Here is a 72,089-nt window from a genome sequence, read left to right as displayed (position 1 = left end):
ATGCAGACCACGCCACTGCTATGGGGCCCGTGAGCTGGAGGCAGGAGGGTAGGGCCCGCAGCTGACCTGAGCTCCCTTTCACCCCCCAGCTCACCGGGCCCCAGGGGTCGGGGCCGCCATCAGGGCAGTGAGGGGGCCCGAGGCGCTCATAGAGAGCTGCAGTGTCTCCTACTCTTCACTGATGTATGTGATCGGTGCAGGACAGGAAATGTACTATGGAGCTGCGGTGAAGGACCTGTCATCTAACTAATCATGTGCCTAATCAGAAGGTCCTGCTGTTCAGTTGCTGCAGCCTCCGTGCAATAGTGATGGGCAGTCCGGCTCTTTTTGGTGATCCGGTTCCCATGGCTCCGCTCACCAAAAAGAGCCGGATCTTTCAGATCATTCTCGGCTCCTTATTAAATATGTGTTCATCCCAGGTGAACACATATTTAAGATTATAGTAACGCCGCCAAAACCCCGCCCACTCGTGGCTAAACTCCGCCCACTTACAAATGACCAATTAGATTGTTGAGTAGGCAGAGTTTCACCGCGGGTGGGCGGGGTTTCAGCGGCGAAAAGAGCCGTTTAGATATTTTAGTGGCTCTCATTGGTGATCCGGCTCCTGTCGGTCACTGCAGGGAGCCGGATCTTTGTGTCGGATTGTTCACGACCGACACATCACTACCGTGCAAGTCCCCGTGGTTTCTCTCCTGCTCTTCACTGATCAGAAACTGCAAGATGAGGTAATGTACGGTGGGTGTAACTGTGCATGTAGTCTGTCTGGATGTCTCTGTCTGTCTCTTTGCCTATATCTCTCATTCCCTATCTGTCTGTCTCTCTCTCTCATTCCCTATCTGTCTCTCTCTCATTCCCTGTCTGTCTGTCTCTCTCTCTCTTATTCCCTATCTGTCTGTCTGTCTGTCTGTCTCTCTCTCTCTCTCATTCCCTATCTGTCTCTCTCTCTCTCATTCCCTATCTGTCTCTCTCTCATTCCCTATCTGTCTCTCTCTCATTCCCTATCTGTCTCTGTCTCTCATTCCCTATCTGTCTGTCTCTCTCTCTCATTCCCTATCTGTCTGTCTCTCTCTCTCTCATTCCCCATCTGTCTGTCTCTATCTCTCATTCCCTATCTGTCTCTGTCTCTCTCTCTCATTCCCTGTCTGTCTCTGTCTCTCATTCCCTATCTGTCTGTCTGTCTGTCTGTCTGTCTCTCTCTCATTCCCTATCTGTCTGTATCTGTCTCTCTCATTCCCTATCTGTCTGTCTCTGTCTCTCATTCCCTATCTGTCTGTCGCTGTCTCTCTCTCTCTCTCATTCCCTGTCTGTCTCTCTCTCTGTCCATCTCTCCACCGGTATCATATTACCTCACACAGAAGCTTCTTACACTAGCAATGTTTTTTGTTGCCTATAATAACCAATCACAGCTCCTATTAATGACCTCACCTACTAGCTCCATTGACTTTAATGTAAGGAATATTTTTCGAGAGTTAGGGGTACTTTTCACACTACGACATCGCAAGCTGATGATAGCGATGCCGAGCGCGATAGTCCCCGCCCCCGTCGCAGCTGCGATATCTTGTGATAGCTGCCGTAGCGAAAATTATCGCTACGGCAGCTTCACATGCACTTACCTGCCCTGCGACGTCGCTCTGGCTGGCGAACCGCCTCCTTCCTAAGGGGACGGGTCATGGGTGTCACAGCGACGTCACACGGCAAGCGGCCTATAGAAGCGGAGGGGCGGAGATGAGCGGGACGTAAACATCCCGCCCACCTCTTCCTTCCTCATTGCAGCCTGGACGCAGGTAAGGAGATGTTCCTCACTCCTGTGGCTTCACACACAGCGATGAGTGCTGCCGCAGGAACCAGGAACAACATCGTAACATCGGTCCTTTCGAAATTATGGAAATGACAGATGCTACACCGATCATACGATTTCGACGCTTTTGCGCTCATTAATCGTAGTAAAAACGATTCACATACTCCGATGTCGACAGCGACGCCGGATGTGCGTCACTTTCGATTTGACCCCACCGACATCGCACCTGCGATGTCGTAGTGTGCAAAGTACCCCTAACTGTAAGGCTTAAGACACACGGCATGAAAATAGTAGCGAGTGGGATGCGATAAAACATCGTATTCCACTCGAACTAATATTAGACTATGTGCCAGCGCACATGAGCAATTATTTTCTCGGCCCCAATCGGACCGAGAAAACAATTGCAGCATGCTGCGATTGTTATGCAAGACTCTTTTCTCTCGCACCCATTCAAGTGTATGGGGCGAGAGAAGAATCGCACAGCACTCGCATTACACAGGTGTACCGCGAGTGCAGTGCGAGAATGGCAATAGCCGGCTACGGAGGAGAGAGGGAGATAAATCCCTCCCTCCCCTCCGCAGCACTGGCCCGCCCCTCCTGAGCCTGAGTGCTGGCCCGTCCCCTGCAGCTGAGGTCCGATTGCATGATCGGAGCTCAGTCGCAGTGATACTCGCATGACAGTCGGCTCCTGCTGTGCTCCCAGCGTGAGCCGAGTGTCATGCGAGGATCACACTAGTGCCCTGTGTGGCCCCAGCCTAAAGCGTGGGGTTACATTTTCCCCTGAAAAAATAGTCTATGACGTTCCCTGAGTCACATGAGGTGTCTGTGCAAAATATCGGGATTGTAAATGAGACGGTGCGGGTTCCTATAGCGGACACACATACAGTTTATATATATATATATATATATATATATATATATATATATATATATATATACAGTGCCTACAAGACCCAGAGATACTGAAGAGCAGGGACATCAATCTGAAGAGAACCAGAACTGCACTGTACACCAGAGATGACGGCAGTAGGTGACAATATTAACATACTGCTGCTACAGTATACAGTGCCTACAAGTAGTATTCAACCCCCTGCAGATTTAGCAGGTTTACACATTCGGAATTAACTTGGCATTGTGACATTTGGACTGTAGATCAGCCTGGAAGTGTGAAATGCACTGCAGCAAAAAAGAATGTTATTTCTTTTTATTATTTTTTTTTAAATTGTGAAAAGTTTATTCAGAGGGTCATTTATTATTTAACCCCTCAAACCACAAGAATTCTGTTTGGTTCCCCTAAAGTATTAAGAAGTATTTCAGGCACAAAGAACAATGAGCTTCACATGTTTGGATTAATTATCTCTTTTTCCAGCCTTTTCTGACTAATTAAGACCCTCCCCAAACTTGTGAACAGCACTCATACTTGGTCAACATGGGAAAGACAAAGGAGCATTCCAAGGCCATGAGTTGGGCCTACCTGTCTCCACTGTTGGGAGCATCATCCGGAAGTGGAAGGCTTATGGAACTACTGTTAGCCTTCCACGGCCTGGACAGCCTTTGAAAGTTTCCACCCGTGCCGAGGCCAGGCTTGTCCGAAGAGTCAAGGCTAACCCAAGGACAACAAGGAAGGAGCTCCGGGAAGATCTCATGGCAGTGGGGACATTGGTTTCAGTCAATACCATAAGTAACGTACTCCACCGCAATGGTCTCCGTTCCAGACGAGCCCGTAAGGTACCTTTACTTTCAAAGCGTCATGTCAAGCCTCGTCTACAGTTTGCTCATGATCACTTGGAGGACTCTGAGACAGACTGGTTCAAGGTTCTCTGGTCTGATGAGACCAAGATCGAGATCTTTGGTGCCAACCACACACGTGACGTTTGGAGACTGGATGGCACTGCATACGACCCCAAAAATACCATCCCTACAGTCAAGCATGGTGGTGGCAGCATCATGCTGTGGGGCTGTTTCTCAGCCAAGGTGCCTGGCCATCTGGTCTGCATCCATGGGAAGATGCATAGCACGGCCTACCTGGAGATTTTGGCCAAGAACCTCTGCTCCTCCATCAAGGATCTTAAGATGGGTCGTCATTTCATCTTCCAACAAGACAACGACCCAAAGCACACAGCCAAGAAAACCAAGGCCTGGTTCAAGAGGGAAAAAATCAAGGTGTTGCAGTGGCCTAGTCAGTCTCCTGACCTTAACCCAATTGAAAACTTGTGGAAGGAGCTCAAGATTAAAGTCCACATGAGACACCCAAAGAACCTAGATAACTTGGAGAAGATCTGCATGGAGGAGTGGGCCAAGATAACTCCAGAGACCTGTGCCGGCCTGATCAGGTCTTATAAAAGACGATTATTAGCTGTAATTGCAAACAAGGGTTATTCCACAAAATATTAAACCTAGGGGTTGAATAATAATTGACCCACACTTTTATGTTGAAAATTTATTAAAACTTAACACAAAACTTAACTTAAACTGAGCAACATAACTTGTTGATTTGTAAGATTTATGCATCTGTTAATAAATCCTGCTCTTGTTTGAAGTTTGCAGGCTCTAACTTATTTGCATCTTATCAAACCTGCTAAATCTGCAGGGGGTTGAATACTACTTGTAGGCACTGTATGTCTACATACTGTATATATATATATATATATATATATATATATATATATACACACACAGCTTTATATATTAGATATACACATATGGCTGACGATTCTGTCTGGGGTACGTCATTTTAATGACTCAAAAAATGGTGCATGCAGCTTTTTTCGGACAGTCAAAATGACGACTAGCGGTTAATGTTTGATTAGTGAGGACTGTTTGCAGAATTGGAGATTTTCCAAGAGTGATGGTGGGACTGTGGAAGGTTGGAGGTCAGTATGCTAAGGAGGATCTCAGCTCCCCCGGTAAAGGCATCACTTGGGTCCTCTCTCTGGAGGATGGTGCAGGGAGGTGAGCTCCATGTTCAAAGAGGCAAAGTCCGGCAATAGAACAAAAGTTGTTTCCAGCATCATGGCCTAGAAAAAAGGTTAAAAAGCAATTTTATTCCATAACTTGTGCAAATACAACAGGATATGTCTAAGACTAAGAACCTCTGTTAGGTGTGAAACGCGTCAGTCATTGTTTTATACTTCGTGGACGTCCATACAACCTAGTGTTGGTTTTAACCTTATGGAATAAAATTGGTTTTTAACCTTTTCTTGGACGTGATGCTGGAAACAACTTTTTTCTATTGCCGAAGGTTCGAGGGGTAGAGGCGGAGCTGTGATGGAGTCTGAAGGTGGCCCGAAAATTTTGTCAGTATCGGGCCCGGAAATTCCTAGTGGCATCCCTGGCTGGAGGGGCCCGGAGTGGCTGCCCGCAGTGTGTGTGTTTTCACTTTCATGCATCATGCCCCCGGGGCCGTTACCAAGCAGCTGATTAACGCCGCTGGGAGGCGGCACTGTTTGTATAGCTGCAGACTAGCCAACGTAGAGATTCAGAGGCGCCCACACTGCAAACTGTGCACGGCCTGTGCTGAAGAGGAGGGAGTGGCAGGCAGCAGAGATGCCAGGAGGAGAACAGCCAAACAGAAGAGGGGGCAGATGCGGGAAAATGAAATGATGAAAAGGAAAAGAGTGCAGGAGTGAAGAAGGAGTAGAGACCACAGAAAAGAGAGAAAAGCAAACAGAGAGCAGAAAAACAGTGAAAAGCGGAGAACAGAAGGAATAGAAAGTAAAAGCAGAGGACAGGAGGAGCAGCCAGGAAGGCTCACAGGAAGTGCAGCAGGGAGGCCTGAGCCACTATCATCATCTCTCACATCACATCACAGGAACAGGTAAATATTATAATATACAAACGTCTGCCTGTAACTGTCGCGGGCGGAGGAGGGGACACCGCGCTCTCCCACTGCTCGGGTCCAGCTGCCGCTGCTGCTGCGGCCTGCTGCTGCTCGGTGGCTCGAGCGATGGGCCGGATCCCGGGGACTCGAGCGGCGCTCCTCGCCCGTGAGTGAAAAGGGATTGGTTTTTGGGATTGTTTATTGTCCGTGACGCCACCCACGGTTGTGGTGATTGTGTGGACACCACCGCTGCTTTGTATGGGGATCCCGGGAGCGGTGACAGGGAGCAGCAAAGTTGTTGGTTCTTCCCTCCGTGGGTAGGGGGTAGTTGTCCCGGGGCCCAGTGATGAGGTGGGTGATGAGGGATGGTGGGGCCGATGCAGGGCTTGGTGGGGTGCAGGGACGCGGGGGCAGCGCTGTGCCTCACGGCACTGTGGTACTCACTCAGCCTGAGACGATGACACAGTTCTCGGTAAAACACATGGCTGGAAAGACGGTTCCCACGGACGGCTGCACTTGCTTTTCCCCAGTAGTTGACGGTGACGGTCCCTTTTCCTGCACCTAAGATGATGTTGGTATCGATGGGTTCCCACCGGTAACCCGCTCCCCGGCTTGGATATGGGCTGGAGGAGCCCCTCTTTGCCTTGCCCGCAGGCGCTGGCCCTGAGAAACTGGTGCCTTGGCGGTGGCGGTGTCTCTCTCTAACGGTTGGACTGTTGCCTTCAATCGGGACTTGGTTGTTGGGAGACCCAGAGGTCCCCTTCACTGACGGATTTGGCAAATTCACGGCGACTCCTAGCCTTGCCGGGATCCGAAAGGCCCCTGCCAGTGGTGCTGGCTTCTCTTCGTATACCGCTCCGGTACCGCCGGGCCACCACCCTTCCGCGGTCCTTTCGGCAACCTCCAAGCAGCCTCTCCTGCAGACGGTCACCGCCGTCTGCTGACCTTGCTGTTCCCAGTCCGGGGCACACACCCGGACCAACTTCAGGCTGTCTTAACTGTCACTTTCCCTTTCACCTTAACTCCTCTCCTTTGCTCCTCTACCACTTCACTCCTCTCACTTTCACTTCCCTAGCTGATCTCACCAAACTCTAACTTCTCACTGCCTGGTTTTCCCTGCCTCCAGGACTGTGAACTCCTCGGTGGGCGGAGCCAACTGCCTGGCCCACCCCCTGGTGTGGACATCAGCCCCTGGAGGAAGGCAACAAAGATTTTTGTGTAGCTTTGGTGTACCTATCTGGGGTGTAGGGTGTGGTGGTGTCATGACCTGTGACCCCTGGCTTGCCCAGGGCGTCACATAACACTACAGAAAACCATGACAATTTCCTGAAGCCTCTAGTATCAACACTTCCATCATATATAAAGGATACTACTTCAGCCCTACAGAGGTTGAATCATATTCATCTTGAGGAGGTAATGGTCATGGTGACAGCTAACGTGGAATCTCTCTACACCTCAATTAGGCATGAGGAGGGATTACGGGCAGTAGCGTGGTTTCTAAATGAAAGTAATATAAACGCATCCACTTCTGGTCGAAAAAGCTACAGCCATGCATGCCCACATTATACTTGATCCCTAAGATCCACAAGGACGCATCCACTTCTGGTCTCCTGTTAACATTGCTGGAATACATTTTATATCATAATTTTTTTCAAGTTTAATGGCCATATTTATTTACAGCAACAAGGTACAGCAATGGGGGCAGCATGTGGACCCTCATATGCTAATTTGTTTTTAATTTTTTGGCAGCGTCAGATTTTTTTGGGTGATTTTTTTGCCAGCAATGTCGGTGGTCCAGGAGTAGATGCGATACATAGATGACATTTGGTTTCTGTGGTCAGGACCTGTGTTTGAGTTGGAAAAACTAATGACCAATTTGAATAAAAATATATTTAACATCAAGCTCACTTATAAGTATGGCAAACAACTTGATTTTTTGGATATTAAGATTTCGGCCTTAGATAGCGGTGACATTGTGACAGATATGTTCCAAAAATCAACGGCAACGAACTCCCTGCTTCATGCAACCTCGTCCCATCCTCCAGCTACTGTCAACGGGATTCCCGTTGGTCAATTTCTCAGAGCTAGGAGGATATGTACGCAGGATGAGGATTTCCAGAGGCAGGCTAGAGATATTGTCCGTAGATTCGAGGATCGGGGTTACAGCCGGCGATGTATTAAGCGAGGCTATAAACGGGCCCAACAGTCCAATAGGGGTGATCTCCTCTTTGGTAAGAAAAATTCTAGTGAAAAAGACTCCTCTAAGATCACACGACTAATTGCAACTTACAGTTCCCAATGGAGAGATTTTAAGGCAGTAATTGAGAAACATTGGGATGTCCTATTGACAGATCCTATTTTGAGGAACTATATACCTACGAAGCCTTCAATTGTAGTCAGACGTTCAAAAAATCTCCGAGATTTACTTGTGCATAGCCATTATGAGAAAAACAAGGCCCGAAAAAATCTAGTACTATATTATGGGGATTTTTCCCATGTGGCCTTTGCAAGGTGTGTGGCAATTGTATTAAGGCCAAAACATTCCAAAATTTTGATAAATCTGTGACATATGACATCCGTAAAACCCTGACTTGTTCTTCCATGGGAATTGTGTACGTGGCGGAGTGCCCGTGCTTAAAAATCTATGTAGGTCTTACAACACGGGAAATGAAGGTACGAGTCCTAGAGCACCTTAGGGATATCAGAAATGCCGGGATGATTGAGGATGATACCCTTTTGAAAAGCCTACCCAGACATTTCAAATTATTTCATCAATGTAATCCCAATGGCTTAAAATTTAAAGCCATAGATCAGGTCACTTTAGGACCAAGGGGAGGAAATATAGGTCAGGCTTTAGCCAAGGTGGAGTGCAAATGGATCTACTATCTTGGTTCTATGTCTCCACAAGGGCTAAATGAAAGCCATGGATATGGATCATTCTTAAGAGATTAAAAGATGCTATGAATTGTGCTGTTCAAGGGAGTGGTTGAGTCCTATCTTGGTAGACAATAATACATTTGGTAATCTTCTTATGGGTGGGTTATTTTAATGTAGTTGTTGTTTGTCTTGCTTATCTTCATTAAGTCTAATTTCAATATTTTTACTTTTAGACAATTCCTTAATATTCAGTCTGTGGTGATTAATCTATTTGAAGGGACGATGGGAGAACAAGTGGTGGAAATTTCTCTGGTGTTACTATGTTCTATAGGAAGAAACTTCGTGATACTCGAGCTAAAATTATGCCTTGACTATGAGATAATAATGATAAATGGATGTGATTTTGCATTTATATTTATACATTTATATGATATTTATATGTATATTGGATTTGTATTTATCTGAAGTTGTGTCCATATCGGGGTGATTAATGTTATATCTACCTTTACGGCGTTGCCGCTGCCCCGACCTGCTGCAGGATACGTTGGGTCGCGGGTGCATTCCCTGGGGATCGCGCATGGATCAGCCACTGCAGGGGCGGTCTATGTGCGCTCTCTGTGGATCGTATCTGCGATCCTGCGTCTCACTTTGCGGGCGGTACCACTGGCAATGTCTTAATAGGTGACAGGTATGTATGATGTGTAATATGATGTCATCTGAACAGTATAAAATGATGTGGATATGTACCGTTCTCGATTATTGTTTATTTATAAAATGAAAATTATATTTATTGGTACTGTAATGCACTGGTTGCACTTCATGAATTATAGAGGCACACGTAGGCACACGATGTTCTTTGGAAACTATATGCTCATTGAGATTAGAGTAGTTAGATGTTACTATAGGGCGATGCGCATGCGGGTTTTCAATTTTTTCCCCTGCCTTTTCGGACTTCCGAAGCATTTGGATTATGGGATCATATGCGTTCCAAGTGTGTGTTTCTGCGCGCGCAGCCCGGAAATTTACTTCGAGGTGGGTCAGAATACTGACATGCGCAATTACAACTTCAATACAGCACTGATGTAGTGACGTATATTTACACGCCCCCCTACTACTCTATTGACTTATCCTCACACACCTCCCTTTGCTTTATTGGCTGCGGACTGATATATTAGTGGTAACGTTATCCCTACCCGACATGCCCCTCTTGAAAAAGCTGGCGCAAAACGTACGTCGGGGAAAGGAGAAGCCATTCATTGTTCAGATATTTATTGATTTTGAAAAAAAGTCCGTCTATAACATTGTTACACCTCTCTGTGGTTTGGTGCGGCGCTGAACGGCGGTTTCCGAGATGGGAAGGGCCATCGCTGGTCATGCACATATATTTTAAAGTGCACTATACCTAATATCTGTATCCATCTTTGCTGGTAATATGGTTGGACTTATTGATTTACTGGCCGATCGCTAGACGGGAACCTTCCTAATATACTCTATTTGAGGTAAAGAAATCACGAGATCCTACCTACCTATCGGACAAGTGAATCAGTATTACCATTCTTATGCTAGTATTGCCATTATTCCTTTTCTAATTTTGTGATTTTGTCCCTTGATCCATGGAGAGTGAGGTGGTGAGGCATATTAAGATTTCATACTGTGATTAGGTGAGGAGTCATTCCCTCTCTTTAATGTCGTTTAGGGGCATCTTATAGATCATCTGCATGTCCCCCCCCCTTCCTTTCTCTTTCTCTCTTTTTTGATGGGGAATAATGTTGGATTTAATGTACTACACATATGTATTCTGATAATCCTATTAGGTGGTATCCTCTAATCCGGTGAATAGGATACTATGATGAGTAGTTACTTCTCTCCTACCTTATGAGATGATGTTAAAACAGAGAAGGCTATGTAACTAATGAAAATATATATATACGGACTAACTATTGTTGGATCCTCCAGAACCTGAAGCTTTATGAATGTAACATGTTCTCCTTTGTGGTGTGTTTTCTATTTGAATAAAATGTCATAATAAAAATATTTGAATTTATTCTAGAAAATGGTTGTAAAATTTCTAGCGTTGCTTCAAAATTACCCAGGTTTTCACTTAAGGGTATCTTTTGCTATATAAACACAGAAAAACTGCCCTGTGCTGTGCCATCACTCTGTGTGTGTGTGTGTGTGTTGTCTCTGTGCCAATACTGTGTGTGTTGCCCCTTTGCTGTGCCATCAGTGTGTGTGTGTGTGTGTGTGTATTATCCCTGTAATTTACAGAGTTTTAATATAGATCCTAAGGCTATAAAGAGTCATAATCCTTACCATTAAATGGGGTGAGACAGATGTGAAAATGTATATTGTGTGTAGTGAGGGGCACGAAGAAGGACATCCCTACTTTAGGCCAAGTTCACATATTGTAGATTTTTTAGGGATTTGTGGTGTGAATCCACTGGTCTTGGTGCAATGGCCTTTGCTCAGTAACAGGACGGTGGTTATATTCAGACTCTATGTGGTGATATTTGGTCATGGTGTGGCGGCATTATTTTGCACTGCAATAATACATTGCAAACCTTTATATGGTGGGTGTTGTTTAGTAACACTATGTAGTAGTATGTGTTATTTCTAACTATAAGCCGCCTCCAATAAGGCATGCCGGCCCCCAATAACATGTATCATGATTATTATGATAATATTTTGTTTGCTTTTTTGTTTGTTTGTTTTTTTATTGTTGGGGTGGCCCCATTCAGACTTTTGCTATGGGGCCCCATGATTTCTATGTACACCCCTGTCTGTGGCTGAACAAGTCTACCCCAGGAATGGATGGTCTCAATGCACCCCTGGAAGGAAAGCTAAATATGGTGAGTACAGACATTTTCATGGCTTCTATCATTACCTAAATGTGCTCAATCAGTAGGCAGAATGTCTATATATTGAAACAGAATATTAAGCATGTATTAATGGTCCTAACTCATTTTAAGCTACACTGGAGACACACATACAGTAAAGTGTGGATATTTTTGGCTTGATAGTAGTTTTCTCTATTGTTTAAGCTGATTACATGGAAATATGACATGTCATGCATTAAATGCACTTCACACAGACATTTCAGGTTGTAAAACCAACTAGCCTAGATGTACACATAGTTACAGACCTATATAGTTTTGTTGTGTAAGCTACATCCGTATACACAATGGTAGACCCAAATATGTCTGCTATAGTTGTTTATTTGTAAGTTAGAAAGTATGCATAGACTAAATGTTTTCTATTGGATTGTTTTTTTTAACAAATGTAAACATATGGCAATGCATGTAGTTGTGGTCATTATAAGTTTTCCTTTTTATTTGTGCTTTAATATTTTATTTAAACATAAATTTAACATGATTTTGTAATGCATCTTTGTTTTTTTACAAACAGGGGTCTGTTGGGTTGCTTATGGGTTTATACTTACAATCTATGCATGACATGTTATTTTGTGGAGACACACTTTTTTTTTTTTTTTTTAAAATGTGCTGCAATTTGTTTGTTTGATTTTTGGTCGTTAGAATAAAGAATTCAAACATTATACTTTTGATGTTTTTTAACAGTGGATTTGGTGAAACGGCGTTGGTGGTCAGCAAGAGACCAATTCCGCCATGAATTCAACCCTGTTACAACTTCTGCTGCTGTTTCCAAAAGGAAGAAATATATTCACTATAATAGACTCAGCTAGCTAATGCCAATTATGGAGGTTCCAAAGTAAGTTTGAATGATGTAATTTTATGGATGTTGTAATTATTATTGTATGGTTCATTCATTTTGTCATCTACCCAAACAGTGCCGAGGATAAACTTGAGGACAGTGAGGAGGCTCAGTCCACAGTGTTGTCAGCAACAGCTACATCAGCATCTGAGATGGAGCCTACCTCCTATCAACAACCCACAATCTAGAACACCATCCAGCCAGAAGCAGACAAAGTGTCATCAGATTTGGGTTTGGGAACCAGTCAATCCACTACCCAAATCACAGGCCAGTCTACAGGGCTACAAAGTGGACCATCACCGGTATTGGCGAGAGTAGTCCACAAACACATGCAGGCACACAGCCTAGAACAACAACACATACCCTTCGGTCACTAGTGCGGTTGTCACACGGTACGATCTATCGTGCGATCGCAAGAGCGATCGTACCCGCCCCCGTCGTTTGTGTGTCACGGGCAAATCACTGCCCGTGTCGCACAAAGTCGTTAAACCGCTGTCACACGTACTTATCTGCTGAGCGACCTCGCTGTGGGTGGCGAACATCCTCTTCCTGAAGGGTGAAGGACGTTCGGCGTCACAGCGACGTCACACAGGCGCCAGCCAATAGAAGCGGAGGGGTGGAGATGAGCGGGACGTAAACATCCCGCCCACCTGCTTCCTTCCGCATAGCCGGCGGGTGCCGCGGGATGCAGGTAAGCTGTGTTCATCATTCCCGGGGTGTCACATGGAGCAATGTGTGTTGCCCCAGGTACGATGAACAACCGGAGCCATGAAAAATAAACGATTTTTTAAAAATAAGCGACGTGTACACGACTTATGATTTGTGACCGATTCAGTGTCGCTCGGAGATGTCACACGAAATGACTTCGCAAACAATGCCGGATGTGCGTCACGAAAACCGTGACCCCGACGATGCATCGCCCGATAGATCGTCTCGTGTGACGCCCGCATAGCTCAATCGTTCCGTGGTCGCAGACATAGGCGTCATGAGGATTTACATTCCCTGCCAGAGATCATTGATATCAGAATAATGCACATGATGAATTCACTAATGCCAGATTGTGATGGAGAGAGATTTTGTCGCTCCCTCTCTCCCTCTCTTGCATTGGTTGCACCTGATAGGCAGGACAGGTTGAGGGCATCTGTAATCACACTAATTTCAGCATCCCAACGTGATCCTGAGCCAATATATGTTTTTGAAGTGATAGAGGAATGGAGAGCTAATCCACGGAGCCCAAACACTAGGGGGCACTTTGCACACTACGACATCGCAAGCCGATGCTTGCGATGCCGAGCGCGATGGTCCCCGCCCCCGTCGCAGCTGCGATATCATGGTGATAGCTGCCGTAGCGAACATTATCGCTACGGCAGCTTCACATGCACTCACCTGCCCTGCGACGTCGCTCTGGCCGGCGACCCGCCTCCTTATTAAGGGGGCTGGTCGTGCGGTGTCATAGCGACATCACACGGCAGGCGGCCAATAGAAGTGGAGGGGCGGAGATGAGCGGGACGTAAACATCCCGCCCACCTCCGTCCTTCCGCATAGTTGGCGTGAGCCGCAGGACGCAGGTAGGAGATGTTCCTCGCTCCTGCGGCTTCACACACAGCGATGTGTGATGCCGCTGGAACGAGGAACAACATCGTAACATCGGTCATTTCCAAATTATGGAATTGACCGACGCTAGACCGATGATACGATTAACGAGCGCAAAATCGTCGTAATCGTATCAAAAAGGATTTACACACTACGATATCGACTGCGACGCCGGATGTGCGTCACTTTCGATTTGACCCCACCGACATTGCAGCTGCGATGTCGTAGTGTGCAAAGTGCCCCAAACACTACACAACACACTATGAAAACCCAAACTGATGAACAGACATCTAATTCACACAACAAAATACTGTAGTGCAACAAACAAATATACCGTGGCCATCTTCTTCTTTGATAAATGAAACACAAAATAGGCCTACAGGTCTACCTCAACAATCAGGTACATTATTTCCACAAATGCCATCGCTGCAGCCATCTTTTTACCATCAAGGACCACAACAGACACCTCTGCAAACCTCAATGACCTATCAAAGTAATGTAAGTAATGTTCATAGACTCCCACAAATGGTACATCAACCTGCATCATACCATATGCAACATAATCTACAGCAACAGTACTTTCAAAATCAGCCTTACCCAACAACCTTCACATACACACATCCTCAGCCTGTACCGTCGCAATAATATCTACCACCTACACTAGGTCAGCAATCTGTACCAACAATGACAGCAATGTTTGCGCCAAGCACAACCACAGTCACAGGTGGAAACACTATTCAGTCACTTACTACAACATCTAGTGTTGTGCAGCCAACATATTCAGTAGGTGACAATGCCATGGAGACTATACAGGAAAGCATCACTAGCCTAGAGGATTTAATTGACACATAACTTTATTTTTGAATTTAACAATAACATTTATCAATGTTCTACATGTTTTGTAAACATTCATAAATGTTAAAGAGTCCAAAATCCATATGTAAGGGTTTATATTTCTTAGCAATGGGTCGGATTTGACTTGTACGTTGCTCTATCACTTCTAAAACATGACCTGCATTTTTAGATGTTGGCTGGCTCTTGACATGAGGTTATGACCATCCAAAAAAAAACAGTGTTCTGTGAAATCATGCACGCACATAACCAACTACATTTACATTCATACACCTTTATCTAAACCCCCCCCCCCCAGAAAATATGCAGTATCTGCATAAGTTCTGGTCCCATACTTGTATTCCCATTGTGTCAAACAAATTATGATTGCGTGACATTATGGCATAATACAGTATGGTGTGTTGTCTGGGATAATGTCTCAGAACAACATTTTTACATATACATAATACATATACATAATACAGGGTGTTTTGCAAAAGGTAACATGCATACATAGGTAACTAAAACATAAAATTAGATTAGCTTCATTACAACTGTGGAAAATCAAGTTTATTACTTTAAAAATCTTGGAGAAAAAATCCACAAACGCATACAAATTTGCAACCTCAAACAAACAAAAAACCCAAACGTTTTTGGTTAACAAATCAAAGCCATATTACAAATTAGAATATATATCTACCTATGTATGGTCATTTTCCCTTTTGCAATACATATGTGTTTGTGAATATGTAACCTACTGTTAGTAGAACTTTGAAATGTTAAATTTATATGTTACTATGCAGATTTAAACTAAAATAATCTTTAAACTGATTCCTAACTTGGAGACCAGATGTGGCCAAATTAGTTCTTACACTTCCATTACCTACTAATGGTGCATTTAGACCTTTCAAATCTTCGAAACCATTGTCATTGCTTTCATGTAATCTACAGTAATTATGTAAAATTACTGTAGCTTTAATGACAGTCTTGACAGTGGTTGGTTGGAGTTGGATGGTGGTTTGCTAAATGCGCCATCTTGAAGCCAAAATGCCAAAGGCCTGTTCAACATAGCAACGTGCTCTGGCCAATGTGCTATTAAATTGGGCTTTTGATCTGTCTAGTCCACGTCTTGGCTATGGACGCATCAAATGCCTAGATAATGCAAACCCCTGATCTGCTACCATAACAAATGGGGCATTAGGTCCATTTGTACCAGGTAGAGGCCTTGGTGCTGGCAAATTTAGACTGTCTGACATTAATCGATGTGATAAGTGTGAACTTCTGAAAATTCGTGCATCAGAGGCACTGCCATAGGCCCCAATATCCACAAAAATAAAACAGTAATTAGTGTCAACCAAAGCAAGAATTACAACAGAAAAAAACTTGTGAAAATTAAAATATCTAGAAGCAGAGTTAGGTGTTTTTTTCACTCTAATATGTTTGCCGTCTATGGCGCCAATACAATTAGGAAAGTTTGTTTTCTCAAAAAAATCATCTGAAATGCGCATCCAACCCTGTGTTGTAGGCTGCTGCATGACATGATGCTTAAGGGTCTCCCATAGCACAGTGCAGGTATGCAGTATTATCATGCCAATTGTCGATCTTCCCAATGAATATTGAAAATGAAGACTGCTGATGGATGGCCAGTTGCAAGGAATCTGCCAATGACAAGGAAATGATAATAGTATGTGTATTACTTATTTTGAACATGTTTTTTACCAAAATGAGAATTACAATGTCAGGATACAAACATTTCTTTATTTTTGATGTATGCATGTAATAAACCAACACAAAGGAAATGCATTAATTTCCATATTGGAAAATTTAATTAATTTATGTTAAATAAACAAGTTTGATCAGATCTACATTTTCTTTGTTTTTTTCCTAATATGGCCGAAAGGTATGACTGATCACACAAACCATGTCATTAAACTGATTGTATGTCTTTGATATTTTTTAATTTAAATGACAGCTACAAAAAATAGGATTATGCATTTACATATGGGTCTATACTGAATGTTTAAAAATTACTCAACATTATAAACCAAGTTTATCAAGTATAAATAGGCAATATAACACATACCGTAAAGTCACCAACAAGCGTTCCTCTTGGGAGATGCTGAGACGCATACAGGTGTCCTGATGTTGCAGATGGTGACGCACTAGGCCCAGGATGGTATCAAAGGACGTTCAGGTTATACGGCAGTAGGCATGGAATTTTGATGGAAATGTTCTCATTTCACCATAAAGAGTGTGAAAATGTCCATGCGATTTCCGAAGCATAACCAGGGGGTGGATCCACATCCTTTTTTCAAAAGTTGGGTTATATTCAAGCATATGTCGCCTAACACCAAATCTCCTAGATATCAACCATAGCAAATACATTGTTGCTTCATTTGATAGAGACAGTTTGGAGTCTGTATAATGAGTGAAAGGACTCAGTTAAAATGAGTTTAAATAATGTTTAGGCCAAAAAAACAATGATGGGAGGTAATTGACCAATTAAACACAGCAGTATCTCATGATGATGCATTAAGAACGTAATTTGCAATGGAAAACGGATCTATAAAAACGGAAGTCACACGATCACCACACGTACGTATTTTACACCAACACGGACATCAGACACGTACACACGGCAAGCATACGCCATCACACGGATGTCACACGTACCGGAGAAACACCCTTAAAAAACGAAGCACGGACCTGAAAAACGGAATGTGAGACACATACGTTTTTTATGCGGAAGTGTGTTTCAGGCCTTCCAGATGTGATCATCCCAGTCTTTGAAGTGTGGGTGCGGAAAATCGCATAACATGGGGAGAATGTGCATGTGTTGTCCACAGGACCCAGTGCTGCAAGACTGCAGTGCTAACTACTAAACTACACATGTTTATAATCTCTTATCAATGCAACACACAAACATTTCTGGATTAGGGATATTGTGATTTTGGCCCATTGTGATATTGAGGACACATTTGGAAACCATGTAGTCCAAATCCACCCTGGTGGGGCTCATTGGGGGATATCTGTGCACAGTAGAGCTGTAGTTTCTGTGTATGACTCAATGCTGTTCACAATAGTTTCAGACACCTTGAAGAAACAACTAACAAAATTGTATACTTCACTGAAGGGGTAAATAAGTGTCTTGAGGTGAAATTCCATTGCCTTCAACTCCAAAAAGGATCAAAGTGATTGCGGACTTTTTGCCATAGCTAATGCAACAGCAGTAACAGAAGGTGTGGACCTTTCAAAGATCACTTTTGTACAAAGTGAAATGCGTGGCCATTTAGTGAAATGTTTGGAGAAGGGACAAATGTCCATGTTTCCCCATGAGAGCAGAAAACGAAAAATTAAATTTCAAAAGGTCACATTGACAATGTTCTGCTTTTGTCACATCTATGAGCCAAAGAAAAGCATGGTGGAATGTTCTAATTGTAATCAGTGGTATTATTTCAGATGTGTGAGTTTATCAACTAAAGATAGATGTGTGAAAACAAAAGAAATATTACTGTCCTGTTTGTAAGAAAGAGTAGCAACATAGTCATTGAAATAGTCAACATGTCTTTCCCATATAAAGTAGGGTATCTTTCAGCCCTCTGTTTACATTTAAGTTCTGAATAACGCCCAAAAGCCTTGTAATCACACTCCCCTGCAGTCCAGTTTGATGGCTGTCACTGGTGTAGATCCAGTGCCTCCTCCCTGAATTGCTGTACTCCTTGCTTTGTGTGGTTGATATGTCCTACATGGTGGGGCTGTATCCATTCAGTTGCCTTCATCCTGAGTTTGTTGCTCTATTGCTTTGTAATTAATGAATTTTGGAGGGGGGGGAGGTATAAAGTTTGTCACTCTTCAGGAAAAAGTTTATTTTAATAAGAGAGTCTGTGTTTGTGCCATTAATGACTGCCAGGACCCAAACACCACGTTTTCCCCCCTAGAAAGACACCACACAGTTCTTTATAAGTTAAATTACTTTTATTTTCACTTATTCACTTATGGAGAGGCATAGGGAAAACACTCTCATCTTTTACTTTGGCATAAATTTTGGTCGCAGCTTTCAAATTAGGCATTACCAGCCAACACCATGGGGTTTTGGGAAATTTTCCGCCACCGGCCATCAGGTGCGGGTATTTCACCACCACTTTTCCTACCCCTTCCGCTGCTGCGACTTAACACAGAGACACTCCACAAAACTCATAAAAACAAAGGGGAGGGAGGGTGGGTAACAGGTCCATGTTCTGTAACAGAGAGACCAGAAGCTGGGCAGCGCAGTGACATATATCTGGGAGGCGGGGCAGGAGCAGGTCATACCACAGGAGCGGGGGTAGCTGGTGAGTCTTTCCAGGGGGAGAAACCACCTAAAAATTAGCATAGAGGGCTTGCAGTCAAGTGGCAGCATCTCAAATTTTGGCTGCAGTGCCCCTCAGACTGCCAGGACCCAAACACCACCTTTCCCCCCCTAGAAATACACCACACAGTTCTTTATAAGTTAAATTACTTTTATTTTCACTTATTAACTTATGGAGAGGCATAGGGAAAAACACTCTCATCTTTTACTTTGGCATAAATTTTGGTCGCAGCTTTCAAATTAGGCATTACCAGCCAACACCATGGGGTTTTGGGAAATTTTCCGCCACCGGCCGTCAGGTGCGGGTATTTCACCACCACTTTTCCTACCCCTTCCGCCAAGGAGCAGCACAGCGCTAGCAAGCTGCGACCCCTCCCCCCCCAAAAACCACAGTACCTGAGCCATCTCCTCGCATATTCCCACTACCAACATATCCGAAACCGCATCATTGAAGATGCACCCGCTCCCTCATAAGGACAGCAAAGTTAATACCTTCCAGCTGGTGGTACCACAGCAACAATTTTTTTTTTTCTTTATATATTTTACAGAATCAACTTAGGTAGGCACTGATTGCCCGTGCGCCAAGGACAGCCCCGTAACACATCCTTCCTTAGATACGTTCCAATATGAGCTGAAAATCCCCTCTGGCTGGCCCATCTTAAATTAGGAAAATAACGGAAAGTTGTACATCTCTGACCGGATGAGGGTACGAGGCGGAGAGCAGCTAGGTGGAAGGAGACCAGATCTGTGACGCCTACTTGGGTCGCCAAGTCAACTGTGTAGGGCGGCTCACCAATCCTGAACACCTCAGGTAGCGCACTCAGCTAAACCAACATCTTCGCTCACCATCCAGGTCAATGGAAACCAGGACCAACCGCCAGGGCGAGGATCAGCTTTTCCCGCTGCCCGAAAAGTATGGGCATGACCTAAGCTCGAACACTAGGCCGACTTACATCTGAAAAGGAAACATTGTCAGAAAGGAAAACTCTCGAAACCAGCAAAATTCTCATAACCAGCAGACCCTCTTCCCCTTGGGGTGGATTTGGCAAAACCACACGTACGTTTTTTTTTGTTTTTTTTAATAAAATACACAAATCTGGAACGTATGTAATGTTACGCTAGCCTATATGACAGTCAGTAGCCTCTTGCGCGTCTACTAGTGGACGTTTTTTTTTAAAAACAAACACGGCATGAACGTCCCTCAAAAATGCATTTGCATTGTCAACCCCATCCCATTGAAACCATGCTCATACACACTTGCCCCAAAGCCTCAGGAGCGCCCGAGTTCTGGAGGTGGAGGGAGGGGGTGTTTAAAACCCAGGTACTGCAGCTGGCGAACCCATAATAAACAGCCATCACCGTATTACCGCCAAAAATTGACCGCTAAATATGGGAAAAAGTCTTCATGGTTGCTCCATGTCGCCCCTGTTCGTCTAAGGGCCATCACTAACACCCTCGGGCATACCCACCAGGGGTGGGGGAAAAAGATCCCAAAACTGTAAGGGAAGAACAAGCTTGACTAGATAGACCTAGGTCTTTCTTCAACCTATGTGACTTATGCTTTAAGAACAAATCCGCAATGGGCATAACCGCGCAGCCCGGTACCTTTTATTAGGTCGATAAACAGCTAGGAAGTATTAGTCCTCCTAACATCCACCCACTTGCCGCTAATCCACCAACCTTTCCACACTGTGGGTCCCACTAGGCCTTGGTCACGCAGGTCCAGTTCCGCAACTGAAAAATTGGCGAGGCAAAACCCCATACCAGTTTGCTCACAACAGGCTCGTTGGTGAAGTAGAATCACTAAATACTGCCGGTTATATATTAGCAAGGGATCGCTTGAAAATCATCATGCTCTTCACCCACCTGATAAACCCCACTCGCTGCATACCTTACCATAGGCCCATCATGTCTGTGTTGTAACAGGAGGCCGGGTCATCGGCCTCCTTTCACTGGGAATACCACTACGAATTTAAGGAATCAAAACCTTGGTCCTGCCAGCGGACGGAGTTAACGAAGATACCTGGGTTTGGAAAAGCAATGAGGTGTAAAACAATGCTATCACGACAACTGGATACCTGTTCTGACTATAACCTTTAGTTGGCTGATGTGCATTCTACAAACCGAAAAGCCTAATCAGCCCACTTACTGATGAGGGAAGTTGTAAACAGCTGGTTAGACGTTTTTTTTCCCGGGCTTGGTAAACCAACTGGTAATACTACTTTTGGAGTCTTCACTCACCCCCTTTTCCAACTCCAACCTAATTGGGGGAAAGTCACAGCCAGGGGGTAGGTTTCTCGAAACATGGCCCCTAGGCCAAGCAGACTGACTTTTTTTTTTTTTTTTTGAAAACCCTGTTGTGTTGAAAACAAACCCAAGAACAGCTGGACCTGCTGCTGTTAAATACACCACACAACGATTTGACCGTTCCTGCTCTTGAAGCGAATGTAGCCGTTGAAGCTTAAAGAAAAAATTCAGCTACACCATCAGTTCCTCCTTTTCAGGTGCCTGATTCCATGTAGCGGAAAATAAAGTGTAATCTTTCCGCACCTAGGATTGGACCAATGTACCAATACCGGGTAACGTGACCCTGCCGCTTAGTCCTACACTGGGCAGCCTAGGAAAGGCGCCTTGGAAACAATAACAGCAATAGAAATGACCTTACCCGCAAAGTTGAGGTTCATACCTGTGGATCCGCAGGGGCTGAAAGATAACAAACCTCCATACAATGGGTAATAGCCGATAAAAACTATTTCCATGCGGCAAAACCTTCCAAAACGAAAGGCAAACCCAAAGGAAGGGGATTTTTTTATATACATTTTTTTTTTTTTAATTCATAATAGGTGCTTCAAATAATGAAGCTACTTGGCACCCTCTATAGTATAGTATTAGAATGATAGCTGTCTGATAAAACTTTGGAAAACACTTGTCAGTTGTACACACATGAGACCAAAACTAAAAGTGTTTTTCTGTTTTTTTTTTGAGAATATTTATGTGGACGTAGTTGCTCAGGAAATATTAGTGGGCATAATTATGCAATTACATAAAAATGCCAATTTACGCATCTCACATGTTCATTTTTGTCTGTTAAAATGAAACTCCAACAAGCACGAAAATGCACAGAAATACACTTTGCTATTACCATAAAATTATCAGTGACCAACACAGCTCCCATCTTTTCAGCTACAGCGCTAAGTTAGAGTGTATAACAAGGGGGGGAGAGATCCTGTGAGCCTAACATATTGTAACCCTTCTATAAATCACTTGACAGGCCACATCTAAAATCTGGGATCCAGTTTGGGCTTGACTTTTTTTTAATAAAAAAGGCAGTGGGTGGGCATTCTGAAATTAGTCGGTTCAAGGAGACAACTAGATTGCAAGGAATGGAGGAGGAGATCTCATTTATATGCATAAATACGTGTGTGGTCAATATAAAGGGCTGGAACATTACTTCCTCCTCCGCAGCTAAATGGGAAGGGTTTTTTACAGTTAGAGCAGTCAGACTGTGGAATGCCGACCACAAGAGGTAGTAATGGCAGATACTATAACGCCTTTTTACAACGGGTGTATGATTTCCTCAGTACACCTATGGTGTTGGTAACACATAACTTAGTTACAGAATGTTGAATTGAGAGGAAAACCTGTTGCCTGGTGACATCACGTGACCCCTCTCCCAGGGCGTTTATTCCACCCCGCAATCCCACATAATGGTACTTGCCAGATTATGCAGGAAAAAAGGGGCGGCCAGACTCTGGATGTTCCTTGCCCAATTCCAACAGCAACTCCGCTGTCCAGGCCAATGTACACTCAGATGATCTTCATCCCGCCGCGGGACCACACAGGGGCTTAGTCTGAAGAAAAAGGGGGTCTAAATCTACACATGTGACCCTGCTACTCTGACACTCACGACGCCCGGAGCCCCGACACCCGTGCAGATCCCCAGGTGAAGAAGACAGAGTCCGGTCAAAGCCGCTACCCACGGAAGGGGAGGTGGGGGGTTTGTTCAAATGAGTGAGGGTTGTTCATCCTAAGGTGTCACGCCGACCCCTAAAGAGGAGGGGGGGGGAGGTGAAAATCACTGGCACTAGTGGAGGAGGTAGGGTATCAGCAGGTGGAGGCTATGCCACCCGCTGCAACTCCCCCTGCAATACTGCCAATGCACGTCTCGGCTTACCTACCCCCCCCTCAACCTGCACGGTTGAAGTGAGGCCTAACTATACCCCTTAATTCACCTCACTGGCCGGGATACCCAGGTGACCCCTCGCTCCTTCACGACTAGCAGCTTTTTTTTTATTTTTTTTTTATTATTAATTTATTTATAATTTATTTATTTATATATATAAATATTTATTTATATATTTATTTTTTTTAAGTTTTCTGGGGGATACCAATAGGGGATAGGTGGATTCTGCTGATTTCTGCAGTCAGCGCATACACCAATGCAGCGCCTCCAATCTGCGCTGCATCAGAGGCTGCGCCCATCCGCAGCCTGCCCCCGCAATCTCCCCGCTCCACTGTACCGGCTGTGACACAGCGGCGGTGACAGGGCGGTGGAGGGGGCAGGGGCACGGGGTTTGTTACTCCCGAAAGGCCGGCGGATCCACCGCTGCAGCGCTTCCACCTGCGCTGCATCAGGGACCGCGCCGGCTCACAGCCTGCACCCGTACTTCCCGCTGGCGGTGGCAGGGCGGCGGGTGGGCGGCGCCATAAGCAAAGAGCGCTTTCGCGCTCTTTTTCAAACTTAGCGGCGGGCTCAAGCCGACCGGCGGGCGGGTAGTTCCCGCAGAACGCCGCTCGCCGGCACACCTAGCTTGAACCTCAGCAGGGAGGAAGCCGCTCACAACTAACAGCGTCGTGAAGAAGACGCTTCCCTCCCTGCTGATGGGGGTTTTGTGACGGACAGCGAGCACAAGCTGACCGGCGGGCGGGTATTTCCCTGAGAACACCGCCCGCCGGCACATGTCGCTTATGCCTCAGCAGGGAGGGAGCCGCTCACAGCTAAAGCGCCGCGGGCAAAAAACGCTTCCCTCCCTGCTGATAGCTCTCTTACCGCCCCCCGGAGCGGGTATACGCCAACGGCCACCCAAACAGGTCCGGGTTCTGGAACAGAGAGACCGGAAGCTGGGCAGCGCAGTGACATATATCCGGGAGGCGGGGCAGGAGCAGGTCATACCACAGGAGCGGGGGTAGCTGGTGAGTCTTTCCAGGGGGGGAAACCACCTAAAAATTAGCATAGAGGGCCTGCAGTCAGGTGGCAGCATCTCAAATTTTGGCTGCAGTGCCCCTCAATCTGAAGTAGAAGTTTTAAATGCATCAGAAATAAGAAACATAAAACAGTAAAGTCTAAAGTTTACAATGTTAAAAAATGTATTTTTGTCCAAAAGTTTAATTTGTGATAAGTATAATAAAGTTGTATTCGTACAATATTTAGTCCTGTTATTTGTATTTAAATCTGTTCATTTTATTTAAATATTTCTATGTGAAAATGTTGTTTATGCCAAATTTATTTTTCAAAGTAAAATTACTAAATTTCGATGAGTGATGGAAATGTTTTTGTTTTTTTTCCCTTTTAACACATCTTCAGTATGTAGTTATAAAATTGGTCAGTTAGTTTCCATATTGAAATTTACATTTTAATTACATGCGTATGCAGGAAAAGTTTATGATGCATCTGTGTAAAGCATAAGGTCCTAATAAGAACATGACTTGATCAAGAAAAATACTTTTGTAACAATGATGTTCACTTGCACAAGCTGCATGGATGAAAATATCCTTAAGGCCAGTGTCACACTTGCGATTGCTTTGTGTGTGTCTCGCGGTGCATCACCCTTCACGGACTCACACTTTCCTCACAGGAGTGTCTCAGCTGCATAGAGATGCACGCTCCTGTGAGGAGAGTGCGAGTCCGTGACAGGTGATGCACCGCGAGATACACACGAGGCAATCGCAAGTGTGACACCGGCCTAAAGCCTGTTTCACATGTCAGTGAAAAACAGACGTTTGTCACCGACGTGTAAAAAAACCCCGCATGTGTCTCTCCGTGTGCTGTGATTCACGGCACACATGGGTTGTCCATGTGAAATCTGCCATGTGTGCTCCGTTATACATGATTGCACATGGACATAAACTCACCTCTCCCGTTCCTGCTGTCCATGGTGCTGAAGAGTCCCGCGATGCAGCATCCGGCCGCTGTCTCTCACCTCTGCAGCTATTTTCAAAGCGTATTAAAAATTTTGTTCTTTAATTTTTTTTAAAAGCAGATTCATTATATAGTACATTTTATTATCTCCCCCAGCCCCCCAAAAAGTTCTCAGTCTAGAATATGAGAACATGGAAATCCTTTTCTATGTCCAATGTATTTCTATGTACCAGTATAACGTGCCTGTGGAGTCGGAGCCTGTACTGCAGCTTGAAGACTAAAATATTCTCCGAGTGACATCTTTAGAACATGTGGGTCATAGGTTTAGGTGCGTTCTGCAATTGTAAAGGTGGTTTAAAGTCCCTGGGACAGTCACAAATAAGGAGAAACTACATTTTTAGAAATTTAAAAATCTTCACGAGCTACATCCGTGGTCAAAATTGTTAATCCCCCTCGTTTAATTAAAGGAAAACCCACAATGGTCACAGAAATAACTTGAACCTGATAAAAGTAAAAATAAAAAATCTATGAACATAAACAAATGACAGTCAGACATTACTACTCTTCTGCTTCCACAGAATTATTTTAAAAAATGAAACTCCTGCTACATGCCTGGACAGAAATGATGATCCTTTAACTTAATATTTTGTTGCACAACCTTTCGAGGCAATCAAACGATTCCTGTAACTGTCAATAAGGCTGTGTCCGCACTTTGCATTTTCACCTGCTTTTCAATTGCTTTGCTGCAGCGTTTTGAACTGCAGCGTTTTCATGCCAAAATGCATGCTTTGTGATTTTGCTGCAAAGTCTATGAGAAATATGGATTTCGTGTGCGCACTTTGCAGTTCAAAACGCTGCGTTTAATTTGCATAGTTTTGGGCAAAAACTCTGCGTTCAAAGAAGCAGCATGTCAATTGTTTTTGCCATTTGGGCTGCGTTTTGCTAACATTGAAGTCAATGAGAAGTAGCAAAAAGCAAGAAACATGAAAATTCCAGCGTTTTACATGCTTTTTGGCTGCAGAAAACATGCATTTTGGACTACATAAACGCATGCGTTTCTGACATCAAAATAATGGAATGATATGTCCCTTTACACACACACACACACACACACACACACACACACACACACACACACACAGTCCAACAATTAAATTAATGAAAAATATAAATTTATTGGAATTATAGCCATAAATAGTATAAAACCGCTATAATTATATTAAATATAACTATTTTCGTTATGATTTAAATAATTATATTTTTTTCATTTTTTTCCCCTTTTTTCATAGTGTTTGTATGTCAAAACTTTATTTAGTAGTGACTTTGTAATCAAAACGCATCCGACTTTAAGCAATGGAAAAGCATGTAAAAAGCGCTAAAACGCGGTAAAAACACAAGCGTAATTACCGCGATTTTGTGGTCAAAAGCAACTTTGGCAAAAGCAATTTCTGCCAGAGGATGCGTTTAGAACTGCAACTACGACGACGCAAAGCGCGGACACAGCCTTAGACTTCTACCCCCTCGACAGGTATTTTGGCCGCTCCTCAAGAGACCTAATGACAACCACCAGGTTACCAGCCCATGGAAATCCTCTCGGACCACGGCAAGAGCATGGATTGAGAGGCTTGTCATTGAAGAACTCACAGATATAATATATTTCAAAGCAGAAGCATTGCTATACATTATATCAGCAATGAGAAAAATAAAAGTTAAAGTCCCACTTAGTTAAAAAAAAATGTGAAAAATCTTTTTTATAAAAATTGTCGCTAAATAGGTACATTTATGTAAATAAAGTAGATAAATTTGTTCTGCAAACATGAGGAACAAGCAGACTGTAAAACTGGAAAATTATTTAACCCCTTCAGTGAACACAACAAACAAAATTACATTCTACTTTTTACTCAAAGCGTCAAACAAAAATTGAACTAAAACATGATTGAATAGAGTGTAAATAAAAAAGTATCACTAGAAATTGAATTGTCTTGCAAAAATAAAGATACCAAACAACTCTATCATGAGAAAAATGCTAAATATACAGCTCATAGAATGAAAATAACAAAATAATTATTTTTATATTACATATTTTTTATTGTGCAAAATCACCAAAAACAATACAAATCCGGTATCAATGTAATCGTACTGACCCAAAGAATAAAGCCATCTTCTCACTTGTAACACACGTGGGAACGGTGTGAAAAAGTCCTGAATTAATGTGGTTTTTTTTTGTTTTTTTTTTTGTTCGTTCTGCCTACTAAAAATCTTAATATAAAGCAATTAAAAAATGGTATGTGCACGTAAATGTTAACAATAAAAACGTAAACTAGTGCTGCAGAAAACACGATCTTAGATGACTGTTTTAACAGACAAAGAAAAATGAAAGCTCTCAAAATAGTTTGATGTAAAAAGGTTTTTTTTGTTTAAAAAAAAAAAGAAAAAGGGGTTCTCTGTGTGTGATAGCACCCAAACCTAAAAAGACACACAATATAAATCTGAAACTGGTGTAATTGCAACGTCTAATCATGTATACCGCACAGTGAACTGTGTAAAAACTAAATAAAAGAAATTATTGACCTACTGTGGATTTCTCCATTGTTCCTGCCGAAGATCGCAAAAGGGCTCGGCGCACATTTATCCTGAACTCAGAGCTGAGCTCTTAAACAGGAGAATCCATGAAAATATCTGAAACATGGGCGTCAGACAGAACCCCTGACCGAAAATTCACTATAATGAGGCAGACGGAGACACTGGCCTATGATCCAGTAGTGTCCCTCTTATTAGGCATGCACAATAGCACAAGCGGACACAGGTTTGTACACACCACAGTAACTCTGCTGCCTCATAAGTAACTGGATCTCTCGTGATTTTCATCTCAACCACGCGTTTCAGATTTTTAGATGGAAACCCTGATGTAATTGCTCAGTGTAGAGCACAAGATACTTGTAAATTGATACAAAATGTTTGTACCCAAAAATGCCACCAATCAAACCTTCAACTCAACCCACCCCAAAAAAAGTCACCGTTCAAGTATGTAATCTTGTCAAAGAAATATAAGAGATGTCCACATTACTGGTATCACAAAGGTTCTGCAATAGCAACATGGGTCTCACCTAAAGAAATCTATTTAACCTCTTCAGCCCCCGGGCACTTTCCATTTTTTCATTTTTTTTTTGCTCCCCTTCTTCCGAGAGCCGTAATTTTTTTATTTTTCCGTCAATCTTGCCATATGAGGGCTTGTTTTTTGCGGGACAAGTTGTACTTTTAAATGAAACCATACATTTTACCATATAGTGTACTGGAAAACAGCAAAAAAAATTCCAAGTGTAGAAAAACAGCAAAAAAAATGTGATCGCACAATAGTTTTTGGGATATTTTATTCACTATGTTCACTATATGGTAAAACAGATGTGTTGTTGTGATGCCTGAGGTCAGTACGAGTTTGTAGACACCAAACATGTATAGATTTACTTGTATCAAAGGGGTTAAAAAGAATTCACAGGCTTGTCCAATAAAAGTGGCGTACGTTTTGCGCCATTTTCCAAAACACATAGCGTTCTCATTTTTTGGGATCTATGGCTCAGTGATTGCTTATTTTTTGTGTCTCGAGCTGACATTTTTAATGGTACCATTTTCTGCAGATGCTACATTTTGATCGCCTATTATTGCATTTTGCGTGAAACTTGCGGCAACCAAAAACCATAATTTTGGCGTTTGGAATTTTTTTGCCGCTACGCCATTTACCAATCTGATTAATTGATTTTATATTTTGATAAATCGGACATTTCTGAATGCGGTGATACCATGTATTATTTTTTTAACCCTTTAATTTTCAATGGGGTGAAAGGGAGGTGATTTGAACTTTTAGGTTTTTTTTATTTTTTAAAACTTTTTTAATTTTTATTTTTTTATTTTACTAGTCCCCCAAGGGGGCTATATGGATCAACAATGCGATCGCTCTGCCCTATCTGCTGATCACAGCTATACAGCTGTAAAAAGCAGATATGCTCACTTTCTGATTCACTTAGCTCCGGGCCGAGTGACACCGAAAGTGACTCATGATAGCTACAGGTGTCATCACATGACCCTGTGCTACCATGGCAACCACCAAAAGTCACATGATCATGCACGTGACTTCTGGTGGGGGCGGCGGTAACTGAAAATAATGGCCGCGCGTATATACATCTCGCTGCCAGACTTTGGCAGCGAGATGTAAGGGGTTAAATGTTCCGGGTGGAATGCGATTCCACTCGTAACATGCAGGCACATATGTCAGCTGTGATATATGCACGGATCGGTGCGACCTGCCCACAGCAGGGGGCGGGGATTAACCTCACACGATCCATGACGGATAGATCCGTCATGGGTCGTGACGGGGTTAAATATGCGCTACTAAACGCAAAAGTCCCATCCCTTCTGACCCCCCAGAAATGTGACTGAACCACAGTTAGAAATGAAGGAGTGAAGGAACGGCATCTTCCAAAGAGTGATGAGTAAAATTCAAAAATCTTAAGTCAAAGCATTTTAAAAACACTAAAAAACTGCAGCATGTTAACATCTGATGCGTTTCTGGTGCACAAAAAGACATCCTTTGTCATAGGAATGGCTTTTCTTATGACTAAAGGCTGCTTTACACGGTACGACCGATTGTGCAATTTCACAATCGATCGTACCCACCCCCGTCCTTTTTGCGTCACAGGCAAATCGCTGCCCGTGTCGCACAAAGTCAGTAACCCCCGTCACACATACTTACCTCTCGTGCGACCTCGCTGTGGGCGGCGAACGTCCACTTCCTGGAGTGGGAGGGACGTTTGGCGTCACAGCGACGTCACACGGCCGCCTGCAAATGGAAGCGGAGGGGCGGAGATCAGCGGGACGTAAATATCCTGCCCACCTCCTTCCTTCACATAGCCGGCTGCGACCGCGTGACGCAGATGAGCTGCTGTTCATCGTTCCCGGGGTGTCACACGGAGCGGCGTGTGCTACCCCGGAAACGATGAACTACTAAATTAAACGATATTGTCAGGTTTCCAGGTTTTCCAGTTCTCTTTTGAATGAGCTTGCCCTCAGTTAACATGGAGTTTTAAGGTTCTGTTGCCCTACTTCCTGTCCAGCTGCTTAAAAGGCCGCCTCTCAGCCCAGTCCAGTGCCTGAGTATACTGCTTGCTGTGTGCTCCTGCTTTGCTGCTGCTAATCCTGATTGCTTTTGGATCCTCCTAAAGACTACCGACCGACCGACTCTGGACCTTACCCGGTTTCTCAAGCTGTGCCCGGATTCCGTCTGCCATCTTCGGTCAGCACTTTGCCCGGTTCTCTCTGGTTCGTAACCACTCTGGACAATCATCCCGTACGGACACTCCTGGACTTTTACCGCTTGCCCCTTGTGTCCCGGCTGCTGCGCATTTAGGCCTTCCGGGGTGATTGCCGGACAGTCCCTGTATAGGGGTTCGCTCTGGTGGTCTCCCTGGGGGAGTCCGGTGCGTGGCCCCGGGAATTCCCTCCGCTCCGTTTCGGGAAGGTATTGTGTGTATTTGTATTGCTGTTTGTTCCGTTGTTATCTACCGTGGTTACAGATTATAAAACATCTTGTATCAAAAACTCGTCTCTGCTGATCATTGCCCTACGCTATCGAAATCCTCAGAACATATAATAAGTATTACAGATATTATGGAACCTAGCGAGCAGTACACGACTCATGATTTGTGAGCGATACTGCGTCGCTAGGAGGTGTCACACAGGCCGGCATCGCCAGCGATGCCGGATGTGCGTCACAAAAACCGTCACCCCGACGATCTATCGCACGATAGATCTTCTGGTGTAAAGCAGCCTTTAGGCTATGTGCGCACGTAAGTGCGTTCTGCACCGCAGCGTAAAGTCACTGCTTGTGTGATTCAGAACGCAGCTGAAAAGCTGCATTCTGAAAGTTTGGTGACTGCAGAATTCCTGTAGAATTCGTGTGTTCTGGATGCTGCCTCTCCCATAGGCCCCCTTCACACGCACGTGTCTCCGGTACGTGTTAGGTCCGTTCCTGCACGTAACGGAGACACGGACACACGTACTCCAATGTTAATCAATGTATGGAGTTACACGTGCGTTATTCCATACGGTGCGTGTGTCCGTGTGCGTAATACATTTGTTTGTCCGTAAAACACGGATGTATGTCCATTTTCCTCATGGAACACGCACATACGCACCCATTAAACTCAATGGGTGCGTGAGCACACGTACGTGACACGGATGCATCTCCGTATGGTCCGTGTCCGTTTTGCGCTTTTTTGAAGCGATGTCGATCAATCTTTTTTGTCTGTGTATGTCAGTCAATCTCCCTCAAAGCAAGAAGGCCTGCGGAGACACCATCACATGTTTCTCAACGCTGGCAGGAAACTAGCCAGGTCCTTCACCGGGAAGGAACAACCACGGGAAGGGCAGTCTCCAGTCAAGGAGACCACCTATGCCAAACATGGTATCCATCCACAGACAGCCGTTTCGGGGTATTTGCCCCTCATCAGTGTGGAGTAGGAAACTGGCTAGTGGGAGCATTGCCTAGTAAAAGACTATGTGAGCAAGGATGGTTGACCTTAGGGAGATCAACATCCACCACTGCGGAGACACCATCACGTGTTTCTCAACGCAGTGATTCTAGAGCAATGCCCCCTGGGAAATATTCAAAGGAAGGGGGCATTGCTCTAGAATCACTGAGTTGAGAAACACGTGATGGTGTCTCCGCAGTGATGGATGTTGATCTCCCTAAGGTCAGTCAATCTCCCTCAGTCCGCCGGTCGGTCTCTCCCCCTCTCTCATACTCACCGATCCTCGATCATCAGCGCGGCGCTGCACAGCTGTTAAAAAAGCTCCGGCGGCTTTTACTATTTTGAAAATGCCGGCCGCTCATAATTCAATCTCGTATTCCCTGCTTTCCCCACCCACCGGCGCCTATGATTGGTTGCAGTGAGACACGCCCCCACGCTGAGTGACAGCTGTTTCACTGCAACCAATCACAGCCGCCGGTGGGCATGTCTATATCAAGCAGTAAAATCAATAAATAAATAATTAAAAAAAACAACGTGCGGTCCCCCTCAATTTGGATACCAGCCACACATCTGAAGGCTGTTATTCTTAGGATGGGGAACTCCACGCTATAAGGAGCCCCCCAGCCTAACAATATCAGCCAGCAGCCACCCAGAATTGCCGCATCCATTAAATGCGACAGTTCTGGGACTCTACCCGACTCATCCTGAATTGCCCTGGTGCGGTGGCAATCGGGGTAATAAGGAGTTAATGGCAGCAACCCATAGCTGCCACTAAGTCCAAGATTAATCATGGCAGGCGTCTCCCTGAGATACCTTCCATGATTAACCTGTAAGTTAAAGTAAATAAACACACACATCCAAAAAATCCTTTATTTGAAATAATAAACAATAACAAACACCCTCGTTCACCACTTTATTAAGCCCCAAAAACCCCTCCATGTCCGGTGTAATCCACAGAGGTCCCGCGACGCTCTCAGCTCTGCTACATGAAGCTGACAAGAGCTGCAGTAGAACACCGCCGCTCCTGCCAGCACCACACAGCAACTGAAGTGAGTCGCGCGATCAGCGATGACGTCACTTAGGTTACTCACGGCCACCGCTGGACCCTCCAACTGTGACAGCAAGTCGCCCGAGTGACTGAAGTGAGCTGCGCGATCAGCGATGAAGTCACAGGTGAGTTGCGGTCTCGGGTGGAGGACTCCAGCTCACTTCAGTCAATCAGAGGATTATCGGCCACTGGTGAGTCCTTCACGGGTGACCGCTAATCAGTATGCGACACACAGACAGAGCCGCGGTATGACAATGAAGTCGGGTAAAGTTCACCCGAGTTCATTCTCATCGCGCGACTCTGTCTGCTGTCAGCGGGCATGTAGCAATGTCATTGTGCATCACACGCGGAACATTTCACACGGACAACACACGGACATTACACGTATGTATCTCACGCACACACGGACATTCCACACGCACACACGGCTAGCATACGCCATGACACGGATGTCACACGTACCAGAGAAACGTACATAAAATATGGAACACGGACCCGAAAAATGGAACGTAAGACACGCACGTGTTTTTCACGTGTGTGTGAAGGGGGCCATAGACAGAGTGGAGAAAGCATCCAGAAAGCACAAAACAATTGACGTTACTTTTTAGAACGCAGCGTTTTGACAGCATGCAAAACGCTGCGTTCTAAAAAGCAATGTGCGGATGGAATTTGCACAATCTACATAGATTGTGCTAGGGACACAGGACGCATGCTTTTACGCTGCGGTGCAGAACGCAGCGTAAAAGCATGTAATTACGCAACGTGCACACATGGCCTAAGGGTGTCTTTGTGTACCAGAAACGTGTCGGTGTTAACATGCTGCAGTTTTTTTTTGTGTTTTTAAAATGCTTTGAATAAAGATTTTTGGATTTTACTCATCACTCCTTAGAAGATGCGGCTCCTTCACTCCTCCATTTCTATTTTTCTGGTTGACGCCTTACCAGAGGATCTGGCACCCATTTCCCATTTCATGGATTGAAACTGCTACATACAGTGTGGTGAGCTTCCCCTTTTTGCTTTTGGTAAACCACAGTTAACATCCCCATTTTTGACATTAATGTAGTGAGGAGAGCCCACTTATTTTACAGGAACTTTGTTGAATCACAACCTGAGTTCAGGCACTACAATGTTTTGGGCTGTACAATGCCATATTTGTAATTTTCAATCTGTAATTTCCACTGCATATTTTGTTAATGGAAAACACCCGTAGCATAAAGTCACTACACCCATAGATGAATACACAAAGGATTACTTGCAAGATGTTTCCATTGTTTTGCAAATGGAGTCCACAAAGTATTATAGAAAAATCTGTGCCGCAAAAGTAAAAAAGCGCTCCTTCGCTATCAAGCACTGCCATGTGACCAAATGATACTGTACAGTCATGTGGGATATTGCCATGTTCAGCAGAAATTATATAGGAAATTATGGGACTTTTTTGCCATTTCACATTATGAAAATACTGTTTAAGGCTACTTTCACACATCAGTTTTTTGCCATCAGGTACAATCCGGAAAAAAAAGGATAAAACGGATCCGGTATCGCATCCGGTTTATCCCCATAGACTTGCATTGTAACCGGATTGTACCTGATGGCTTTGCGGTGCATCCGTTTTTTTCCGGATGCGGCAAAATAATTGAATGCGGCGGCCGGATAGAACGTATCATGTAACGTTTTTTTGCCCCTTAAAAAAACCGCATTCTGCCGGATCCGGCGCAATGCGGCATTGTATACAATGGGTGTCTATGGATGCCGGATCCGGCGCAATGCGGTTTAAACCGGATGCGGTGACCGCATCCGGTTTGGTAAACAGAGCATGCGCAAATTTTTTTTTTTCATCATCACAAAACTTATAAAAGGATCCAGCACATTCTACACACCTCCTGCCGTTGGTTCCTGACTTCAACTTCTGCTGTCCTCCAGTCCAGTGCTCCAGGGAAGAGGGATGTCCACAGTACTGTCCACAGATCACTGCTGTGAGCTGCGTACATGTACTTAGACATTTTTTTTTCTTTTTTTACAGGTGCAGTGTTGCGGGCCCAGTTTTGTCAAGCCATTTGCAGTGCCAGTTTGGTTCGGTGCCAGTCTTCAATTGTTGTGTCGGAGATTGTCCCTGAGGTAATGTCCACAGTACTGTCCACAGATCAGTGATGTGAGCTGCGTACATGTACTTAGACATTTTTTTTTCTTTTTTTACAGGTGCAGTGTTGCGGGCCCAGTTTTGTCAAGCCATTTGCAGTGCCAGTTTGGTTCGGTGCCAGTCTTCAATTGTTGTGTCGGAGATTGTCCCTGAGGTAATGTCCACAGTACTGTCCACAGATCACTGCTGTGAGCTGCGTACATGTACTTAGACATTTTTTTTTCTTTTTTTACAGGTGCAGTGTTGCGGGCCCAGTTTTGTCAAGCCATTTGCAGTGCCAGTTTGGTTCGGTGCCAGTCTTCAATTGTTGTGTCGGAGATTGTCCCTGAGGTAATGTCCACAGTACTGTCCACAGATCACTGTTGTGAGCTGCGTACATGTACTTAGACATTTTTTTTTCTTTTTTTACAGGTGCAGTGTTGCGGGCCCAGTTTTGTCAAGCCATTTGCAGTGCCAGTTTGGTTCGGTGCCAGTCTTCAATTGTTGTGACGGAGATTGTCCCTGAGGTAATGTCCACAGTACTGTCCACAGATCACTGTTGTGAGCTGCGTACATGTACTTAGACATTTTTTTTTCTTTTTTTACAGGTGCAGTGTTGCGGGCCCAGTTTTGTCAAGCCATTTGCAGTGCCAGTTTGGTTCGGTGCCAGTCTTCAATTGTTGTGACGGAGATTGTCCCTGAGGTAATGTCCACAGTACTGTCCACAGATCACTGTTGTGAGCTGCGTACATGTACTTAGACATTTTTTTTTCTTTTTTTACAGGTGCAGTGTTGCGGGCCCAGTTTTGTCAAGCCATTTGCAGTGCCAGTTTGGTTCGGTGCCAGTCTTCAATTGTTGTGTCGGAGATTGTCCCTGAGGTAATGTCCACAGTACTGTCCACAGATCACTGCTGTGAGCTGCGTACATGTACTTAGACATTTTTTTTTCTTTTTTTACAGGTGCAGTGTTGCGGGCCCAGTTTTGTCAAGCCATTTGCAGTGCCAGTTTGGTTCGGTGCCAGTCTTCAATTGTTGTGTCGGAGATTGTCCCTGAGGTAATGTCCACAGTACTGTCCACAGATCACTGTTGTGAGCTGCGTACATGTACTTAGACATTTTTTTTTCTTTTTTTACAGGTGCAGTGTTGCGGGCCCAGTTTTGTCAAGCCATTTGCAGTGCCAGTTTGGTTCGGTGCCAGTCTTCAATTGTTGTGACGGAGATTGTCCCTGAGGTAATGTCCACAGTACTGTCCACAGATCACTGTTGTGAGCTGCGTACATGTACTTAGACATTGTTTTTTCTTTTTTTACAGGTGCAGTGTTGCGGGCCCAGTTTTGTCAAGCCATTTGCTGTGCGAGGCCTGTTATAGAAAAAGATATGTCGTCTTCTGGTAGCCCGCCCTCCGGTTCACAAACTGAGGTATATATTTTTTTTTATGGTGTTTTTTTAAAAAAAAAAAAAAAAAAATTTTAAATAAACGACATTTACATAGGTGGCCGAAACATCACAGGAGATGCTGCCAGAAGATGACGGAAGGGGTGGAGAAATACAAGGAGCGGGCGGTCAGAGTGTAAGTTTCATACAGGAATTGTTTACCACAGCACACCAAACACATAAGTAAATAATGGTTTTTTTTTTCCTTCACTAAAGGCTTCAACTTCTAGGGCTCACGATAGAGCTCCCCCAAGACCGTCCCAGGGTCGTCGTCGAGGTGGCGGTGGTCTTAGTGTAAGTTTTTTTGTTTTTTTTTTTTTTTTTTTTCATGTCTGTGTGAATTTAGGTATAATTTTTTTTTTTTTTAATTTCTTTTTTCTTTCTTTGAACAGGCATCACAGCGTGCTCCCGATTCTGACGGTGAGGAGGCCGGATTTATCAACATCGACCTCCTCATCGATGAAGTTAGAGAGAGGGAGCCGCTGTGGAACATGTCTGACCGCCGCCACGCTGATTCGATCGTAACCCGTCGACTCTGGGACGAGGTATGCCACGCAGCGGTAGAAGGTTGGGGGGAGCTCAATTCTCGTGGCCAGAAGAAACAGCGTAAGTATTCACAGTTCAGTAGGTTATGCTGCAGGATGTAATGTGTTGTATACTAACCACTTTGTGCTTTCCACTTTCAGGTGACAAACTTCAGAAGCGGTGGCGGTCTATCAGGGATCGCTTCAAAAAGGAGTTGAATCAAGAGATGCAGGCCCCGAGTGGATCCGGAGGACGCAGATCGAAGTACCGTTACTTTAGAGCGTTGTCGTTCCTCCGGACAACTATGGTGTGCAGAAGGTAAATATTCCACACAATATGTACAAAGTATAATATTTTATGTCTGTTTTTTTTTGCCTTTTTTTTTATTCAGTGGCACTGTATAGCAATTAAATTAATTATTGTTTTGTTTTTCCTCTTTTTACCAGCACCGTCTGCAGCACTCAGGAGCCTGCATCGAACCCGACAGGAGCGATCCCTGAACAGTCCGCCACTGGGGAACACAGGCACAGACCCCACCCATCTGAACCTTCCCTTCCATCGACATCTGTCCCATCCACCTGCGCTGGAGCTTCACGTGAGACTTCATTACCTGAAGCTGCTGGTGATGAGATAGCTTTTCCCCTACCCCACCCCTCTGACACTGCTGCCCTCAGTAGAACACCTTTGGGTTCTGGGCGTCAGCGTCATAGGGGTCAGGAAAAGAGCTATGCGCCCGAGTTCTTGCATCTAAATGCAGCCTTCCAGAACGCCATTCAATTATTAGCCGAACAAAATCGTTCATCTTTTAGCTTCATAAATGCCAATATGGAAAAAAATACGCACGAATTGTGCACGCGTCTGGACAGGCTGCATTTAGATGCAAGTAAATCACCCAATCATTGTTTTTTTCAAGCCGTACTAGAGTGCATGGAAAAGCTATCTCCTGACCAGCAGATGCATGTAATGCAAGCCACACGGCAGGCTCTGGCGCAGGTTTCCTCCCAACCACCTCCACCCACCCCTCCTCCAGCACCTGCCCCCCCTCCAGCCATTGTCCCTACTCCCCCTGCTGCCCAGTACCAGCCTGCTGCCCAGTACCAGCCTGCTGCCCAGTACCAGCCTGCTGACCAGTACCAGCCTGCAGCCCAGTACCAGCCTGCGGCCCAGTACCAGCTCCCAACCACATCTGCCCCTACACTTCCTTCCCACTACCACATCTCGCCTTCCACACCCATCATGACCCCAACTCAAGCCACTAATTCACCCGCCACTTCTTCTGTCTCCCAATCCCTCCACTCCACCCCTCAATCCTTACCAAATCCCATCCCATCTCCTGGTTTCCCTCTTGGTTTCTCAACCACACCTTCACCTTCTGTTACTTCCCCACCACCACCACCACCAACACCACTTTCCACCCTCAATACTCCAACTGTGCGTGTGTTCCCACCTGTCAGCCCCTCCAGTACTATCTCCACCCCAAGCCCAAGATATACCAATTTATAATTTATTTATGTAATAAAAATAAAAGTTTTTTGTTGAAAAGTATTTATTTGTTCTTGTTTTTTTTGGGGGGTAATATTATTTTGCAAGTTAAGTTAATAATAAAGGTAATACAAAAACATAACATGTTGTAATTTGACGGGGTAAAAATTACAAATTTTTAAAGCGAGTTAAAGATTAAAATTAACAAGGTTAACAAGATATTTTTTAATTTATTTTTAACTATGTTTATTTGTTATAAAACTAAACAAAAATCTTATACCATTTGATCTTGCCAATCTACTCTACCTTCTGGGGACACAAAATAGTCAGCATATTTGTCACGGATTGTTGAACAGGCAACACTACTCCTAAATCCAGGACTGGTGTAGTCAGTCAAAGAGGTGGATTCCAAACTCTGGTCATCCAAGGACAAAGGTTCCTTTGTTAAAACAAAATTGTGCAGTACCACACATGCTTTCACTATTTCATCAACAGTTTCAATGTTTAAATTAATGGCTGTTAACAACACTCGCCATTTGCTGGTTAGTATCCCAAAGGAGCATTCCACCATTCTTCTGGCTCTGGATAATCTGTAATTATATATTTTTTGTGTTTGCGTCAATCCACGGCTTGCATATGGCTTCAATAGATGTTGGGAGAGTTGAAAGGCTTCGTCGGCCACAAAAACAAAGGGCATTGGGGGCTCACATGTGCCAGGAAGAGGTCTTGCAGGAGGGAAATCAAAAGTATTCCCATAGATTCGCCGCCCCATTGGGGACATTTTAAAGACCTGCGAGTCATTGGATCTCCCATATGCGCCAATGTCCACTGAGATAAATTTGTAGTCCGCATCCGTTATTGCCATTAGGACAATTGAGAAATACTTTTTATAATTGTAGTATTCTGACCCCGAAGCAGCAGGTTTCACAATTCTTATATGTTTGCCGTCCACTGAGCCAAGGCAATTTGGAAACTGACAAATGTTATAGTATTGTTCAGCAATTGCAAGCCATCTGTCCCTGGTGGGCTGGGGGATGAAATCCTCATGGAGGCAATCCCACAAGGCTTGGCAAGTGTCTCTAATGATTCCCGAGATGGTGGAAATTCCTAGTCGAAACTGGTAGTGGAGGGACGAAAGCGACTCTCCAGTTGCAAGGAATCTGTAAAGGAAAGACAATAATTATAAAAAAATAATAGCAAACACATTACAGTTAAAAGTCAATTTACAGGAGGATACAGTTCGAAAAAAAAAAACTTACCTAAGCGTAACCAGCAAACGCTCCTCGGGTGTTATAGAGTAACGGCAGAAGGTGTCCGTTTTACGGATGTTGTCCGCAACAAGGCCAAGGAGGACGTCAAAATTATTCACTGCCATCCGGACATAGCTTGTGAATTTTTCATGGTTTCCACGGAGCTCCAGGTATAGGGTTGAAAACACCCCACGTGTCAGTCTCTGGGCAGTCAGGGGATGGATCCAAAAGCGTCGATGTCGCTGACGCCTCAGACGCTGTCGCTCCTTTTCTCTGACGATGATAGCCAAGCGATTTGCCTCAAATATAAAATCTGCAGTGATCTTTGTGTAATTTGCAAGAATAGCATCCATGGTTTCTGATTGTCTCTGTCTTCATTCTGTAATATATGCTTCAAAATACTGTATATATACTATATTTTCCCAATAGCCAATCAGAATACGGAACGCGTTAATTGTTTGTTTAGTGTTTAAAAAACGGATCCGTAAAAAAACGGACATAACGGATGCAAAACGGATGCAAACCGGACACACCGGATCCGTTTTTTTCTGGATCCGTTCACAACGGATCCGCTTAAAACCGGATCCGGTGGGTCCGGTTTGCTCCGGTTTGCACAACAAAACCGGAAACGTTGGATACGGCAAAAAAAAGGACTGTACCTGAATACAGAAAACTGATGTGTGAAAGTAGCCTAAGGCATAAAAATGCAATTATGAGTTCTTCAGCACAGAATGGTATAAAGTTCCTTGACACACGTGTTGTGAATATCCTGAATGAATGACTAAATGTATTCACTGAGGGGTGCAGTTTGTGCAATGTGGTCACTTATAGAAGGATCTTATGTTCGTACACATCAGGGGGTCTGCCGATGTTTTTCTGAGCTTTGCACTATGCCTGAAAAGTAGTTTGTAACCACAGAGAAATTGTGTAACAAATTATACGGTCCATTTCTCATAATAGCCCTTTTGCAACTTACAAAATTGAAACTAAAACATTTTATTGCAAAAAAAAAAAATCATAATCTCGACAGCCCAATGCTACCCAATTCTGTGAATCATCTGTGGGTTTAAAATGCTCACTAAACCCATAGACGAATTACTCAAGAGTTGTAATTTCAGAAAATGGGGTCACTTATGGGGGAGTTTCCACTGTTTAGGCACATCAGCAGTTATGCAAATGCAACATGGTGTTTGCTTAGGATTCCAGATGATTTTTGTTTCCAAAAGTCTAATGGTTCTCCTTCCCTTCAGAACCCTGCTGTGCACCCATGCAGTAGTTTTCAACCACATATGGGGTATCATCATACACAGCTACATTTTTTTAAAAAAAATTAGGGTGGATTTTCTCCTGGTACCCTTGTGAAAATGCCAAACTTCGCATTAAACTAACATTTTTTGTGTGAAAATATAAAGTTTGCATTTTTTTTCACATTTCTTTTGTTCCCATGATTTAATTGAGTTGTTAATCAAATTCTACGATGTGGTTTTCAGCAGTTTTTATAATGGTGTCATTTTTCGGTAATATCTATCAGCTAGGCCTCTCACACTCACTTCAAATGTGATTTGGGCAATAAAAATCAGTTTTTCTAAATTTGGTTGCCAAAAATGACAAATTTCTGATAACATTGAAAATTTCTAAGTTCCTACCAAAATTGCGCATGTAAAGTAGACATGTGGGAAATATTATTTAGCAACTATTTCCTGTGGCAGAACTCTAGTTTCAGGGGATAAAAAAAAAAAAATCAAAGTTTAAAATTTGCAAACTTTTCACATTTATTGCAAAATTTGTTATTTTTGAAAATAATCACCAAAAATATTGTCCTAAATTTACCACTAACATGAAGTACAATATGTTACAAAAAACAATGTCCAAATCACTGGGATCCATTAAAGCTCCAGTTATTACCGTATTTTTCGGACTATAAGACGCACTCCCCCCCCCAATGTTGGGGGAAAGTGGGGGGTGCGTCTTATGGTCTAAATGTGGCTGCGGGGAATGAGGGTACTGAGGTGGAGCGGGTCATCGGGGGCACGAGCAGGCTGTAGCAGCCTGCCGTGACCATGTGGGCCCGCCATATGCACGCCCATCATCTCTCAGCGATGAAGCCAATGCTGACAGGTGGGCGGGATGATGGGCAGGGGGATGAGCGGGGGGTGTGCGCATAATTAATAGCTGGCCCTGATGATCACCCCTGGCAACTACAGCTTGGAGTGATCATGTGCGGCTGCATTCACTGCCCCCCGTGCATCATTATCAGCGCGGGGTGCAGTGAATCAGTGTACTCACCCGTCACCGTGTGTGGAGCCGTCCCCCTGCAGCATCGCGATGTCTTCCTGTCTGTGCCGGTCAGCTGATCTGTGTAGACAGCGGTGAGAACAGTGATGTGCACGCCGCTAGTGTCTGACTGGCACAGACAGGAAGACATCGCAAAGCTGCAGACAACGGTGACGGCTCCACACACGGTGACGGCTCCACTCAGCGGCGCTGCAGCTGAAACAGAGAGGAAGATGATCGGTGCTGCAGGGAGTGAGGAAAGGTGAGTATAAACGTTTATTTTTCTTTCTGTGCCATAGGATACAGGCCATATACCAGGATGGGGGTATTTTATGAGCAGGATGTGGGTATATTATGAGCAGGATGGGGTTATATGGGCAGGATATGGTATATAAGCAGGATGGGGGGTATATAGCAGGATGGGGGTATATGAGCAGGATGGATGGGGGTATACGAGCAGGATGGGGGGTATATAGCAGGATGAGGGGTATATAGCAGGATAGGGGTATAGGAGCAGGATGGATGGGGGTATATGAGCAGGATTAGGTTATATGAGCAGGATGGGGGGTATATAGCAGGATGGGGGGTATATAGCAGGATGGGGGGTATATTAGCAGGATGGAAAGGGGCATATGAGCAGGATGGATGGGGGTATATGAGCAGGATGGATGGGGGTATATGAGCAGAATGGGGGTATATGAGCAGGATGGATGGTGGTATATGAGCAGGATGGGGGTATATGAGCAGGATGGATGCGGGTATATGAGCAGGATGGATGGGGGCATATGAGCAGGATGGATGCGGGCATATGAGCAGGATGGGGGTATATGAGCAGGATGGGGGTATATAAGCAGGATCATATACAAGGCAGGAGGATCGTTACCAGAATGGGGTACCTTAGTAGAGAATTTGGGGACATTACCCCCATAACAGTGTCAGCAGCAGATCCTCGCCTCATAACAGTTTGTCATGACCACATTTTTTGGTTAAAATTTTATTTTCCTATTTTTCTCCTCTAAAACCAGGGTGCGTCTTATGGTCCGGTGCGTCTTATAGTCCGAAAAATACAGTACTTCATAAACTGATACTAGTCATAAATACAAAAAATTAGCCTAGTAAGGAAGGTGAAACCAGGCTCAGGGGTGAGGGGGTTAAAGAAAAAAGGAAATTGACATTTTTTCAATTGATATTTTAATTAGTTTTTGGTAATTTTCTATGAAAAAAAAAGGAACCAATATTTTCTTCACTTCTACAAAACAGGGACATAGATACAATGTATCTCTATGTACCTATATAATCTGCTTCTGTGTTCACAGCCTGAAATACTTCACACATAACAAACTTCATATCTTATGCAGTGTGGGCTGTGATTCATTGCAAACATGGAGTTATTGAGTTTGAGTCTTGAGGAGATGAGACAAGAATTTATTTAGAAATTATGTCTATGTGCAGAAAGATAACAGACATGCCCCTCAAAGAAAAGAGCCAGCGCTGGAGCTGGCAAAGACAGTGAGAGAACAAAGCCCTTATGAGTCACATAGTGTGACATATCTTGCTCATTCCAGGACAGAGCCCACTGAATGCTGGATGGTTGGGAGCTATGCAATCATTGTAGAGTTTTCCCTAGAATACTGTATATGTGCCTGCAATTAAGTCCTACCAGGGGCCCATACATACTGATGTACTCATTAATACACACCTGGTAGGACCCCATACATAATGTTGTCCTACATACCTAGATGGAGCCCATACAGTCTGATGTCCTATATACAGTAGTGTTCAAAATAATAGCACTGCAATATGACTAACCAGATTATACACTGTTTTTGTTATAAATTATATCACCACTAGCTGAACTACACGGCTTCGCCCGGGTTAATAACTGCTGTTAACAAAATACAATGTATTAACAAAAATGTATTCTGCACACAAAAACCACAAAACAAATAGATAGAAATGTAATTATTAAAAGGCAAAAACTAAGCTAATAGAAGCATTTCACAACATATATTTCAACACCACAGATATTCCACACAGATTTAACTAAATTGGCCAAGTAATGTGCTCTGTCTGTCTCTTTTCAGGTCTGTCTCTTTCCAGGTGTGTCTCTTTCCCCATCTGTCTCTTTCCCCATCTGTCTCTTTCCCCATCTGTCTCTTTCCCCATCTGTCTCTGTCTGTCTCTTTCCCCATCTGTCTCTTTTCAGGTGTCTCTTTCCAGGTCTGTCTCTTTCCCAATCTGTCTCTTTCCCCGTCTGTCTCTTTCCCTGTCTGTCTCTTTCCCCATCTGTCTCTTTCCCCGTCTGTCTCTTTCCCCGTCTGTCTCTTTCCCCGTCTGTCCCTGTCTGTCTCTTTCCCCGTCTGTCTCTTTCCCCATCTCTCTCTTTCTCCATCTGTGTCTTTCTCAGTCTGCCTGTCTCTATCTCTCTGTTTCTTTCCACATCTGTCTCTTTCCAGGTCTGTCTTTTTCCCAGGTCTGTCTCTTTCCCCGTCTGTCTCCCCGTCTTTTTGTCTGTGTCTTTTCTTGTCTGTCTCTTTCCCTGTCTGCCTGTCTGTCTGTCTCTTTCCTTGCCTGTCTCTATTTCTCTGTCTCTTTCCCCATCTATCTCTATCAAGGTCTGTGTTTTTCCCCATCTATCTTTGTCTTTCTCTCTGGCTGTCTCCTCTTTCTCTGTCTGCCTGCCTGTCTCTTTCCCCATCTGTCTCTTTCCAGGTCTGTCTCTGTCTGTCTCTGTCTCTTTCCCTGTCTGTTTCTATCTGTCTCTTTCCCTGTCTGTCTCTCTCTGTCCGTCTCCCCACTGACATCTTATTACCTCACATATAAGCTTCTTATACTATGAATGTCTTTTGTTCCTATAGCAACCAATCACAGCTCCTACTAATAACCTGTAGTTCCATGCTCCATTTACTTTAATGGAGGCATGTTTTTTGGAGAGTAACTGTAAAGCGCGGGGTTAGATTTTCCTGTCAAAGCATAGTCTACGACGTTCCCTGGGTCACATAAGGTGTCTGTGCAAAATTTTGTGATTGTAAATGCGACGGTGCGGATACACTTTTCGTTTCACTTTTTCCCCATTATGTAGATAGGGTCAAAATTGATTGATAAATTGGAATGCGCGGGGTTAAAATTTCACCTCACAACATAGCCTATGATGCTCTCGGGTCCAGACGTGTGAGTGTGCAAAATTTTGTGGCTGTAGCTGCAGCGGTGCAGATGCCAATCCCGGACAGACATACACACATTCAGCTTTATATATTAGACTAGCTGTAGTACCCGGGCGTTGACCGGGATAGTAACTGTCTCTCTGTCTCTCCCAGTCTCTGTCTGTCTGTCTCTCTGTCTGTCTCTTACCTTGTCTGTCTGTGTCTATGTCTCTGTCTGACTATTTCTATCTCTATCTGTATTTGTATCAGTCTATCTGTCTCCATCTCTGTGTCAGTCTGTCTCTCTCTATCTCTGTTTCTATGTGTGTGTCTGTCTGTCTATTTCCCCATCTGTCTCTTTTCCGTCTGTCTTCGTCTGTCTCTTTCCAGGTCTGTCTCTTTCCAGGGCTGTCTCTTTCCAGGGCTGTCTCTTTCCAGGGCTGTCTCTTTGCACGTCTTTCTCTTTGCCCGTCTGTCTCTTTGCCCGTCTGTCTCTTTGCACGTCTGTCTCTTTGCAGGGCTGTCTCTTTCCCTGTCTGTCTGTCTGTCTCTTTCCCCATCTGTCTCTGTCTGTGTCTTTGTCTGTCTGTCTTTTTCTGTCTCTCTATCCATCTCTCCACCGACATCATATAAGCTTTAGCTAACAGTTTATTTTGTTCCTATAGCAACTACTGACAGTTGCTATTAATAACCTATAGCTCCCACATACATCTTTTTTACATTTGTAGTCACTTTATATACCATGCCAAAGCATAAATATTATATTAAGAGAATACAAATGTAGAAAAAGATGTATATAGACCAAAGTGACTACTGCTTGTGCAAAAAATACGCAATGTAATAAATAATACTAATACTGACTGAAATAATAATTACTTCAATCTGTATTCTATATTATGTCCACAGGATGGCAGCAAAGTATAGCAAGGAATCATTGTATTAAAATTTGATTTGTTATACTTTGCTGCCATCTTGTGGACATAATATAGAATACATAGAGGAATTTTTTACATAATTAGATAATAACAATTTCAATCCTAATTTCGCACATAATCTACAAAAAAATAAGATTAATTTTTTGGATATTGAATTTTTGATTAGTGATGACAATAAAATCTGTATTTCTCCCTATAGAAAACATCTAGCTACTAACAGTACGCTGAATGCGTTTTCTTGTCACCCCAAGCATGTCATAAAAATATTCCAGTCGGCGAATTTATTCGCACTAAAAGAAATAGCTCCTGTCCTGCGATTTTTAAAAGTGAGATTTATAGGGTTGAAGGAAGACTCAGAACACGTGATTACCCAAAATGGATGTTAAACAGAGCCTAACATATTGTGGAATGCTTGGACAGGGCAGATCTCCTTAAAGACAAAACCAAGCAAAATAATAGCAATTCATTTATTACCTTCTCCACACAATATAGTAATCAGTTTGGAACCATAAAAACCATCTTAAATAAATATTTATCTCTCCTTTTTAGAGGTTTTTTAGGTACAGAAATAGTGAGGAAATCCACCCAGGATAAAATGATTATGATAGTTGCAGGATGCAAGCCCTACAGATAAAAGTCATGATTATGAAGGGGTAGTGTCTCAATAAGGGGTTTAACACTATAGGGGAGGGGAGGAAAAGGTTACCTTGCTTGTATTAGCAAATGAAATATTGCAGTTTGTCCTATTAAATTGAAAGAGTTTAATGACTCGTGGTCCCTGGAGGATGGGAAGGTATACGGTCAAAGGTAAAACAAGATATATTGCACTCCCATATAGTGAATCCCCTGTATATCATTACCTTAAGTTTGCAGTAAGTGAATAGGGTCACATATAGTGAACATTTGTCTAGGAGCCTAGGGGGCTTATTAGCATCTGTAATTATGAGGGGCAAGTTTTAGTAACAGCATTACATATAAGAGGAGAGTATAGCGATATTTAGAAGTTCATGAAGAGACACATATTACCTGTAGGCTTTAGGGCAAGAGTGTAATGGTGGGTTATGGAATCCTCTGAAAAGCAGAAGGAGGAATATAGAGTTATCAGATTGGGGGTAAAGAGGATTAGGAACGGAAAGGATTGTTGCATACCTTTGCGGCCGTCTTCCCATACTGTGGCTTAGAGCAGTGTGTTAACAGGTTTAGGAGCTATTTAACTCCAAAACCCGGAAGTGCACGGACACGCCGGCGCATGCGCATTGGCGATCAGCGTTTCTACTAGTGTGTTGGTGGTACCGTTAAGCCTTGAATAGAGGCGCCCGCGCATGCGCGGTATGGAAAAACTCATACTTAGACGTGGGAAGATGCTTATCCTAAGCGCGTCGTTATAAATCAATATAGGGATAGGAAGTTTGAGAAGAGGACACTAGACATGTCAGTCTGTTGGTAGTGAACGACTGTTGGTATCAGAGGGGAGATGGTATTATCTATATAGTCAATATATATGGCAGTAAAACATGGAGCACATGGAGGTATAGGGACATAGAAGGCAAATATAATGTAAAGCACAGACATATACATAATAATTTCATCATTTTGTCAAAGAACAGTAATGATTAGAGTACATACAATCATTTTGAGGTATAGGAGGAGAACATGACCTAGAATAAGAATTTTTTAAGGATTAATGCACACAAAAAAAGGAAGGGTCCCAATATACTATAAGAGTGAACTAACACTACCATATATACTTGACTAAAAATAGAAAGTGCTGATTTTATACGTTACCATCTAATAGTGAGTGTACGATGGAAGAAGGAAAGGTGAAGATGATTTTTCTCAAGTTTTCTGCAAAAAATGTATCATAACATAGTTAGTACGGTTTAGGGCAAATTAATAGGCTTAGTACTATGATTATGTTAGCCAATCTATCTCTCTATTAAGACCTTTAGGTGCTAAAGTTTGTAGTTTATGGATCCAAAAGCTCTCTCTTTGTTTGAGGAGCTCAATGTGATTTCCTCCGCGTCTGGGTCTATAGACTTTATCAATGACTTGGTACCGCAATTGCGCTACATTATGCTTAGCTTCGTGAAAATGGTGTGGAATAGGTAGCCATAATTTCCCACACCTAATGGTAGATTTATGGCTTGCAATGCGGTCACCGACATGTTGGATTGTTTCCCCGACATACAATAGTCCACAGGGACATTTGATGATGTATACAACAAAATTGCTCTCGCATGTAAAGTATTCTTTTATTCGAAAGCTTTTGCCAGATCTGGGGTGTGTAAAGTGGTCTCCTTTAATAACGTTTGAACAAGATGGACAATTTAAACAAGGGAAAGTACCAGTACGTTTTGGTACTAGCAAGGTTTGTACATTTTTCTTGTCGCTGCCGATATCCGCTTTGACCAGGGAATCCTTTATGTTTTGAGGTCTTTTTTTGCACATGATAGGGGGGGAGTATAAATGGCCCTATCTCAGGGTATGCTTTTTTTAGTAACGGCCAGTGGCGGTTGATAATATTATAAATTTTAGGCATAGACGGGTGATACGTGTGTACAAATGGTATCCTTTCTACTGTTGTTGTGTCTTTCTCTGAGGGGATGGTAGAAGATAATCTATCTCTTTCTGTCTTGAGCAGTGTTATTGGATAATTACGTTCCACGAACCGATTGGACATTTCGTCTAGTCTCTGTTCTCTTGTGTTGTCGTCTGATACTATCCTCGTAACTCTTGCAAATTGAGATCTAGGTAGACTGTTCTTAGTCGATTTAGGATGACAGCTACTGTACAGGAGCATACAATTCCGATCGGTCGGTTTACGATATATGTCTGAAGATAGGTTGCCCACTATGTCTTTTTTAATGTACGTGTCCAGAAAATTAATTTCTCCCTGATGATGATTTAGCGTAAATTTGAGCTCAGGCCACACATTGTTAATATGGTTGTCGAATAATAGCAGGCTTTCCAAGTCTCCCTGCCAAATGCAAAATATATCGTCTATGTAGCGAGCCCATACATACGCCAGTTCATCAAAGGCTGGATACGAATACACAAAACGCCCCTCGAAGTAGTCCATAAAAAGATTTGCATAAGCTGGGGCTACATTCGAGCCCATCGCGGTCCCGTGTTTCTGGATGTAAAAATCGTCCTTGAAAAGAAAATAGTTTTCATTAAGGACTATTTCGAGGAGGCCTATAGTGAAGTCAATTGAGTCCTGGCTCAGGTTAGTCCTATTGAGCGCGATTTTGGTTGCCCTGATGCCTTTATGATGTGAGATTGAAGTATATAGACTACTTACGTCCCAGGTACAGAGGAAGCTGTTAGAAGGGACTTGTTTTAGGTCTCTGATTTTTTGCAACAAATTGTTGGTATCCAAGATAAAAGACTTGGTATTTTTAGTCAGGGGGGTAAGGACTTTCTCTAGGTAAATTGATAGGGGGGAAAGAACAGACTCTGTCGATGCTACAATGGGCCGGCCCGGAGGATTAATGAGAGATTTATGGATTTTAGGTAATGTATAGAATACCGGTGTTATGGGATGTGATTTAGTGAGAAAAGTACGGGTGGTCTGATCAATAGTACCTTTGTCGAGGTGAAGAGATAGAAAGTTTTGGATTTTCTGTTGGATTTTGAATATCGGGTCTGAAGGTATTTTCTGATATGTCATGGTATCATTAAGTTGGCGTTTAATTTCATCAATGTAGTCATGTGTATTTTGGACCACGATCGCTCCACCTTTGTCAGCGGGTTTTATAGTTATGGCCTTGTTGTCCCTTAAGGAAGATATAGCCAATTTTTCTGAAGTATTGATATTATTACGTGTAGGGTAAAAGCCCAATTCATGTTCGTGTATGTTGTCTTTAATGTCACGGTCCACTAGGGCTATAAATGTTTCCACAGCATGATGCGTTTTAGGTGGCATATAATAAATAAATTCTTTAAGGAGTGGTTGTTGGTCTATGCTATGGAACGTAGTGGAACCAAAGTGAGTTTTGAGCCTGACTGACCTATAGAACCGTTGCATGTCACTTTCAAGGGTGAAAGAATCCCATTTAGGTGTGGGGCAAAAAGTCAAACCTTTGTTAAGCAAAGACAGTTCATTAGGTGCCAAAGTATAGTCAGAGATGTTAACGACTAAATTGGGACCCTTACCTGTGAGCGCAACGTCACCAGTCCGACCCTGTCTATATACATCTTTTTTACATTTGTAGTCACTTTATATACCATGCCAAAACATAAATATGATATTAAGAGAATACAAATGTAGAAAAAGATGTATATAGACCAAAGTGACTAGTGCTTGTGAAAAAAATACCCAATGTAATAAATAATACTAATACTGACTGAAATAATAATTACTTCAATCTGTATTCTATATTATGTCCACAGGATGGCAGCAAAGTATAGCAAGGAATCATTGTATTGAAATTTGATTTGTTATACTTTGCTGCCATCTTGTGGACATAATATAGAATACATAGAAGAATATTTTACATATTTAGATAACAATTTCAATCCCAAATTCACACATAATCTACAAAAAAACAAGATTAATTTTTTGGATATTGAATTTTCGATTAGTGATGACAATAAAATCTGTATTTCTCCCTATAGAAAACATCTAGCTACTAACAGTACGTTGAATGCGTTTTCTTGTCACCCCAAGCATGTCATAAAAATATTCCAGTCGGCGAATTTATTCGCACTAAAAGAAATAGCTCCTGTCCTGCGATTTTTAAAAGTGAGATTTATAGGGTAGAAGGACGACTCAGAACACGTGATTACCCAAAATGGATGTTAAACAGAGCCTAACATATTGTGGAATGCTTGGACAGGGCAGATCTCCTTAAAGACAAAACCAAGCAAAATAATAGCAATTCATTTATTACCTTCTCCACACAATATAGTAATCAGTTTGGAACCATAAAAACCATCTTAAATAAATATTTACCGCTATTGAACCAGGCTGTTAGATTGAAAGAGATTCTGAGCAATAATCAGATCGGGTTTACCGCAAGGAAAGCTCCCACTTTACAAAACATCTTGTCTCCGAGTGCGTTTTGTTCTACACAGCCTGTCACATCTGACACTTGGTTAGATTTGAAAGGTTTGCCAGATGTGGAGCTGCCAGATGCAAATGCCACAGCTTTGCAAACAAGACTAGAACTTTTTCATCTTTGCACAATGGCAATGTTTTTAACATTGACACCTTTATTAACTGCAGTACAGATCATGTCTGGTAGAATGTGAACAGTGCCACATTCAGTATGTAGGTTGCATAGTTGGTGCTCTAAAAAAAACGCATTGGGAAGCATATGTCTGATTCATTAAACACCAATGCTGTGGGTATTTCTGCAGTATCTAAGCAGTCCATACGGGCGATTTGACTGCATTTAAATTTATTGGTAATGAAAAAGTTTCTAGACCAATACGAGGAGGAGATTATAGGAGAAAACTATTAAATCATGAAAGTAGATGGATTTATATGCTAGATACACGTTCCCCTAAAGGGTTAAATAGTAGACATGATCTGATTATGTGTTACTGATATGATTAGGATTTTTTTCCCCATCAATGTACAACTCTATTAATATGTGGCTAGTCAGTTTCTTTAATAAATCTTGGGTGATTTATATGTCTAATGCATTTCCAATGGAGTAAGCTGTGCAGTTTTTTGTACATATAATTTTTTGTATTTTTTTATACACTTCTTTACATATATTTGTATATTTATACTGATGTATGTATTGCTATTTTAGTGTCATGTAATTTCTATCTATTTGGATGAGTTTTTTTGTAAACTGGGTTAGATGATTATTCATGGTCATACTATGATGTTTTTAGGTGTTTTTATTAAGTTACTTTGTCCTGAGCAACGTATACTCCCTTAGTTGATTAATTAATTGTGAACATTTGGGAGGGTCCTTTTGCCCAGGAGAAAATGGCTATATATATCATTTTTAGTGCTATGGTGACTAGACCTGATGAAGGCGTACCACTGAAACGCGTAGTTTTTGTTTTTTTTTATCATCTACCATCTGTCAGTGTTATCAGTCGGTGTCATTATACTTTTTTGGATATATTCTTTTTAACAAAGCTGAAATAAAGAAATGCCTTTTATTCCAATCCTTGGAGTCTGAACTGGATCCTTCCCCTGCTTGCTTCTTGTCTATATACGGCTGGCTGCCATGAACCTTGCTGGGATCGAAAATACTTATCTAAAGGAACTAATCAGGCTTACGTCCACTGTGGTGAGCGGTTCAACTGTACTGTATCTACAACTGTCAGTCTGTCCGTGTCTTTCTGTCTGTCTCTCTGTCTCTTTCTGTCTGTGTGTCTCTGTCTGTCTCTGTGTGTCTGTCTCTGTCTGACTCTGTCTGTCTGACTCTGTCTGTATGTGAGTCTGTCTCTGTGTGTCTGTCTCTCTCTCTGTCTGTCTCTCTGTCTGTCTCTGTGTGTCTCTTTCCCTGTCTGTCTCTGTGTGTCTGTCTGTCCCTTTCCCTGTCTGTCTCTGTCTGTGTGTCTGTCTCTATACATGTGTGTCTCTCTCTATCCATGTCTGTCTGTCTGTCTCTCTCTCTGTCTGTGTCTCTCTGTCTGTCTCTGTATCAGTCTCTCTCTATCTCTGTCTGTCTCTGTTTATCTCTGTGTCTGTCTCGTTCCCCGTCTGCCTCGTTCCCCGTCTGTCTCGTTCCCCGTCTGTCTCGTTCCCCATCTGTCTCGTTCCCCGTCTGTCTCGTTCCCCGTCTGTCTCTGTCTGTTTCCCTGTCTTTCCTTGTCTGTCTCTTTCCCTGTCTTTTTCCTTGTCTCTGTCTCTTTCCCTGTCTCTTTCCCTGTCTGCCTGTCTATGTCTGTCTGCCTCTGTCTGTCTCTTTGACTGCCTGTCTCTCTCTCTCTCTCTGTCTCTTTCTCTGTCAGTCTGTCTCTCTTTCCCTGTCTCCCTCTCTCTGTCTTTCTCTGTCTGTCTGTCTCTTTTTGTCTCTGTCTCCCCACCGACATCTTATCACCTCACACACAAGCTTCTTATACCAACAATTTAATTTGGTCCTATAGCAACCAATCACCGCTGCTTTTAACCCCTTCACCCCCGGCCACTAAAACACCCTAATGACCGGGCCATTTTTTGCAATTCTGACCAGTGTCACTTTGACAGGTTATAACTCTGGAACGCTTCAACGGATCCTGGCGATTCTAAGATTGTTTTCTCGTGACATGTTGTACTTCATGTCAGTGGTAAATTTAAACCGATAATTTTTGCGTTGATTTGTGAAAATTTAGGAAATTTTGCGAAAATTTATGCCCATAAATCTGAGAGATATGTCACACATAATAGTTACTAAATAAACTTTCCCACTTGTCTACTTTACATCAGCGCAATTTTCGAAACAAATTTTTTTTTCGTTAGGAAGTTAGAAGGGGTCAAAGGTCATCAGCAATTTCTCATTTTTCCAACAATATTTAGAAAATAATTTTTTTTAGGGACCACATCACATTTGAAGTGACTTTGAGAGACCTAGGTGACAGAAAATACCCAAAAGTGACCCCATTCTAAAAACTGCACCCCTCACTCTGCTCAAAACCACATCCAAGAAGTTTATTAACCCTTTAGGTGCTTCACAGGAACCAAAGCAATGTGGAAGGAAAAAATGAAAATTTTACTTTTTAACACAAAAATGTTACTTTAGCTATAAAATTTTCACTTTCAGAAGGGAGAAAAGAGAAAGTGCACCATACAATTTATTGTGCATTTTCTCCTGAGTACGCTGATACCTCATATGTGGTAAAAATCAATTGTTTGGGCGCACAGCGGAGCTCGGAAGGCAAGGTGCGCCATTTGAAGTTTAGAACGCAAAATTAGCTGCACTCATTAGCGGACGCCATGTTGGGTTTGAAGACCCCCTGAGGTGCCTAAATAATGGAGCTCCCCCACAAGTGACCCCATTTTGGAAACTAGAGCCCTCAAATAATTTTTCTAGATGTTTGGTGAGCACTTTGAACCCCTGGGGGCTTCACAGAAGTTTATAACGTTGAGCTGTGAAAAGAATTTTTTTTTTTTTTCCACAAAACTGTTGCTTCAACTAGGTAGCTTTTTTTTTCACAAGGATATCAGGAAAAAAGGCACCATAAAATGTATTGTGCATTTTCTCCTGAAATCCTAGGAACACTCTGCATCACACCCAACAGACACACCAATGGGTAGCCTAAAAGGAATAGGGCCGCCCACGGAGGGTGAGGAGTGTCAGGAGCAGTCAGTTGAGTGGTGACTCTCGTGACGAGAGGCCAAAAGTCGGTTAGAGGAGGAGGTCAGGAGCAGGGCTCCTTGCTAATACTAGGTGGAAGACGTTGGTCTTTGCCTGGTAGGAGCTGGAACCCCAGTCACAGGGGATCGTGACAAGGGGTGCTCAGAATTTCGGTTTACAAGTTGTCGGTGTCAGCGTTGTTGCACTGAGTGAGTACGCAGTGACCCTTTCCACCCCAACGCTATCCCCTCACTGCCATCATCGAGCCTCAGGGCATTCCCCTTACCCACGGAGGGGTTAAACATCTGGCTGCCATCCCATCGCCACCGGGCGTTCCCAACAGCAGCGGTGGTACTCCACCTTACCACACACCATGGGTGGCGTCACGATCTCTAAACACACAACCCTCTGTAAATACCCCATTTTATTTCGAGTGGCCGCATGATCCTTCCCGGGTCCGGAGACCCCTCGAGCCACCGCGGATCCGGATCTGAGCAGTCTTGGCTGCTGACGCTAGGGCGGTACAATTCCAGGGGCCAGGCTGTGGGTCTGGCAGACTCCAGGAACCTGAGTGTGGGCCTGGCAGCCTTCAGGGGCCATTGTATGAGCCTGGCAGCCTCAAGGGAACAGTCTGTAGGCCTGGTAGCCTCCAGAGACCTGTTTGTGGGCACGGTCGCCCCCTCTGGGGGTGAGATCATGCGTCTGGTAGGCTCCAGGGGCCAGTGGGTGGGCCTGGCAGCCTCCAAGGGCATGTTTGTTGGCCTTGTATCCTCCAGGGGCCAGTGCGTGGGTCGGACAGCCTCCAGGGGCCAGTGTTTTGCTTGTCTGCCTCCAGGGGCCAGTGCATTGGCTGGATAGTCTCCAGGGTTGAGTTCATGTGTCTGGTAGGCTCCAGGGGCTAGTATATGGGCCAGGCAGCCTCCAGCCACTATTGTTTTTCTTCTCTGCCTCCAGGAGCCAGTGCCTGGGCTGGGCAGCCTCCAGGGACAGATCTGTTGGTCTGGCAGCCTCCAAGGGTCAGTGGGAGGGCCTGACAGATTCCAGGGGCCAGTGGATGGGCCTGGCAGCCTCCATGAACCCGAATGTGTGCCTGGTAGCCTCCAGGAGCCCTTTTGTGGGCCTGGCTGCCTCCCAGGAACCTTGAGTGTGCCTGACAGTATCCAGGGTCAAGTTTGTGTTGGCCTTACAGTCTCCAGGGGCCAGAGTGTCGATCTAACAGTTTCCGGGAACCCGTATGTGTGCCTGGCAACATACATGGGCCAGATCATTTGCTCGCCTGCCTCCAGGGGCCAGTTGATTTGCTAGGCTGCCTCAAGGAGCCAGTTTGTGGGCCAGGCAGCCTCCAGAGGCCAATGTGTTGGCTGGGCAGCCTCCCTTGGTCATTGGGTGTGCCTGCCAGCCTCAAGGGGCCAGTGTGTTTGCCTGGCAGCCTCCATAGACCAGTGAGTGTGTCTGGCTGCCTCCAGGGGCACATGTGTTGGTCTTGCAGCCTCCAAGGGCCAGTGTCAGGGCTCGGCAGATTCCAGTGGCCAGTGGGTGGGCCTGGCTGCCTCCAGGAGCCCTAGTGTGGGCCAGGCTGCGTCCCAGGAACCTTGAGTGTGCCTCAAGGGACAAGTTACCTCCAGGGCCAGTTCATTTGCTTGGCTGCCTCCAGGAGCCAGTTTGTGGGCGGACAGCCTCCAGTGGCCAGTGTGTGTATGATGCCCAGGCTTATCAGGTCGTCACAGGGTATTGTGCAATCTGCCCTTCTACACAGTATCCACTCGTCTTTGGTTATGGATCCTGGTCCTTTGGTGTTGCTATCAGCTTAGCCAGTCAAAATACTTGGAACACTTTACACCGAACCCACCAGACACACCATTGGGGGGCCTGAAGGGAATAGGGCCGCCCACAGGGGAGGGGGGGGCATTGGTAGGGAAAAGTGAAAAAGTGACAGAGAAGTGAAACAGGAGTGAAATGAGTAGGAGGTGGAAAGTCACTCTCTGGGAGAGAGAAGTCACCGGTCCGGAGCAGGGCTCCTGGAGTTTACTAGGCAGCAGGCATTGGCCTGGGCCTGGTACAAGCTGGAACCCCAGTCGCAGGGGATCGCGTCAAGGGGCACGGTCTGCCTGGCAGGGCAGCCGGCGGCCTTGAGCCATCACCGGGCAGGGGCCAGGGCACGACGGGGTACGTGGACCCTAGGCTGGGAAGTAGCTTCACGCGTCCCGGTAATTTACCCGACGGGGGTGAAGACTTCAAGAGTCATCCCCAACCCACTCCAAAATCGGGGTACTAGCGCACTGATGGGATAGCACTTTCCCAAATACAGTCCAAAGAAATCCTATGCATGAACCCTGAGAGGAAGCTCACTCCGTTAGCCATACGGGTGAGCAGGACCCGAAAAGTTTCAAGCTTGAGGGTCCAACTAGTGAGAAGGTGTCACGGAAAATGCGACAGGCTAACAGCAACACCAAGGGCTTGGTTCCCAGTGTGCTCCCTCCAAGCTGCAGTGGTGCTCAAAATTCTGGTTTACAAACTGTCGGTGTTATTATTCCTGGACTGAGTGAGTACGCTGAAAAGCCCCTTTTCCTCTACCCAACGGCACCCCAAACACCAACACCCAACGGACCCCGGGGCACAAACCCCCTACCCACGGAGGGGTTAAACATCCTGCTGCTACACCATCGCCACCGGGCTCCACCAACAGCAGCAGTGGTCTCCTACATTACTATGCACCGTGAGTGTCGTCACGAACTTTGTAATCACCTTGCACATACACCCCCCATCTTTTAATTTGAGTGTCCGCGCAAACCCCCCGGGTCCGGAGACCCCTCAAGCCCTCGCGGCTCCGGTTCCGAGCGGCTTGACCGCTGACGCGGGGCGGTACATGTGGCCATATCAGCCTCCATGTGCATGTGCGTGGGCTTGACAGCCTCCAGGTGCCAGCGTGTTGGCCTGGAACCTTTCAGGGGCATGGGTGAGGGCCTGGCAGCCTCCAGGGGCCACTGTGTGGCTTGGAAGCCTCCAGGGGCTGGTATAAGGGCTCAGAATCTTATACAGTCCATTGAGTGAGCCTGGAAGCCTCCAGGGCCATTGTGTGAGCCTGTCAACCTCCAGGGGCCAGTGAGAGGGCCTGACAGCCTCCAAGATCCATTGAGTGGGTTTTGCAACCTCCAGGGCCAGCGTGAGGGCCCAGCAGCCTCCAAGGTTCAGTGAGTGGGCCTGGCAGCCTCCAGGGGCATGTATGTTGGTATGGCTGCCTCCAAGTGCCAGTGCATGGGACTGGCAGCCTCCAAGGTCCAGTGCGTTGGGTGAGCAGACTACAGGTTATAGTTGAAGGGCCTGGCAGATTCCAGGGGCCAGTGTATTGACCCCATAGCCTCCAGGGGCTAGGGTGTTGGCCTGGAACCTTCGTAGGGGCATGGGTGAGGGCCGTACAGCCTCCAGGATCCAGTGAGTGGGCTTGGCAGCCTTCAGAGTCCACTGTGTGCGCCTGGAAGCCTACAGGGGCCAGTGTGTTGCCCTAAGAGCCTCCAGGAGCCAGTGTGTGGCCCTGGCAGGATCCAGGGGCTATGGTGTGAGATTGGAAGCCTCCAGGGGCCAGTGTGTGCACCTGACTGCCTCCAAGGACCCATGTGTGGGCCTGGAAGCCCCCAGGGGCCAAGGAGTCAATTCCCCTGGTCGGCCCCAGTCACCCCAGTCCGACCCTGGCTATATACATCTTTTTTACATTTGTAGTCACTTTATATACCATGCCAAAACATAAATATGATATTAAGAGAATACAAATGTAGAAAAAGATGTATATAGACCAAAGTGACTAGTGCTTGTGAAAAAAATACCCAATGTAATAAATAATACTAATACTGACTGAAATAATAATTACTTCAATCTGTATTCTATATTATGTCCACAGGATGGCAGCAAAGTATAGCAAGGAATCATTGTATTGAAATTTGATTTGTTATACTTTGCTGCCATCTTGTGGACATAATATAGAATACATAGAGGAATATTTTACATATTTAGATAACAATTTCAATCCTAAATTCACACATAATCTACAAAAAAACAAGATTAATTTTTTGGATATTGAATTTTCGATTAGTGATGACAATAAAATCTGTATTTCTCCCTGTAGAAAACATCTAGCTACTAACAGTACGTTGAATGCGTCTTCTTGTCACCCCAAGCATGTCATAAAAATATTCCAGTCGGCAAATTTATTCGCACTAAAAGAAATAGCTCCTGTCCTGCGATTTTTAAAAGTGAGATTTATAGGGTTGAAGGAAGACTCAGAACACGTGATTACCCAAAATGGATGTTAAACAGAGCCTAACATATTGTGGAATGCTTGGACAGGGCAGATCTCCTTAAAGACAAAACCAAGCAAAATAATAGCAATTCATTTATTACCTTCTCCACACAATATAGTAATCAGTTAGGAACCATAAAAACCATCTTAAAGGGGTGGTTCACCCATTTTTTTTATTTTCTGTCGAAGTTCTACTTACAGTTCTAGGTATTTTCTCCATTGGCTTGTATTTCCATTTCTGGCACTGAGCGGCGCTATGCTGCACGCTCAGTGCCTGTCACATGACCCCCTGGAGCTGTGGCCGCCGGCATCCTCTGACGTCCCGGCATTTCCGGGCTCTCAAACAAGACGGGTACGTCACAGGATGCCGGCGCCACTCAGATTGAGTGGCAGGGCTGTGGGCGGTAACTACCGCACGTCACAGCTCAGCATCGAGGGGAGGATCCGGAGGACGTCAGTGTGGAGCCGACGTCCTGCAGATAGTGAGGCACGGGGCGCCAGTGTGCAGTTCCGGTGGGGGGGTCTTCAGCTGAATCCCCCCCTGCACGTAAGTATGTGATCACACTGTCCACCCGCCCGCTCTGCTGCGATGTCAGGAGAGCGGCCGGTGTCGGGCAGTGTGATCATCTGCTCCTCCCAGCAGCAAGACACTGACAGGCATGTCACCGCTGTGCTCTGCCATCTGTCCTGCTGCATGGGACCAACTGTCTGCACTCTGTCACCTGCACCACAAGTCACAGAGTGGAGACAGTTGGTGACAGAGCACCTCTGCCCCCCCTCTTCTTTCCCCACTCTCTTCTCCCCCCCTCTCTCTCTTCTACCCCCCCTCTCTCTCTTTTCTCCCCCCCTCTCTCTCTTCTCCCCCCTCTCTATTCTCCCCCCTCTCTCTCTTCTCCCCCCCTCTCTCTCTTCTCCCCCCCTCTCTCTCTTCTCCCCCCTCTCTCTCTTCTCCCCCCTCTCTCTTTTCTCCCCCCTCTCTCTCTTCTCCCCCCCCTCGCTCTCTTCTCCCCCCCTCGCTCTCTTCTCCCCACCTCTCTCTCTTCTCCCCCCCTCTCTCTCTTCTCCCCCCCTCTCTCTCTTCTCCCCCCCTCTCTCTTCTCCCCCCTCTCTCTCTTCTCCCCCTCTCTCTCTTCTCCCCCCCTCTCTCTCTTCTCCCCCCCCTCTCTTCTCCCTCCCCGCTCGCTCTCTTCTCCCCCCCCGCTCGCTCTCTTCTCCCCCCGCTCGCTCTCTTTTCCTCGCTCTCTCCTGGCATGGTCAGCACAGAAATCTCTCCATCGTGGAGTGGTGAGAGGGAGTAATAAACATGGAGTCCCTACTGTGTCTGTGTATTTATTTCTAATAAAGTATTTTTCTCTGTGTGATGTCTTTTTTTTTTTTTTAAACCCTTTGTTGGAGATTCTTAATGGCCAGGTTAAACTTGGCCTGACATTAAGAATCTCGGGCTTTATACCAGCTGGTAAAACATAGCTGGTATTAACCCCTTATTACCCAGCGTGCCACCTGCCACCAGGGCCACTGGAAGAGTTGGTTACAGCGCCTGAAGATGGCGCTTCTATGAAAGCGCCATTTACTGGGGCAGCTGTGGACTGCAATTCGCAGAAAGTTTGGGCACCCTGCACTGTGGATTCCAATCCCCAGCTGCCTAGTTGTACCTGGCTGGACTCAAAAATTTGGTGAAGCCCACATCATTTTTTTTTTTTTAATTATTTCATGAAATTCATGAAAAAAAAGGGCTTCTCTATATTTTTGGTTCCCAGCCGGGTACAACTAGGCAGCTGGGGGTTGGGGGCAGCCCGTAGCTGCCTGCTGTACCTGGCTAGCATACAAAAATATGGCGAAGCCCACGTCATTTTCTTAAAAACGTTTTCAGGGAAAAACCTTTATAAAAAAAAAATGCTTCCCTGCATTTCTATTGCCAGTGAAAGTAACACCAAGCAGCGGGGGCTAGCAGCCAGTAGCTGCTTTGGTTACCCTTAGCAATAGAAAATGCAGCGGGAGCCCACAAACAATGTGATTTTTTTGTTTTTTTATTTTTAATGAATTTTTTTTTAAAAAAATCGGCATGGGCTTCGCCCATCGAGCACCAGAGCATTTTACTGCTCAATTCATCCCAAGTAATCAGATGACTCCAGTGTCGGCCGATTACTTGTTCTGTGTCCCCCTGCATCCATCGCAGCGTGTACGGGCTGTGAGGTCAGCGGAGTGGAGACAGTGACATGCTCTGCTCTGACACATAGTGTGCTACATGTCACTATCTTTCTCCACTCTGGCACTTGTTGTGCAGGTGACCGGATGCTACATGTCACTAACTGTCTCCACTATGGGACTTGTTGTGCAGGTGAGAGTGTATACAGTTGGTACTATGCAGCAGAAATCACAGAGTGGGGCAGTTAGTGACATGTATCATCCGGTCACCTGCACAACAAGTCCCAGAGTGGATACAGTGACATGCAGCACACTATGTGTCAGAGCAGAACATGTCACCAACTTGCTCTGCTCTGTCACCTGCGGTGCTGCATGTCACGTTTTTGCCGCGATTTGGTGCCTTTTTTGCTGCGTTTTTGCTCACTGCGTTTTTAATCAGTGCACAATGCCATTAAAGATTGTTGATGAAAAAAAAAAAAAGGTCTGATGTCATTTCCTTATTCAAAATGTTCATTGTATGCAGGAGAGCAGACAGCAGCTGCAGAACTACAAGGCTCAGCATCCTCCATCCAGGACTGTATGCAGTTTTTTACCCAAAAAGAAAAAAAAAATGACATGGGCTTCGCCATATTTTTGTATGCTAGCCGGGTACAGCAGGCAGGTACGGGCTGCCCCCAACCCCCAGCTGCCTATTTGTACCCGGCTGGGAACAAAAAACATAGAGAAGCCCTTTTTTTTTTAATTATTTCATGAATTTCATGAAATAATTAAAAAAAAATGACGTGGGCTTCGCCCAATGTTTTGTGTCCAGCCAGGTGCAACTAGGCAGCTGGGGATTGGAATCCACAGTGAAGGGTGCCCAAGCTTTCTGGGCACCGCCACTGCGAATTGCAGTCCGCAGCCACCCCAGAAAATGGCGCTTTCATAGAAGCGCCATCTTCTGGAGCTGTATCCAACTCTTCCAGCTGCCCTGATGCCGGGTGGCTAGCTGGGTAATAATGGAGTTAGGGCTAGCTGTATATTATCAGCTAGCCCTAAGCCCGAAATTCATGGTGTCACGCCAATATTAGACATGGCCACCATGAATTTTTAGTAATGATAAAAAAAACCACAACACACAGAAAAATATTTTTATTAGAAATAAAACACAACACAATTAGTGACTCCATCTTTATTGAAATAAACCCCCCTCCGCAGTAATCCTGGGTCAAGGGTCCCGCGCCGCCCAATCCGGATCCAATATCATCTGATCGGTTTGCTGGAAGGCAAAGCGATCAGATGATGTGTCAGGTTAAACTACGTGAATCACATGACACATCAGCTGATTCTATAAAAGCCGATTATACAATCAGATGATGTATCAGTGCAAAAAAAATAAAAAAATAAATAAATACTCACGTCTGTGCTGATTACCGGCAGCTCCTGCAGCGGAGTCTGATCCTGGCCCATCACTGCAGGAGCTGCCGGTAATCAGCTGATGAAGTCCCCTGACGGCAGGATCAGCTGATAGCCGGCCGGGCGCGAAAAAGCCGGCGACACCACGAGAATCGATCAGCTGATGCGTCAGGTGACTGCATCAGGTGATCCACCGCCAGGTCCTGCAAGCTTCGTACGTGCCCCGGGGAGACTGCACACAGCCGAAGCGGCGCTACAGAGACAGGGCCTGGAAGCAGGCATGGCACCGGGACCCTGCAGACAGGTGAGTATGACATACACACACACATACACACTCACACACACACTGTATATACACACACACACACTGTATATACACACACACTGTATATACACACACACACTGTATATACGCGCACACATACACACACACTGTATATACGCGCACACATACACATACACTGTATATACGCACACACACATTCTTCCCCTGGCTGTGTAGAGCTGCTGCTGTCTCTGTATGATTGATCTCAGTGCATCCACAGGGAAGAGGCAGGGAGGAGGGTTTGGGTGGGAGCAGAGTGGGTGTATTAGACACAATGGGTGTGTTAGATAAGCTAGACACCGCCCTAGAGCCACAAAGAATTCTGGGACTTGTAGGAACTGAACACAGGAAGTCAGAGGAGAGATTAACCCCATCAGAGCTGGAGCCAGCAATGACCGTGTGCTGCTAGTGCACAATAAAAGGTAATTTTGCTGAAAAAACATAATAGATGTGTTGAGGGGCACATATTAGCAAGATTTATCAGAAAAAAAAAAATCAGTTTTGGTAACTGGACAACTTCTTTAAATAAATATTTACCGCTATTGAACCAGGCTGTTAGATTGAAAGAGATTCTGAGCAATAATCAGATCGGGTTTATCGCAAGGAAAGCTCCCACTTTACAAAACATCTTGTCTCCGAGTGCGTTTTGTTCTACACAGCCTGTCACATCTGACACTTGGTTAGATTTGAAAGGTTTGCCAGATGTGGAGCTGCCAGATGCAAATGCCACAGCTTTGCAAACAAGACTAGAACTTTTTCATCTTTGCACAATGGCAATGTTTTTAACATTGACACCTTTATTAACTGCAGTACAGATCATGTCTGGTAGAATGTGAACAGTGCCACATTCAGTATGTAGGTTGCATAGTTGGTGCTCTAAAAAAACGCATTCGGAAGCATATGTCTGATTCATTAAACACCAATGCTGTGGGTATTTCTGCAGTATCTAAGCAGTCCATACGGGCGATTTGACTGCATTTAAATTTATTGGTAATGAAAAAGTTTCTAGACCAATACGAGGAGGAGATTATAGGAGAAAACTATTAAATCATGAAAGTAGATGGATTTATATGCTAGATACACGTTCCCCTAAAGGGTTAAATAGTAGACATGATCTGATTATGTGTTACTGATATGATTAGGATTTTTTTCCCCATCAATGTACAACTCTATTAATATGTGGCTAGTCAGTTTCTTTAATAAATCTTGGGTGATTTATATGTCTAATGCATTTCCAATGGAGTAAGCTGTGCAGTTTTTTGTACATATAATTTTTTGTATTTTTTGTACACTTCTTTGCATATATTTGTATATTTATACTGATGTATTTATTGCTATTTTAGTGTCATGTAATTTCTATCTATTTGGATGAGTTTTTTTGTAAACTGGGTTAGATGATTATTCATGGTCATACTATGATGTTTTTAGGTGTTTTTATTAAGTTACTTTGTCCTGAGCAACGTATACTCCCTTAGTTGATTAATTAATTGTGAACATTTGGGAGGGTCCTTTTGCCCAGGAGAAAATGGCTATATATATCATTTTTAGTGCTATGGTGACTAGACCTGATGAAGGCGTACCACTGAAACGCGTAGTTTTTGTTTTTTTTTATCATCTACCATCTGTCAGTGTTATCAGTCGGTGTCATTATACTTTTTTGGATATATTCTTTTTAACAAAGCTGAAATAAAGAAATGCCTTTTATTCCAATCCTTGGAGTCTGAACTGGATCCTTCCCCTGCTTGCTTCTTGTCTATATACGGCTGGCTGCCATGAACCTTGCTGGGATCGAAAATACTTATCTAAAGGAACTAATCAGGCTGACTTCCACTGTGGTGAGCGGTTCAACTGTACTGTGTCTACAACTGTCAGTCTGTCCGTGTCTTTCTGTCTGTCTCTCTGTCTCTTTCTGTCTGTGTGTCTCTGTCTGTCTCTGTGTGTCTGTCTCTGTCTGACTCTGTCTGTCTGACTCTGTCTGTATGTGAGTCTGTCTCTGTGTGTCTGTCTCTCTCTCTCTGTCTGTCTCTCTGTCTGTCTCTGTGTGTCTCTTTCCCTGTCTGTCTCTGTGTGTCTGTCTGTCCCTTTCCCTGTCTGTCTCTGTCTGTGTGTCTGTCTCTATACATGTGTGTCTCTCTCTATCCATGTCTGTCTGTCTGTCTCTCTCTCTGTCTGTGTCTCTCTGTCTGTCTCTGTATCAGTCTCTCTCTATCTCTGTCTGTCTCTGTTTATCTCTGTGTCTGTCTTGTTCCCCGTCTGTCTCGTTCCCTGTCTGTCTCGTTCCCCATCTGTCTCGTTCCCCGTCTGTCTCGTTCCCCGTCTGTCTCTGTCTGTTTCCCTGTCTTTCCTTGTCTGTCTCTTTCCCTGTCTTTTTCCTTGTCTCTGTCTCTTTCCCTGTCTCTTTCCCTGTCTGCCTGTCTATGTCTGTCTGCCTCTGTCTGTCTCTTTGACTGCCTGTCTCTCTCTCTCTCTCTGTCTCTTTCTCTGTCAGTCTGTCTCTCTTTCCCTGTCTCCCTCTCTCTGTCTTTCTCCGTCTGTCTGTCTCTTTCTGTCTCTGTTTCCCCACCGACATCTTATCACCTCACACACAAGCTTCTTATACCAACAATTTAATTTGGTCCTATAGCAACCAATCACCGCTGCTTTTAACCCCTTCACCCCCGGCCACTAAAACACCCTAATGACCGGGCCATTTTTTGCAATTCTGACCAGTGTCACTTTGACAGGTTATAACTCTGGAACGCTTCAACGGATCCTGGCGATTCTAAGATTGTTTTCTTGTGACATGTTGTACTTCATGTCAGTGGTAAATTTAAACCGATAATTTTTGCGTTTATTTGTGAAAATTTAGGAAATTTTGCGAAAATTTATGCCCATAAATCTGAGAGATATGTCACACATAATAGTTACTAAATAAACTTTCCCACTTGTCTACTTTACATCAGCGCAATTTTCGAAACAATTTTTTTTTTCGTTAGGAAGTTAGAAGGGGTCAAAGGTCATCAGCAATTTCTCATTTTTCCAACAAAATTTAGAAAATAATTTTTTTTAGGGACCACATCACATTTGAAGTGACTTTGAGAGACCTAGGTGACAGAAAATACCCAAAAGTGACCCCATTCTAAAAACTGCACCCCTCACTCTGCTCAAAACCACATCCAAGAAGTTTATTAACCCTTTAGGTGCTTCACAGGAACCAAAGCAATGTGGAAGGAAAAAATTAAAATTTTACTTTTTAACACAAAAATGTTACTTTAGCCATAAAATTTTCATTTTCACAAGGGAGAAAAGAGAAAGTGCACCATACAATTTATTGTGCATTTTCTCCTGAGTACGCTGATACCTCATATGTGGTAAAAATCAATTGTTTGGGCGCACAGCGGAGCTCGGAAGGCGGACGCCATGTCACGTTTGGAGACCCCCTATGGTGCCTAAGCAGTGGAGCTCCCCCACAAGTGACCCCATTTTGGAAACTAGACCCCTCAAGGAGTTTATCTAGATGTTTAGCAAGCCCCAAGGGGCTCCACAGAAGTTGATAATGTTGAGCCATGAATACAATTTTTTTTTCACCACAAAACTGTCACTTGAACCCGGTAGCTTTTTTTTCCACAAGGGTATCAGGAAAAATTGCACCATAAAACGTATTGTGCAATTTCTCCTGAGTACGCAGATACCTCATATGTGGTGGAAAGTAATTGTTTGGGCGCATGGCGGGGCTCAGAAGTGAAGGAACGCCATTTGACAGCAAAATTGGTTGGAATCATTAGCGGACGCCATGTCACATTTGGAGACCCCCTATGGTGCCTAAACAGTGGAGCTCCCCCACAAATTACCCCATTTTGGAACTAGACCCCTGAAGGAATTTATCTAGATATTTGGTGAGCCCCTTGTACCCCCAGGGGCTCCACAGAAGTTGATAACGTTGAACCGTGAAAATTATTATTTTTTTTTTAACCACAAAATTTTTGTATTAACCAGGTAGCTTTTTTTTTAAACAACGGTATCAGGAAAAATTGCACCATAAAACGTATTGTGCAATTTTTCCTGAGTATGTAGATACCTCATATGTGGTGGATAGTAATTGTTTGGGCACATGGTGGGGCTCAGAAGAGAAGGAACACCATTTAACTTTTCAAACCCACAGACGCGGTTCACTGATCGGCCGCTGCAGGACGCACGGTCGGATGAGATACAAAAAGCGTTGGTGATACGGGAAAAAAAAGGTCACGCCAAAAATTGAGCAGGGATGCAGATCCGTTATGTGCATCCCTGATCAGCGCTCGGCGGGACGCACGGACGGATGCGATACAAAAAGCATCGCGAATACGGAAAATAGTCACGCCAAAAATTGAGCAGGGATGCCGATCCGTTATGTGCATCCCTGATCAGCGCTCGGTGGGACGCACGGACGGATGCGATACAAAAAGCATCGCGAATACGGAAAAATGTCACGCCAAAAATTGAGCAGGGATGCCGATCCGTTATGTGCATCCCTGATCAGCGCTTGGCGGGACGCACGGACGGATGCGATACAAAAAGCGTCGCGAATACGGAAAAAAGTCACGCCAAAAATTGACCACGGATGCAGATACGTTATGTGCATCCCTGATCAGCGCTCGGCGGGACGCATGGACAGATGAGATACAAGAAGCGTCGGGGATATGGGAAAAAAAAGTCCCGCTGAAAACTGACCACGGATGCAGATCCGTTATCTGCATCCCTGATCAGCGCTTGGCGGGATGCACGGACGGATGAGGTGTAAAAATGGACAGGATACAAGAAAAAAAAAAAAAGTTATACTCACAGTACCAAGAGGATCACTGACCAGAGGAACTGCAGAGGAACAAGAAGGCAGTGAGATGGACAGCTTTACACGAGCAGCAGGCAGGACGTTGGACAGATCAGCAGAAGGACCCAGCGATGGAGGCAGATGTGATCGGGCCAGTGAAGACCTCGGACGACCCGTGAAGGCAGGTAAGAGGGCGTCGAGGGGGGGGGGCAGAGGGTGATGGGGAGGGGGGGGAAGAGGGTGATGGTGAGAGGGGGGGCAGAGAGGGAGAGCAGAGGGGGCGGAGAAGCAAAGGCAGAAGGAAGGAACTTTGGAAGCAGAATAGAGATGACAGAGGAGGCAGGCAGATTGCGTGGGGAGCAGATCGGGATGCCGGGGGGCAGATCGGGGGGGGGGGCACGGGCAGGGGCCTTCACGGGAGCGCGCAGGGTCCATTGCAGGAGCGCGCAGGGAGCGGAATACTTACCATTGGAGCAGGAGCGGTGACATCAGAGGCGGCGGCGGTGGCAGCAGCGGTGGCGTGGTACCAAAAGTACCAGCCAGTGCACGCTGCAGACATGTTGGGGGAGGGTCCCCAGACCAGCACAGGCCTGGGGAGGGCGGCCACCTGCAGATCACACCGCCCCACTGCACACTGATTGGAGCGATTGCGCGTCATAGCACGATCGCTCCAATCAGTGCTGCAGGGGCGACATGTTTGAGACCCATCCATGATCTGCTGTAGCTGCTACAATAGATCATAGCAGGATCTCACAGTATCGCACTAATTCGGGCATTATTTTTGCCGAAATGGGGTCAAGCAAAGGTCCCCTGCTGTAAGAAACAGCAGGGGACATCATTTTAAAGCCGTTGCTATGGCCACGGCAATCAAATGAAGTTTAGGCAGTAAAATTACGTCCCTGGTCGTTAAGTCATGTTAAAATAGGACGTAATTTTACTGCCCGCGGTCGTGAAGGGGTTAATAACCTGTAGCTGTAGTGCGGGGTTAAATTTTCTGCTCAAAACATAGTCTATGACGTTCCCTGAGTCACATGGGGGGTCTGTGCAAAATGTTGTGATTGTACATGCGACGGTGCGGATTCCTTTAGCGGATACACACACACACACACACACACACACACATACACACACACACACACACACACACACACACATACATTCACTAGGCTTTATACATTAGATTATGTCCACAAGATGACAGCAAAGTATAACAAATCGAATATCAATAGCGTTATTCCTTGTCATACTTTGCTGCCATCTTTCGGACATAATATAGAATACAGATTGAAATCATTAGTATTGTAGTCAGTATTAGTATTATTTATTACATTGGGTATTTTTTGAGATGGTATATAAAGTGACTACAAATGTAAAAAATATTTATATAGACCAGAGCGACTAGTGCTTGTGCAAAAAATACTCAATGTAATAAATAATACCAATACTGACTGCAATTCCAATTATTTCAACCTGTGTTCTATATTATGTCCACAGGATGGCAGCAAAATATAACAAGGAATCATGGTATTGACACTTGATTTTATCTTACCAAGACTCAGAGGTACTCTCCATAGTTAAATCTTTAAAACTGGACAAGTCACCCGGGCCAGACGGCCTTCAAAATGAATATTTCACAATTTTTGCAAATTATTTGACTCTATACCTTACTAAACTACCAAATATATTTGCATATGAAGGTAAGATCCCCAATGAGATATTGGAGGCTACTATAACAGTGCTTCCCAAGGGGAAGGGGGACCAAGAGAATGTGGCCAATTTCAGACCAATTTCTGAACTCAGATACTAAAATCATTGCAAAACTAATAGCAACGAGACTACAAAAATTCATCGCAAACCTAATCAATAGCGATCAGGTTGGATATTGTGAGTGGGAGGGGAACGTCAGATGCGACAAGGAGAACTCTAAATGTAATGTCTCATATAGAGAGAAATATAATCTAATCTAATATTAGACTTGATTCGGGGATTGGGGGTATATCTCTGAACTTGAGACAGTACAAAATTTCCCTAATCATGGACGACATTCTGCTCACCCTGTCAGATCCTTTCCGCTCCATCAGGAATTTAACTAAAACATTGGATGCATTTGCTTCGGTGTTGCTATATAAGATTAATCTAGCTAAATCCCAGCTGATGGGATATTTCCTAGATCAAGAACTTCAGGACGGGATCAAATTAGAATTAGGTTTCTCTGACAATGTAAGTGAACTTTCTTACCTGGGAATTATTTTAACAAATTCTATAAGGAAAATAATTCAACGCAACATGACATCACTCTATAAAACCATTCAGCGGGATGTCTTGTCGTTATCAAAGGCGGATATCACTTGGTTAGGGAAAATAACGACCTATAAGATGGTAATACTACCCAAAACTTGTCACCTTTACATGGAATTATAAGAAACCCAGAATAGCACAAACCATACTAACAAGACATAAAAAGATTGGGGATCTAGGACTTCCGAACCTGTATGCTTATGTCGCGGGCGGAGGAGGGGACGCTGCGCTCACCCACTGCTCGGGTCCGGCTGCTGCTGCTCGGTGGTGGCTCGAGCGGTGGGCCGGATCCCGGGGACTCGAGCGGCATTCCTCGCCCGTGAGTGAAAAGGGGTTTGGTTTTGGGGATTTATTGTCTGTGATGCCACCCACGGTTGTGGTGAGATTGGTGACACCACCGCTGCTCTGGACGGGGATCCCGGGAGCGATGACAGCGAGCAGCTTGGATGTTGGTTCTCCCCATCGTGGGTAGGGGGTTGGTTGTCCCGGGGCCCAGTGATGGGGTAAGGATGGATGGCAGGTGGGTTACGGGGCCTGGCGAGGTGCAGGGTCGCGGGGGCAGCGCTGTGCCGCACGGCACGGTGGTACTCACTCAGCCAATGATGTACACAAAGTCTCCGATAAAACAAACGGCTGGATGGACGGGTCCCACAGACGGCTGTGGTGTTTCTCCTCCCGGCAGGTTGATGGTGACTGCCTTTCCCTGCACCTGTGTAGTGTAAACGGTTCCAGTGGGTTCCCACTGGTAACCCGCTCCCCAGCTTGAAGGTTGCTGAAGGAGCCCCTTTTGCCCGCAGGCTCTGGCCCTGGGAACTTTAGCCTTGGCGGTGACTGTGTTTCCCTCTAACGGTTGGACTGTTGCCTTCTGTCGGGACTTGGCTGCTGGGAAACCCAGGAGGTTCCCTTCGCTAACGAATTTGACAAATTGCACGGCGACTCCTAGCCTTGCCGGGGTCCGTAAGCCCCTGCCGGATGGTGCTGGCTTCTCTTTGCGTACCGGTCCGGTACCGCCGGGCCACCGCCCGTCCACGGTCCTTACGGCTAGCTCCAATAGGCCTCTTCTGCAGACGGTCACCACCATCTGCCAACCTTGCTGTTCCGTCCGGGCCACACACCCGGACCAACTTCAGACTGCTCTTTTACCACCTCACTTCTCCACTTCCAAACTAATCTGCTCACTAACTGCTTCCTTTTCCCGCCTCCAGGACTGTGAACTCCTCGGTGGGCGGGACCAACCGCCTGGCCCACCCCCTGGTGTGAACATCAGCCCCTGGAGGGAGGCAACAAGGATTTTGTTTGACTTGGGTGTGCCTGACCGGGAGTGTGGGGTGTGTTGGTGTAGTACATGTTACGTCCTGGCTTGTCCAGGGCGCCACACTTATTATCTAGCGTGTATTCTTAAGCTTAGTCAGAGTTGGTTTATTAACAGCCATAACCCAGCATGGAAAGCAATAGTGAGATCAATGATCAGTAACAGACCCATGGAGTGTATAGTGTTGTGCACTTAGTGAATCCAACAAAAGTTTTACCAAAGAATCCCCTAAAGTCACTATAACAGCCTGGAAACAACTTGCTAAAAATTAAATAAAAATGAAGGATCCCTGACAAGGCCAATGAATGTCCCCTATTGATACCAAACCTCAATCTCTCCAAATGGATAGAAGCAGGAATATTAAACCTATTAGAAATAATAACCAATGATACCCTTATTCCCTTCATAGAAGTACAGAAAAAATCTAATATTCCCACAATAGAAAAATGACGGTGGACACGAATCAGCGACTTTCTCCAAGACAATATTGCTGGTTTTAATATGCCATCTAATGTTGTTAATTTAATAAATCAACCATCTAGTTCAATATTTTGGAGAACTAACAACATCTATCAGTAATTTAGTGAAAAGCTCAAACAAATGAAAGATCACAACATAATTACTGCTTGGGAGAAGGAATTGCAAGTCACCATCGAACCCGATCAACTATTTAAAGCTTTAAAAATAACATCTAGAAACTACTCCTGTATAACCATGCAGGAGACACACTATAAGGTGTACACCAGATGGTATCTGACACCACAAAAACTAAATATCATGTACCCCACAAAGTCACCAGATTGTTGGAGGGGTTGTGGTGGAATTGGCAGCCTAGCCCATGTTTTCTGGAGCTGCAACCACATGAAAAACGTTTGGAGGGACGTTGAGGGACTAATTTCAAAGGTAACCCACTTAAACCTTGCCCTGGACCCCCGGATGGTCTTATTATTGATAGGCATTGAAGCATTTTCCAATAGATACAGACACCTGATATGTCACATTATTTTAACATCAAAATTGTTAATTGCAGCCAAATGGAAAAACCGAGCCCCACCAGGAATAAGTGACCTTATAGAAAGAGTGTCCCTGCATAATTCCTATGAGTTCATCCTAGCATTGAGAAGTAACCAGATGGGGAAATACAACTCCAGACGGGGACCTTGGATCAGCAACTTCAAAAGAACACTTAAAGCATAGCAGGTTGACGACAAGAACAACCTATTTAATTGACAACACGTCATCAATATAAAGTGTGGATAGTAGTGTAAACAGATTGCAGAAACTACAAATGATAAGGTAGGCATTGCGTAAAAAATTAATATAGGATAAAGAGTCACCTATTCTACCTGGTTTTCTACCCTGAACCTCCCCAGTTCCCCTATAACCAGCCCTATCTATTCCCCCAGTTACTTTACATTAAGTATT

At 44.6% G+C, this 72,089-nt stretch overlaps 1 protein-coding gene across 1 annotated transcript; it reads left to right on the top strand.

The window, feature by feature from the left end:
• The first annotated feature begins 28,089 nt into the window (after window positions 1-28,089).
• Window positions 28,090-71,861, top strand: LOC142303126 (uncharacterized). Its single transcript, XM_075344308.1, has 8 exons — window positions 28,090-28,159; window positions 36,136-36,242; window positions 36,316-36,393; window positions 36,474-36,551; window positions 36,650-36,863; window positions 36,944-37,100; window positions 37,229-37,665; window positions 71,695-71,861. Exons 1-8 carry the CDS (start codon window positions 28,090-28,092, stop codon window positions 71,859-71,861), a joined length of 1,308 nt encoding a protein of 435 aa, XP_075200423.1.
• The last annotated feature ends 228 nt before the right edge of the window (window positions 71,862-72,089 follow it).

The sequence above is a fragment of the Anomaloglossus baeobatrachus genome, chromosome 1 (assembly GCF_048569485.1).
Source record: "Anomaloglossus baeobatrachus isolate aAnoBae1 chromosome 1, aAnoBae1.hap1, whole genome shotgun sequence".
NCBI classification, from domain to species: domain Eukaryota; kingdom Metazoa; phylum Chordata; class Amphibia; order Anura; family Aromobatidae; genus Anomaloglossus; species Anomaloglossus baeobatrachus.
This window is presented reverse-complemented; position numbering and strand designations above follow the sequence as displayed.

Coding starts and splice junctions, on each gene's coding strand:
- LOC142303126 (XM_075344308.1), top strand. CDS start 28,090: ATGTTTGTACCCAAAAATGCCACCAATCAAACCTTCAACTCAACCCAC. Junction 37,101..37,228: donor ACAACTATGGTGTGCAGAAG/GTAAATATTCCA, acceptor TCTTTTTACCAG/CACCGTCTGCAGCACTCAGG. Junction 37,666..71,694: donor CAGGCTGCATTTAGATGCAA/GTAAATCACCCA, acceptor TGTTAATTGCAG/CCAAATGGAAAAACCGAGCC.